At 43.3% G+C, this 72,089-nt stretch overlaps 2 protein-coding genes across 2 annotated transcripts; both read right to left on the bottom strand.

Moving 5' to 3' along the window:
• Positions 1-8,704: 8,704 nt before the first annotated feature.
• LOC138656675 (outer dynein arm-docking complex subunit 3-like) lies at positions 8,705-18,976 on the bottom strand. Its single transcript, XM_069743805.1, has 3 exons — positions 17,900-18,976; positions 17,106-17,195; positions 8,705-9,325 (listed from the first exon to the last, which is right to left on the bottom strand). The coding sequence occupies exons 1-3, from the start codon at positions 18,974-18,976 to the stop codon at positions 8,705-8,707; spliced, it is 1,788 nt and encodes a 595-aa protein (XP_069599906.1).
• A 9,307-nt stretch (positions 18,977-28,283) lies between these two features.
• On the bottom strand, positions 28,284-37,990 carry LOC138656674 (outer dynein arm-docking complex subunit 3-like). Its single transcript, XM_069743789.1, has 2 exons — positions 36,914-37,990; positions 28,284-28,904 (listed from the first exon to the last, which is right to left on the bottom strand). Exons 1-2 carry the CDS (start codon positions 37,988-37,990, stop codon positions 28,284-28,286), a joined length of 1,698 nt encoding a protein of 565 aa, XP_069599890.1.
• Between the last annotated feature and the right edge of the window lie 34,099 nt (positions 37,991-72,089).

Raw genomic sequence — 72,089 nt, 5'->3', positions numbered from 1 at the left:
CTGTCGTCTTCTCAGTATTGAGTTGAATCTCTCTTCCGCTTATCATCCCGAGACGAATGGGTTGGTAGAGAGGGCCAACCAGACCTTGGTCACATACCTGCGACATTTTGTTTCAGCCAGGCAGGATGACTGGGCATCCTTGCTATCATGGGCAGAGTTTGCACTGAACAACGCCGTAGCCGACTCCACTGGACAAACCCCATTCCTCCTCAACTATGGTCAGCATCCACGGGTACCTGTGCCTATGCCCGTGTCTTCCGCCGACTCCAGGGTGGCAGACTGGGCTGTGGAGGCACGGGATATTTGGGACCGCACTCAGGATGCCATTCGGTCCTCTAAGGAGAGAATGAGGTCCTCCGCTGATGCTCATCGGCGCCCCGCTCCGACCTTTGCTCCTGGCGACTTGGTGTGGCTCTCCGCCCGTAACATCAGGCTGCGAGTTGAGTCCACTAAATTTGCTCCTCGCTACTTGGGTCCATTCAAGGTCCTCGAGCAGGTTAATTCTGTGGTCTATCGTTTGGCCCTTCCGCCACGCCTGGCTATCACCGACACCTTTCATGTGTCCCTCTTGAAACCCGTGTATATGTCCCGGTTTTCCGAGTCATCTGCTGGGACATCGGGTTCGTCTACGGACGATTATGAGGTGAACGCTATTTTGGGGTGCAAGGTGGTGCGTGGTAAAAAATTTTATTTGGTGGACTGGAAGGGTTATGGCCCCGAGGACAGGTCCTGGGAGCCTGTTGAGCACATTCGGGCTCCGCAGCTCATTGCTGCCTTCGAACGTAGCGAGGCCCAAGGAGGGGGGGGGCCCTAGGAGGGGAGGTAATGTTAGGGGTCGAGTTCCCGCTTCTGCACAGGGGGAATCTCGAGCCACCTCCGCTGCGGTCTCCCATTCTTGTCCAGCCGCAGTGGAGCCTGCTCAGCAAGGACGTCGGTCCCAGCGTCTTGCTCATTCTCACTCTGTTCTGAGAGTTACTGCTGCTTCTCCAGTCTCTGCCATTAAAGTCAGTGCTGGTCAGCAGCGAGCGGACTTCTCTGGGACTAAGTCCTTGTCTGCACGTACTGAGCATGCCCAGGGTAAGATCTCCCGTTGGAGATCGAGGGTCATGTGCTCAGGCTCTGCAGCACATTCCATTGGTCCTCTTGGCAGGTCTTGGAAGGGCAAAGGTGCTGTGGCCACTTCCTGTGCTGCAGCTATATAAACTGCGCATGACCGCACGGCCATGCGCTAGTATTGTCTTACAATTGCTAATGTGTGTATGTTGTGAGTGCAAGTCGTCCTTGGATACCCCTACCCTATTGAATGACTGTTCGCGGAAGGTGTATGGCTGCTACCTAGCGCCCGACTTATCCTACAGCACTAGTCACACATTATAGCGTCCAGTTGCTGTGACCGCCAGTACGGCGCCGTGCACTTCCTCTGTGCTTTCCTTACCCACGCCTGGGTGGTTAGTGGCGTTCGTCAGTGCGGCACTGCATGCACTCTTGTGCCTTAATATTGCTCTTTAGTTTCCTTACACACCCAGTTGCGGTGTTGTGCCAGCAAGGGTCTAATCGGACTTCAATTCCTGTTGGGGTTGAGTTCGCTGACTACTTGCTCGCGCTTTAGGTGCGGTACCGCGGTCCTGTGCCTTAACAGGATTGCTTCTTTCACGCTGGGTGAGGTTAACCCACGCGTGTATACTTTAGTGTACCGCCATATAGTCTGCTGACCCACTAAATGAGCTAGTGAGGGGCATAAAAGGGGAATCCAAGATTCAACCACATCGGCATGAAGCCTTGCAAGTGTTGAAAAAGGCCCTGAACAGTGCTCCGATCTTGGCATATGCATGGTTCGATGCCCATTCTTGTTGTACACAAATGGAAGCTTACAAAGACTGAGGGCTGTGCTATCTCAAATTCAAGATGGACAAGAGAGAGTGATTGCTTATGGAAGCCGGTCTTTGAGAGAGTCACAGCGCAACCCCGACAACTATAGTTCCTTTAAATTGGAACTTTTGGCACTATTGTGGGCCATGACCAAAAAGTTTATGGAGTATCTGATGGGTGCTGAAGTGACTGTAATGGAAAACAATAACCCACTGACCCACCTGGAAAACATTAAATCAAGGTCTCTTGAACAGAGGTGGATAGCTTTCCTTTCCAAGTACCAATATTGCATCTGGTTCCGATCAGAAAGAGAAAACAGCACTGTTGATGAACTTTCCCATTTTCAAGTAGGGTTGCCAATTCATGATTTTGACGAGGAGCTGGAGGACACTGAAACCCCAAATCTCAGTCGATTACCCGCATTCCAAAATCTCATTCAAGTGGGATGGCTTCTGGGATGCCGATGGTGTTGGGGAAGACTTTGGCTGACTGGGGAAAAATTCAGGATGATTATCTGGATCTACAGAAAATGAAAAGTGGTTTTGGAGTAATGTCTGGCCAAGGGCAGACTAACAGGCCTGTCTGACTCCAGAAGGTGAGAAGCTATTGAGACAGTGAGATAAGCTGAGTGTTAGGGCCCCGTCACACTTAGCGACGCTAAAGCGATCCCGACAACGATATGACCTGTCAGGGATCGTTGCTGCGTCGCTATGTGGTCGCTGGTGAGATGTCAAACAGTGAGATCTTCCCAATGACGCAGCAGCGATGCGGCGACCTGTAGCGACCTGTACAACGATGTCGTTGGTCGTTGTGACCCTGTCACATGGCAGCTATTATGACGATTCAGACCTCGATGAGGGACGTCCTGTGTGACGTTGTAGTCACACAGGCGTGCATTTGCGTTGCCTTTTCCGCGCCCATTCAGTTCCGATTGGTGGTCGCTACTGCGTTCAAAATACTTTCACAGTGGCCAAGTGTTCGGGTGTCCTCATAGAAATTATTCAGATCAAGGAGCATGTTTTCAGGGCACTCTCATGAATGAGCTGTATCAGCTTTATGATAGTAAGCGTTCCTGCACAACCCCATACCACCCGCAAGGAAACGGGGTGTGTGAATGATTTAACCGCACGCTCCTCCAGATGCTGAGAACTCAAGATAACTTAGGTTATTCCCTGCATATGCTCATGTTCAGAAGGGCAGATCAGGAAATCGAGGATCTTCACATGCCTGATTCAATGAGCCCACCACCATTAAATGCCACTACATGGGCCCAAGAGCATCGCCAGCAGCTGAGGGCTGTGCATAAGATTGTGGGGGAGCATCTGAGACAAGTGGTACACCCCAAGTCGAGACCCATGCAAAAAGACTTGTATGTTCCAGGGGATCGAGTGATTGTTAAGGCCAAGAGGCCATCTGGAAAGTTGGATGGGCGGTGGGAAGCCATCCCATATGTGATGAAAAGACGGGTAGACACGAACATACCAGTCTATGAGGTAGAGCCAGTGGGGACTGGAGGTTCATCACGAAACCTTCATCGTAACTTGCTGAGGCACTGTACCTTCAAAGAGCCTCTGGCCATGAGGGAGACACCTACTGAAGGGTAACAGAACCACCCGTTAATGACAGATGGTGGGTAGATCCAGTTCCGGTACCAGCAGAGCCTCCAGGCATTGCTGGACTCTCTCTCAGAGAGGAAGTTGTGCATCCAGCAGTTCCTTGTTCACTGAATGAACCCACCAATATTGCATCAGAAATATGGAGATAAGTCCAAATATAACACAAGATATAAATTTGTTAGGTATAAATAACAAATTCAAATACAAGACTAAGATCGGGAAAAATGTGGGGCAGATGTCCTGACAATGAAGATGGAAAGAGGCAATCATGGGTGAAAAAAGGCTAAACCAGGGTCATAAAACAGTATTAAGTCATAAGACAAGTATTGAATTAGATATAGTATATAGCGCGCTACCATCTAACTAAGACAAGGTTCAATACCCACAAAGTGTGCTTACCCATGATATGCCAAGTCAGGACCCGTGCCCCCACCGCCACCGACGCGCGTTTCGCCTCTTTTTCAAGGTGCGCACCTTCACCGCACTTAATACTGTTTCATGACCCTGGTTTATCTCTTTGTGGCACTTTAGCCTTTTTTCACCCATGATTGCCTCTTTCCATCTTCATTGTCAGGACATCTGCCCCACATTTTTCCCGATCTTAGTCTTGTATTTGTATTTGTTATTTATACCTAATAAATTTATATCTTGTGTTATATTTGGACTCATCTCCATATTTCTGATGTGATATCAATGTGCTAGGGAGAGTCCCATTGGTGTACCGATGTGAGACATGTGCACTGGTGTTGGTCTCAGCGGCACCACTACATTCATGGTACCTTATATGGGTTATGTTTATGAATGAACCCACCAAGTCTGATCCTACAACTCAGTGAAGGACAACTAGGTCTAATGCTGGTGTACCTCCACAAAGCTATGCGCAAGACGAATTTGTATGGGGAGGGTTGCCTAGGACATCAACCTCAAGTGGGGTGGCATGTGAGATGTGTGTCGGCCCACCAGGGCGGTATAACTGAGGATGCTCGTACACATGGCTGAATAATCCCTGTACTTGCTGTAAATATATTTGTTTCTTTATAGTTAATTTTGTTAACTGGCCACGAGATGTCGCTGTTGTTGAACATGGTCAAGACACTGTGATATGTCTCTAATATGTTTTAGGTGTTTTAGGAGGGTTTTCTAAAATCAAGCACAGGAAAAGGAAGCGCAACCATCTTGTGCAGGGTCTGCAGGAATGAGGGGTTAAGTAAACAGAACAGGATTTTTAATCTAAAAGTGGGAAACAGAGCACACAATAGGGTGATACCCTATGGAGGGAGAGTAGGAGAGTGATAGTTATGCTCAACTGGTGGTGTTGTGACAGGCACAACTCCTATGTAGGCATGAAGAAAAATAGCTGCTGCTGTCCTGTGGCTGGTCGATAAATCCTTTGAGAGATAAAGGATCCAGTTGGATAAACAGGTTGATGGGCTGCACTGCTGGAGTTAATCAATTCTTCACAAAAGATGATGAGGAAAAGACTTTTGATTCAAAACATGTTTCAACGCTGTACTGGCATATTTTTGAAAAAAAAAACACTTGGAAAAGCTACCAAATTAGTGATTCAGTATTGGCAGTAGTTAGATGTGCTTATTCTTGTTGACTAGTAGACTACACATTAGTACATACATATTTCCATAGGCCCTCTCAAGTATCTTATAGGGGCTGTAAGCATAGCTGCTCTACCTGCTGCACTCCTAAACCGCTGTACTTTAACCAATGGTGATTTAGTGAAGTGGAAGTAGTATTGTGCTATTAGAAGGATAAATAAGTGGTAGTGTAGGGAAGGAGTGACTATAGTGTTGGTACAGTAGCATCAGGAGGAAGATGAATCGGTTATTAAGTAGGGTTATGGAAGTAGTGCTTATGAAGCACATTGTAGATGTAGAAGGGTTAACCAGTATTGATGTAATGAAGTGGTAATAGTGGTGGCATGGTAATACTAGTAGGGTCATCCAGTGTTAGTATACTGGAGAAGTGGTAATGGTGGTTGTGGTGGTACACTGTTACTAGAAAGGTCTTCAGTCTTCAGACTGCTGTAATGTCCCGGGTGAGAAGTGCAGTGAAAAGCAGCTCTTGTCACACCATCCTCCTGATAATGTCTCTCTGTCTGCAGTCCGAGGTGAGGGGCCATGGCCTGCTCCAAGCTAGTAGCCATACAGTGAAGGAGACAATATCAGAATCTGGTCCTGTATGAGACTCGGTGATGCTGATGAGCGGTTAAGTTATGCAACATGTCACTGCTGCTCAGAACTTCTGGGTCTGGCGGGAGCGGGCAACTTGAATCTCTACAGCAACCTTTGGAGCGCTCTGAGAACAACGCCTCATAGATGACTCCTGGTCATGTCTCACGAGTGATGATGCTGCTAAGTTACTGACATTCTATCTCTCTATCTATCTTTCTATCTATCTATCTATTCATTGCTCTCTCCACACCTAGAGAGGTGAATATTAATTTCTCTTAAGTAGCGGCACACGTGACGCTGGTAGCAGCAGGAAGCCGGCGGCTGACACTGTGCATGTTACTGAAGAGCAATGATTACTCACTGCTCTCTGCGTGCACAGTCCTGGCGTGGGGAGAGGTGAGTATTCCGGCAACAGTGCTCTGATTGTGAGCAGCGCATGAAGTCCTGCTATGCGCTTCTTACAAGCATAAAGCAGCTGCTGGCATTGGAACATGATGCTGCGAGGGAGCGAGGGGAAGGAAAGTGTAATTTTTTTTATGTTTTCTGATGGGGCCATGCATACCAGGATGGGAGAGGAGGCCAATCATAAGGATGGGGCCATGCATACCAGGACCGGAATGGGGGCCAATCATACCAGAATAGGGGTAGTGTCATGCAAACTAGGATGAGAAGGGGGACCTGCATACCAGGATAAGGATGGGGGCCATGCATACAAGAATGAGATGGGGACCCTGCATACCAGGGTAGAGCTGAGGGTTCCAGGCATACCAAGATAGGGATTAGGGGGCCATGCATACCAAAATAGGGATGAGGGGGCCATTCATACCAGGATAGGGATGAGGGGGCCATGTATACCAGGGTAGGGATGAGGGGGCCATGTATACCAGGGTAGGGATGAGGGGGCCATGTGTATCAGGATGGGGATGAGGTAACCATATATACCAGGATAGGGGATATTAAAGGGAACCTGTCACCCCCAAAATCGAAGGTGAGCTAAACACACCAGCATCAGGGGCTTATCTACAGCATTCTGAAATGCTGTAGATAAGCCTCCGATGTATCGTAAAAGATAAGAAAAAGAGGTTAGATTATACTATCCCAGGGGTGGTCCCGGTACGATGGGCGTCGGGGTCCGGTCCCGGGCCTCCCATCTTCTTATGATGACGTCCTCTTCTTGTCTTCACGCTGCGGTTCCGGCACAGGTGTACTTTGTCTACCCTGTTGAGGGCAGAGCAAAGTACTGCAGTGCGCAGGCGCTGGGAAAGGTCAGAGAGGCCCGGCGCCTGCGCACTGCAGTACTTTGCTCTGCCCTCAACAGGGCAGGCAAAGTACACCTGCGCCAGAGCAGCCACAGTATGAAGACAAGAAGAGGACGTCATCTGATGAAGATAGGAGGCACCGGACCGGACGGCGACACCCATTGGACTGGACCGAGACCGTCCCTGGGTGAGTATAATGTAACCTCTTTTTCTCATCTTTGAGAATATATCAGGGGCTTATCTACAGTATTCCAGAATGTTGAAGATAAGCCCCTGAAGCTGGTGGGCTTTGCTCACCTTCGATTTTGGGGGTGACAGGTTCCCTTTAAGTACAAAATTGTCCACATTTTTTGCTTCAATTGTTTTTTCCTAATTTCCTCCTCTAAAACCTAGGTGCGTCTTATGGTCTGATGCGTCTTATAGTCCAAAAAATATGGTACATTATGTAAAAGATTATGTTAAAAACGCATTGCATACAGATTGCATGCGCATGTCATATGGATGTCATAGAGATGCTAGGTGAGAAAAATTGCATTGTACTCACATGACACTCGTCCTCCTTTTCTGGATCAATATCAGGCTGATTTTTTATACGCTAGTGTCACTTTAGCCTTAGCATTCTAGCATCTTTTAAATATCTGCAGCATGTCAATTCGTTCATAATTTTGAACATACAAAAAAGCAGCAAAAAAATGCAGCATAGAACATTTTATGGGGGTTTGCAATGTTTTTGGTGAAGAAAACTATCTTTATTTACAAGCACTGTAGACAAATCACACATGTAAACCACCTGAAAAACTTAGCAAAAAATGCAGCAGGTTGTTGCTGCATTTTATACACAGCATTTTTACTGTCAAGAGTCAAGGTTTGAGTTACAGCAAAAACTCTGTAAAATGCCACATATGAACTTACTTTCATACACACTTAAAGGAAACCTGTCTGGTCTGATAACACTATAAACTTGCAGATATAGGATTAATCTGCAGATTAATAGCACTACGGAGATGCCTGACCATTGCACTGAAAGTGCGGCACCAGGGAAAAAATGAACTGTATTTCTCCTGGGAGCTGCAGACTTTCACTCATGCTGGTATGTCCAGAGCAATTAGTCACTGTTAGCAGTGATAGTGGTGGCTGTTAGTCAGTACTTACAGTTCAACTAAACACCTTCATAAATGCTATTAACCTGCAGAAAAATCCTATATCTGCAGGTTAATAGTGTTATCGGACCATACTGGTTCCTTTTATCATAAAATAAAAAGAGACAATCATGCAGATAACTGACCTTTTCTAGGTGTAATCCTTGACTTGGTGGTTCACCAATTACCTTTTTCAGGTCTTCAAAGCACAGCATAGTACAGCTATTAAACTCCGTCAATGTTGATGTAGTTTAAACCAGTACCTCTTTTGCCCCAAATACTGGTTTGAGTAGCCATATCATGCTAATACACAATGTAATGGGAGGAAAGCTCTGTTTGCAGCTTGCTGGATTTCGTTTTTGTGATTTGGTTTAGGTTTGAGGCCACTCTCACACAGCAATATTTTGCATTAGTATTTGTAAGCTAAACCAAGAGAGAAAATGTATAATGGTTTTAACTATTGAAAAATACTTAACAAACTACTCTGAAAGTAGCAATTACAATGTTTTCTTATGAATATCAGTTATCACCAGATCTAATTGTTTCCTAATGTTCTTTTGGAGATAATGTAGAGTGCTACAGGAGGATTCCAGATGTAATTTTAATATGGGACAATTAAAGAATCCAAAAACAGCTCAGGCGTATGTAACACTGCTTAACCCCCATTTCTTGCACCAGATATTGGCTTTTCTTTTGGATATGGTGATTCGCTCTGAAATCTTCTTGATAGTTTCTCTCGTTATCTGAAAGCAATCTTCTTCTCCAGCTTCATCATCGGACTCATCCAGTTTAGCTGGTGACAGCAGTGAAATACGCAAGTTGCTTGCTGGGAGATTGCGCTCTATGATATCTACAAAATCCTCTTCCTCCATCTCTCTGAAGATTTCTTCAGCATCGTGTCCTTCTAACAGCTTCTGTAGGTTCTGCATTTTCTGGCCAATGATGGCTAGGAGATCCAAGACAGGGGAATTAAAGGAAAGGTCCTTTGGTGGAAATTTGCCCCAGGATATTTTATTGAGCTGCAGTTTTATTTGTAAGCGCTTTACTTCAGATGTTGCTTTGGCTAGGACTTCACGAATTTTCTCAAACTCCTTCTTAAAATAGTTTAGATTTTTGGATTCTAGTTGCAATCTTTCTTGGAGATCTTCCAAGATCTTTTGATTGTCAGATAGCTCGGCTTGCAGCTTCACTTGTTTTGAGTACTTTGTTTCCTTGAGGAGATTAACAGTTTTTTCTTGCGTGTCTTTCATGTCACTCTGTCATAGAAATAAAATATGAATATATCTATTTATTCATATGGATTATGTTTAGCATTAAACAGATTGGTGTCTCAGTGGTTAGCACTCTAGCCTTGCAGTGCTGTGAAGCTGGGTTCAAAACCCATCAAAGACAACGTCTGCAAGAAGGTCTTATGTTACAATCTTCTTCCAACAGTCATAAGCATAGCAGAGTTCTGCCCACATTTGTTCAATGTCTGACAATTTCTGACAGTGGCATTAACAACGTGCTGCTATAAAAGGCCAAATTAACCCCTGTCCAGATTAAAGTTGCCTAGGCCAAACTATATTATTATTATAATACATTTTTATAGTGCCATTTATTCCATGCCACTTCATGTGAAAGGAGGTCAAATATAAACAAATACACTTAAACCTGAGCAAAAAACAAGGCACTTACAGGTACATAAGGAAGGAGGACCCTGCCCGCGAGGGCTCACAGTCTGCACCCTACAGGCTACAATATACCCCTCTATTTTATGAGCCCTTGCAAATTAGATAAATTTTAGATGCCATGTTTAATAACTTAAAACTGACTGGAATTTGTGTTGTTAAACACATGAAGAAGATTGATCTTACAATACAATGTTACTTGTAAAGGACAAAAGTCATTACAGCTGAGACTACACTGTAAGATAAGGGCTTTTACTTTAAGCTTTAGTCACACTAAACGACTTACCAACGATCACGACCAGTGATACGACCTGCCCGTGATCGTTGGTAAGTCGTTGTGTGGTCGCTGGGGAGCTGTCACACAGACAGCTCTCTCCAGCGACCAACGATCAGGGGAAAGACTTCGGCATCGTTGAAATTGTCTTCAACAATGCCGAAGTCCCCCTGCAGCACCCGGGTAACCAGGGTAAACATTGGGTTACTAAGTGCAGGGCTGCGCTTAGTAACCCAATATTTACCCTGGTTACCATTGTAAAAGTAAAAAAAAAAAAACACTACATACTCACATTCTGATGTCTGTCATGTCCCCCGCTGGCGTCCACAGGGTTAAAACTGCTTTCGGCAAGAGCGCTGCTAATGCACGCGCTGCTGCCGAGAGCTTCCCTGCACTGACTGTGTCAGCGCCGGCAGTAACAGTGGTGACGTCACCGCTGTGCTCTGCTTTACGGCCAGCGCTGACACATTAGCAGCGCTCCTGCCGAAAGCAGTTTTAACCCTGTGGATGCCGGGGGACGTTACAGACATCAGAATGTGAGTATGTACTGTTTTTTTTTTTTACTTTTACAATGGTAACCAGGGTAAATATCGGGTTACTAAGCATGGCCCTGCGCTTAGTAACCCGATATTTACCTGGTTACAAGTGAACACATCGCTGGATCGGCGTCACACACACCGATCCAGCGATGACAGCAGGTGATCAGCGACCAAAAAATGGTCCTGATCATTCCCCAACGACCAACGATCTTCCAGCAGGGCCCTGATCGTTGGTCGCTGTCACACATAACGAGATCATTAGCGGGATCGTTGCTACGTCACTTGCAACAATATCGTTAACGATATCGTTATGTGTGACTCCAGCTTTAGAATGCAACTGTAACTTGATCTTATCACTTCACTGGTTTTCTCTCCCTGTCTCTGATTGGTTGAAAAGTGTGCAGATCTCTTTTTATCCTCAGTCACACAGCATCTTTTGTTGTGTAACTACTGAGAAGTGCGGTAGGATTCTTTACCTCATTATATCTTTGTTGAAGTCTAATATTATTATTGATAAAAGTATTTTTGGTTCAAGCAATTATAGTCTATGTGTTTAGAACTTTAAGATTTGTCAGTTATCTTCTCACATAACTTACCTGAGATACCTGAGTCCCCAATATGATGTTGAAAATTAAGTAATTCTTGTGTACATCACTCAACGCTGCTGATATTAAGAGGCGTATAATCTGTCACGAGAGGGTGTGAAATGGCCTAAGTCAATTTATACCTTGGAGTAGGCCATAATATACTCGGTGTATAATCAAGATTAGGCCGCTTTAACCCCGGATACAGTCTGGACTTGGGGTGTACTATGGCCTGTTAAATTGGATCAGGGGTGATTTGTTCTATGTGCCCTGCAATATGATTGCAGGGCGACAATGGATTCCTGTGGCAGCTAGGGTGTGCTGAAGACGTCATATTGCCATCACAGTGCTCTGTTGGAAGCTAGCCTATGGCTGGTGTTCATAGGTTACTGGGATTTTTAGTATATACAGAAATGTTGGGAATTTCTGTATAAAGTAGGTACGGAAAGTATTCCGACCTATTTACATTTTTCACTGTTTGTTGCATTGCAGCCATTTAGTAAATTCAAGAAAGTTCATTTTTTTCTCATTCATGTAGACTCTGCACCCCATCTTTACTGAAAAAAACAGAAATGTAGAAATTTTTGCAAATTTATAAAAAAAGAAAAACTGAAATATCACATGGTGATAAGTATTCAGACCCTTTGCTCAGTCGCTCATATTTAAGTCACATGCTGTCCATTTCCTTTTAATCCTCCTTGAGATGGTTGTACTCCTTCATTTGGGTCCAGCTGTGTTTAATTAAACTGATATGACTTAATTTGGAAAGCCACACACCTGTCTATATAAGACCTCTCAGCTCACAGTGCATGTCAGACCAAATGAGAATCATGAGGTCAAAGGAACTGGCCAAGGAGCTCAGAGACAGAATTGTGGCAAGGCATAGATATGGCCAAAGTTACAAAAGAATTTCTGCAGTACTCAAGGTACCTAAGAGCACAGTGGCCTTCATAATCCTTAAATGGAAGAAGTTGGGGACCACCAGAAGTCTTCCTAGACCTGGTTGTCCAGCCAAACTAAGCAATCGTGTTAGAAGAGCCGTGGCGAGAGAGGTAAAAAGAACTCTAAGATCACTGTGGCTGAGCTCCAGAGATGTAGTAGGGTGATACTATCACTGCAGCCCTCCACCAGTTGGGCCTTTATGGCAGAGTGGTCCAATGGAAGCCTCTCCTCAGTGCAAGACATATGAACATTGTGGTGCAGTGACCAATGTTACAGCCAGGGGGCGCTGCGTGTGCACTTGGAGGCATAGTTGTGATGAGACAAAGTCCGGCAGAATTGTAGATGGCCAGTATGTGTGTCGCAGAGGAGGACACTCTGCGCTGTCAGTCTAAATTTATGTTATGGTCTGGGACCTGTAGTCCCACATGTAAATGTGTAAGTTCTAATGGGAGATTGGCAGGGCTAGTCATGAGAGATGGGAGGGTTAGACTAGCCACACACACCCACACTCCCACCCAGGGGAGTGGTTACAGGTATGTAATGTAATGTGACCAGGGTGTGGGTCACATGGTTCCTGTGTTTGGATCTGAATGGTGCAAGTGCAAGGCCCTGGAAGCCTGTGTTGGACAATCCTGGGATTTCCTGAATAGCACATGGTGGGACTTTGCTACTGGTGGCCTGGGTATTGGACGGTCCCAGCTGGGGATGGACGTCCTGAATAGTACCCGGACTGGCCACCTGTGTGATCCTGTGTAACCTGGGTGTTGGGAGGTCCTGGGAGTAGGACCGGATCCCTGAATAGCATGAGGTGAGGACCGGGATCTGCAGAGCCAGTGACAGCTACTGTTTGGGGAAGCTACAGTCCTTCGGTGGCTCTGGACTAACTGATGTGTGCCGGCCAGGTAAGTTGGTGAACCCCATAAGGCAGCTTTCCCAGAGAACTGACAAGGAGTCAGCAGTACGGTGTTCATTTTAGGACATGGTCACAAATCAAAGTCAAACATCAGAAATACTCTGTCTGATACCTCATTCTGATACTTGACTCTTATACCTGACTTTCAAACATGGTCACAAATCAAAGTCAAACATCAGAAATAACATCAGAAATAATCTTTCTGATACCTCATTCTGATACTTGATTCTGATACCTGACTTTCACATATCAAAGTCACGAATCAAAGTCAAACATCAGAAATACTCTGTCTGATACCTCATTGTGATACTTGACTCTGATACTTGACTCTGATACTTGACTTTGATACCTGACTCTGATACTTGACTCTGATACCTGACTCTGATACTTGACTTTGATACCTGACTCTGATACTTAACTCTGATACTTGACTTTGATACCTGACTCTGATGCTTGACTTTGATACCTGACTCTGATACTTGACTTTGATACCTGACTGATACTTGACTCTGATACTTGACTTTGATACCTGACTCTGATACTTGACTCTGATACCTGACTCTGATACTTGACTCTGATACTTGACTTTGATACCTGACTCTGATACTTGACTCTGATACTTGACTCTGATACTTGACTCTGATACTTGACTCTGATACTTGACTCTGATACTTGACTCTGATACTTGACTCCGATACCTGAGTCTGATACTTGATTCTGAGACATAAAATTAGTAAAATTAGTAAAATTAGCTAAAATTAGTACCTGGGATCACGAGCTTGTGGTGCAATGGTAATGCCGACGGCTGTAGCCTCTAGACGCAGGATGCGTTTTTTTTCGCCAGATCCATTTTTTTCTGCAGGATCCGTTTTTTTTTTTCCTCAGGATCTGTTTTTTTTTCTGGATCCGTTTTTGTCCGCCAGATCCGTTTTTGTCTGCCGGCTCCGTTTTTTTTCTGCCTGATCCGTTTTTTACGCCGGATCCTTATTTTTTTTACGCCAGATCCGTTTTTTTTCGCCGGATCCATTTTTTTTTTTACGCTGCATCCGTTTCTTTTTGCCGGATCCGTTTTTTTTTACGCCGGATCCATTTTTCTTCCGCAGGATCCGTTTTTTTCGCCGGATCCGTTTTTTTTACGCCAAATCTGTTTTTTTCACCAGATCCGTTTTTCTGCCGAATCTGTTTTTTTAACGCCATATCCATTTTTTTTTACGCCGGATCCGTTTTTTTTAAACGCCGGATCCATTTTTTTAACGCCGGATCTGTTTTTTTTTACACCGCATCCGTTTTTTTTCGCCAGATCTGTTTTTTTTTGCCGGATCCATTTTTTTTTGCCGGATCCGTCGTTTTAATGCCAAATCCGTTTTTTTTCGCCGGATCCGTTTTTTACGCCGAATCCGTTTTTTTCGCCAGATCCATTTTCTTCTTCCGGATACGTTTTTTTTTACGCCTGATCCGTTTATTTTTACGCCAGATCCGTTTTTTTTTACGCCGGATCTGTTATTTTCCACCGGATCGGTTTTTCTTCTGCCGGCGGAAAAAACGGATCCGGCGTTAAAAAAAATGTTTTTTACGCCGGATCCGTTTTTTTTACGCCGAATCCGTTTTTTCCGCCGGAAGAAGAAAAACGGATCCGGCGTAAAAAAACGGATCCGGTGCAAAAATAAACTGATCAGGCGTAAAAAAAAAACGGATCCGGAAGAAAAATGGATTAGGCGAAAAAAAAACGGATCCGGCGTAAAAAAAAATCCGGTGTAAAAAAACCGGATCCGGCGTAAAAAAAAAAAAAACGGACCCGGCGTAAAAAAAATTGGATATGGCGTAAAAAAACAGATCCGGCAGAAAAAAAACGGATCCGGCGAAAAAAAACGGATTCGGCGTAAAAAAACAGATCCGGCGAAGATAACGGATCCGGCGGAAGAAAAACGGATCCGACAGAAAAAAAAATCCGGTGTAAAAAAAACGGATCCGGCGTAAAAAAAAAAAACGGATCCGGCGTAAAAAATGGATATGGCATAAAAAAACAGATCCGGCGTAAAAAAAGGGATCCGGCGTAAAAAAACAGATCCGGCAGAAAAAAACGGATCCGGCAAAAAAAAACGGATTCGGCGTAAAAAAACGGATCCGGCGAAGAAAACGGATCCGGCGGAAGAAAAACGGATCCGGCGGAAAAAAAACGGATCAGGCAAAAAAACCGGATCCGGCGTAAAAAAAACCGGATCCGGCAAAAAAAAAAAAAAAACAGATCCGGCGTAAAAAAAACATCCGACGTAAAAAAAATCGGATCCGGCGTAAAAAAACGGATCCGGCAGAAAAGTAAAACGGATCCGGCGGAAAAAAAACGGATCCTGCATCTAGACACTACAGCCGTCGGCCTTACCATTGCACCACAAGCTCAAGTGATCCCAGGTACTAATTTTAGCTAATTTTACTAATTTCATGTATCAGAGTCAGGTATCAGAGTCAGGTATCAGAGTCAGGTATCAGAGTCAGGTATCAGAGTCAGGTATCAGAGTCAAGTATCAGAGTCAAGTATCAGAGTCAGGTATCAGAGTCAGGTATCAGACTCAGGTATCAGACTCAGGTATCAGACTCAAGTATCAGAATGAGGTATCAGACAGAGTATTTCTGATGTTTGACTTTGATTTGTGACCATGTCCTAAAATGAACACCGTACAGCAGGTGTAGCAGCAGCTCCCGTCAGGTACCTTCATAAACTGTAGGTGCTTGTTGTATCATGGAATGTATTGCAATGGACTGTACGTCATGTGGTTTATGAAGTTTAATAAACAAGATTCATGTGAGGTACCGTGCCTGAGTGCTTGAATCTTGTGCCAAGCGAGTGTCCCCCAACACACTCAGGTAGCGTAATCTCACAACGTCCATATAGAGTTTGCTAAAAAAAAAAAATGAAGTACTCCCAGACAATAAGAAATAAGATTCTCTGGTCTGATGAGACGAAGATAGACCTTTTGGTGATAATTTTAAGCGGTATGTGTGGAAAAAAAACAGGCACTGCTCATCACCTGCCCAATAATATCCCAACAGTAAAACATGGTGGTGATAGCATCATGCTATGTGGGTGTTTTTCAGCTCCAGGGAAAGGACGACTGGTTGCCATTCACGGAAACATGAATGTGGCCAAGTAGAGCGATATCCTGGATGAAAACCTCTTCCAGAGTGCTCTGGACCTCATACTTGGCCGAAGGTTCACTTTCCAACAAGACAATGACCCTAAGCACACAGCTAAAATAACAAAGGAGTGGCTTCAGAACAGCTCTGTGACCATTCTTCACTGGCCCAGCCAGAGCCCTGACCTAATTCCAATTGAGCATCTCTGGAGAGACCTGAAAATGGCCGTCCACCAAAGTTCACCATCCAACCTGATGGAACTGGAGAGGATCTGCAAGGAAGAATGGCAGAGGATCCCCAAATCCACGTGTGAAAAATTTGTTGCATCATTCCCAAGAAGACTCATGGCTGTACTACTTTATATGGAACATACACAGTGGGCCATGTATATGGATATACCTAAATCAAATGGGAATTGTTGGTGATATCAAGTTCCTGTTTGTGGCACATTAGCATGTGGGAGGGGGATAACTTTTCAAGATTGGTGGTGACCATGGCGGCAATTTTGATATCAGCCATTTTGGATCCAACGTTATATATGGCCCACCCAGGTGTATCCATATAAATGGCCCACCCTGTAGTTCAAAAGGGTGCTTCTACTTAATACTGATCAAAGGGTCTGAATACTTATGGCCATGTGATATTTCAGTTTTTCTTTTTAACAAGTTTGCAAAGATTTCTACATTTCTGGTTTTTTCAGTCAAGATGAGATGCAGAGTGTACATTAATGAGAAAAAAATGAACTTTTTTTTATTTTACCAAATTTCTGCAATGAAACAAAGAGTGAAATATTTAAAGGTGTCTGAATACTTTCCGTACCCACTGTATAGTTTATGCAATTAGACAACTGCAGACTCAAGTCCCCTTAAGGGATTAAAAATAAAAAAAATAAAAAACACCCTCAACACATTCGCATATGTGGTATTGCCACGTCCATAAAAGTCCAATATATCAGGATATGAAATTAACCTGATACGCATACTTGACCGCCATCCAAGACAACGGCGAATCCTATCAGCTCGCAGTATTTATTCTGGTAGAAGAAAGCTAAGCAGCAATAATCAATGTCAAGCTGCAAAACAAATTACATTTGTTGGGGTATATAAAAAGAGAGATAAAACCAGTAATTTCAGGGTAATATTAAGCTTTTATGCCCTCTTATAACTTCCTTGTAAAGCATCACCTTGAATATCGGATAAGGTTTTGGATGCTAAAAAGAATATTAGAAAACTAGATTCTCATTTCCACGTATAAATACAGTATGTGTGTGGTCAAAACAAAGGACTAGCACATGATTTATTCCTTCTAAGGACCTTACAAAGGACCAAGAAACATTGATTATGTTTGAAATAAAGGCGATTCTGGAAGCTAAACAGGAAAGGGGTCTTTACAGTTACAGTAGTCAGACTGTGGAATTCTCTATCGCAAGAGGCAGTAATGATGGACACTATGTCAGCATTTAAGAAATGGCTGGATATTTTTCTAATAAATAAACTAACAGTGAAGTAGAAAACCTATAATTGGTTGTGAAAAATTGAACTTGATGCACAGTGCAAATTATAGATTCAATTATACATATGTACTTCAAAATAGTGCCACTACAAAGTACAACTCAGCCCACAGAAACAAGCTGTTATGCAGTTATACGGCGAATAAAATAATAAGGTTATCATTCTTGGATTGAACTGATGAAACAATAAAAAAAATATTTGGGTCCTGAGGGAGCCATGGTTAAAGAAGAAAACCAAAACAATATGAAGCTTTCTCAAAACTTACCAGAGTTGTTTCAGCCTTTAACTTCTCCTTTTCCAGATGTTTCAGCTTCTCCTCTTGGTAAAGGAAGCGCTGCACCACTTCATTTTCATTAACTGCCCCAGTAGCCTCCTTGATCTTTTCTGTGGCTTCTTCATATGAACGGACTCTTACTTCCATTTCTTCTGCAAGAGAGGCCTCATAGTCAGTGGGAGCTTGGTCTTCAATTATCTCCCCAGGTTTGGTCTTGGTCTTCTTAAACTGACGCCTCTCATTGGCTTGGTGGTTCAAATTGCGCAGGATCTGTTCTTTTTGGATGCGTATGCTACGATATTCGTTCTTCAGGTTCTGATATTCTGCCCATGCATTATCACGTGATATTGCCACATTATGATTCATTAATTTTAGCTCTTTTAACTCCTTTTTAAACAGTAAAATTTCGGCCTCTAGTTGCTCTATCTGGGGATGGAAGGTTGGCATTTCATCCTGCAAAATGGTAGTGATTTTCCTGTATACACTGCGCATGTGTTTCACATCCTGTAATTTTATTTTTGCCTCTTCCAGCTTATTCTCTAGAAAGTGCTGGATCTGTTCTTCTCGGAAGCTTCTATCCTGCTTAACACCAGCATTCTGCTTGAGCATTAGCTCCATCTCCTCTAAGCATTTCCTGCGGACTTGTGTCTGGTGATATAGGGAATTAAGATGCTTGATGGTATCATGAAGCTTGTTCTCATTTAACTTAAGGACATCCTTTCCATCCTTGACCTTAGCCTCTCTGTCTGCTTGTATTTGCTTCTCCTGAACTAATTCCTTGTTCAATTTCTTATTCTCTTGGTGAAGCACCCTTATGGTCTCCTCATTTTCCTTGATGGTGTAACTAGTACTCTCCTGGTATGCCTTGTGATCATATTCTATCAGCTGTATCTTTTGCTGTAATACCACCATTTGATCTTGAATTAATGATTTTCTTTCAGAAAGCGATGGACTTCTGGGAATGACTATCGTAGTATTGGCCCAAGATCTCTGACCCCCATCTACCATCTTGGCCCTCTCTTGCCAAGTTCCAATCTTCTTGGTACGAGTGTTAGAAGAGTAGTCCATTTTACTTATGTGTGTTCTCAGGATTAGCCTCTTCGTTGCACCTTTTCATGAATTCAGGCTCTAGTTTTGCTGCTAATAACAGTTTTATAAAGAAGCTAACGTTTATACTGCTTATAATGTCAAAGACACTACACAGTGAAGAACTTACATCACATGCAGTTTCATTCTATATCTATTTGTGATGTCATGGATTCCGCTCAACAGCCACACATGACACGTGACATCACAGACAGAACCTCAACATAACTGTAATGCCACCAAAGAACCTGGCAATAATGACATGATGTAATTTCCATGTTTTAGAAAATTAACTGTTAGCTACAGAGAAGCATTTAACTATTTAAATTACAAATGATATCACTTACATGCCTATTTAAAAGTATCAATATAAGGGTATGTTTACACATGGCACTTTTTCAGAGTTTTTTTTCTGCAGCCAAAACCTTTACTGTTGGCTTTAAAAACATTGTATGTAAAATGCAGCAAATAACCATGTTATTCACAGCATTTTTGCTGATTTTTTTGCTGTGTTTTTTAGGCGTATGTGATTTGTCTACAGTAAACACAGCAAAAATGTTGTGTTGCATTTCTACCGGCATTTTTGCATTTTGTCAGTGTTTCTAAAAGGTTGAAAAAATGCTGGAAAAAAAACCCCGAAAGAACTGACATGCTGCAGATTTTCAAAAATTATGCTGTTCTCAAATTCAGTAAGGAAAAAAAAAGCTGAGTGCATGCGATTTCTGAAATATCATAGCTATTGGTGCTACTGTAAAAGAGCTTCTTGGCTGCAGAACAAAAAGTAGCAAAAATGCAACAATGCTATGTGTGAATATAGCCTAAGTATCAGAATATAGGCAACCAAATAATATTAATAATTTTATTTCTATAGCGCCAACATATTCCACTACGCTTTACATTTTAGAGGGAACTTGTACAGACAATAAAAGATATTACAGAATAGCAATAATCACATAAATCAACAGATACAAAGAGGAATGAGGGCCCTGCTCATATAAGGAAAGTTATATACAAGCATTAAAAGGGTTTCCCACTTACAGGTTTCTCCCTTTTATTGGCCAACAGTGAGCAAAAATGACAACCAACCAATGTTCAACATGCAGGTTAACTGTCCAAGATTTCATTGCACTGAGGCTGGTTGCCAGTTTTCTGACACCTATTCATTTTATTGTACAACTATCACTTAAGTTAAATGAGAACAAAGAAAACATTTATTCCTAATGTTGCTATAGGTCTCAATAACCAGACCCCCAGGATCTGAAGCATGTGATGTGTCAAAAAAAGTAATTGGTCCAAAACAAAATGTTACACCTGTCATGGAGTATTACAGCCTGTTTAACAATTTAATTGCTCTACAGAGCAAACATGAAGTCGCCCATCTTCAGATAGTGGGAATGTAAAATGAAATCTTATTGAAGCCCAACTATTGTATATGTTTCATTGAACTTTCTTTGATTGCTACATTTTAAGGTAATATTCCTTTGTATTCCTTTTTGGTACAGACTGTCATCTGTATTTTTTTATTTTTCCCCAAATAGGAGCAGACTCGAGCTACAAATTCACCAGTCACAGATGGTTATTCACCCAAAGAGCTGGCTTCCTTCCGTGAACGATAGTTGTAGATGCCTCGGTGAGTAACTTACAGTTTCTGATTTGCTCTCACTGGAGTGTTCGTCCGCCAATGTAACCGAAACCAAAGTCCTACCCGCCCCCAAAAATGTGTTCATTGGCTAAATGAAGATGGGATTTTGACTGCATTGGACAAAGAGTGATTTTAGAATAAATATGCTTCTACTTGCTTGTGAATACATATTTAATAATGAGCTGTTTGAGAATCAAAAGAGCCGACTCTTATGGATTAGCGGATTCAGATATTCCAGATCACCAAGTAGAGCCGGAGTGCCCATCAGTGGAGGAAGGTACACATCACACCATTTCATACACGTCATTCTGTATGATATGGAAACTACAGCTGTAGATTAGGGGTCATAGAAATAGAGACTAACTCCTCACAAATTCAATCTGTCAGGTTATACAGGCTATGAAAGTGGCTTCACAGGACAGTTATAGACCCTCTTGTATTGTACTAATGGACTTGTAGGGAGACAGCGAGTGATTACAGGGGACCTTGTCATATCAGAACTAGGGATGAGCGAATAGCTTTGGATAAGAGCTTATCCGAATAGCTATAGCGCTTCTTGAATAGCTGCCTCAGTATCCTGGATACCTGGAGCGCTCCTGATAATCAGCTGTTTGGCGCCGCAGATGCATGTGTCGCGGCTGTGTGACAGTCACAGCACATACATGGACAGCCTGTTTGTTGGGCTCTCCGTGCATGTATTGTGACTGTCACACAGCCACAACACATGCAGCGCCGAACAGCTGATGATCGTGAGCGCTCCAGGTATCCAGGATACCGAGGCAGCTATTCGATAAGCGCTATAGCTATTTGGATAAGCCCTTATCTGAAGCTATTCGCTCATCCTTAGTCAGAACCCTACTGTTCATGTGCTGGACCTTACTAGCTACATTATATGTTATATATATGATAGAGACACTGTCTCTCTGGGTGTAGCTCCTCATCATGCCCTTTCTAAAGGTTCACCTCCTTGGCAGACACATTCCTTGCTCACAAGCAACAGCTGTCATACTCTCCGTTGCATTAATCTATCATACAAACTAGCAGGTAAAGGCTTCACCCCTTCACCCCTTTCTATTAGGAGTCTGACACTCCTCTTATAGGACCAGATGGACTTCTTCTACCCCACGGACTGCTCGTCCTTAAAGTGAATCTGTCAGAAGTATCTGTCAGTTCTGCTCACCTGGTGGTGTTGTGACAGGCACAACTCCTATGTAGGCATGAAGAAGAATAGCTGCTGCTGTCCTGTGGCTGGTGGATAAATCCTTTGAGAGATATAGGATCCAGTTGGATAAACAGGTTGATGGGCTGCACTGCTGGAGTTAATCAATCCTTCACAAAAGATGATGAGGAAAAGACTTTTGCTTCAAAACATGTTTCAACGCTGTGCTGGCATATTTTTGAAAAGAAAAACACTTGGAAAAGCTACCAAATTAGTGATTCGGTATTGGCAGTAGTTAGATGTGCTTATTCTTGTTGACTACACATTAGTACATACATATTTCCATAGGCCCTCTCAAGTATCTTATAGGGGCTGTAAGCATAGCTGCTCTACCTGCTGCACTCCTAAACCGCTGTACTTTAACAAATGGTGATTTAGTGAAGTGGAAGTAGTATTGTGCTATTAGAAGGATAAATAAGTGGTAGTGTAGGGAAGGAGTGACTATAGTGTTGGTACAGTAGCATCAGGAGGAAGATGAATCGGTTATTAAGTAGGGTTATGGAAGTAGTGCTAATGAAGCACATTGTAGATGTAGAAGGGTTAACCAGTATTGATGTAATGAAGTGGTAATAGTGGTGGCATGGTAATACTAGTAGGGTCATCCAGTGTTAGTATACTGGAGAAGTGGTAATGGTGGTTGTGGTGGTACATTGTTACTAGAAAGGTCTTCAGTCTTCAGACTGCTGTAATGTCCCGGGTCAGAAGTGCAGTGAAAAGCAACTCTTGTCACACCACCCTCCTGATAATGTCTCTCTGTCTGCAGTCCGAGGTGAGGGGGCATGGCCTACTCCAAGCTAGTAGCCATGCAGTGAAGAAGACATTATCAGAATCTGGTCCTGTATGAGATTCGGTGATGCTGATGAGCGGTTCAGTTACGCAACATGTCACTGCTGCTCAGAACTTCCGGGTCTGGCGGGAGCGGGGAACTTTGAATCTCTACAGCAACCTGGTCATGTCTCACGAGTGATGATGCTGCTAAGTTACTGACATATTCTATCTCTCTATCTATCTTTCTATCTATTCATTGCTCTCTCCATGCCTAGAGAGGTGAATATTCATTTCTCTTAAGTAGTGGCACACGTGACGCTGGTAGCAGCAGGAAGCTGGCGGCTGACACTGTGCATGTTACTGAAGAGCAATGATTACTCACTGCTCTCTGCGTGCACAGTCCCGGTGTGGGGAGAGGTGAGTATTCCGGCAACAGTGCTCTGATTGTGAGCGGCGCATGAAGTCCCTGCCATGCGCTTCTTAAAAGCATAAAGTAGCCGCTGGCATTGGAACATGATGCTGCGAGGGAGTGTCGGGAAGGAAAGTGTAATGTTTTTTTTTATATTTTCTGATGGGCCCATGCATACCAGGATGGGAGAGGAGGTCAATCATAAGGATGGAGCCATGCATACCAGGACCGGAATAAGGGCCAATCATACCAGAATAGGGATGGTGTCATGCAAACTAGGATGAGATAGGGGCCCTGCATACCAGGATAAGGATGGGGGCCATGCATACAAGGATGAGATGGGGACCCTGCATACGAGGGTAGGGATGAGGGATTCAGGCATACCAAAATAGGGAGGAGGGGGCCATGCATACCAAGATAGGAATGAGGGGGCCATGCATACCAGGATAGGGATGAGGGGGCCATGCAAACTAGGGTAGGAATGAGGGGACCATGTGTATCAGTATGGGGATGAGGGAACCATATATACCAGGATAGGGGATATTAAAGGGAACCTGTCACCCCAAAATCGAAGGTGAGCTAAGCCCACCAGCATCAGGGGCTTATCTACAGCATTCTGGAATGCTGTAGATAAGCCTCCGATGTATCCTAAAAGATAAGAAAAAGAGGTTAGATTATACTCACCCAGGGGCGGTCCCGGTACGATGGGCGTCGCGGTCCGGTCCCGGGCCTCCCATCTTCTTACGATGACGTCCTCTTCTTGTCTTCACGCTGCAGCTCCAGCGCAGGTGTACTTTGTCTGCCCTGTTGAGGGCAGAGCAAAGTACTGCAGTGCGCAGGCGCCGGGAAAAGTCAGAGAGGCTCGGCGCCTGCGCACTGCAGTACTTTGCTCTACGCCGGAGCCGCAGCATGAAGACAAGAAGAGGACGTCATCTGATGAAGATAGGAGGCGCCGGACCGTGACACCCATCGGACTGGACCGGGACCACCCCTGGGTGAGTATAATCTAACCTCTTTTTCTCATCTTTTAGGATACATCAGAGGCTTATCTACAGTATTCCAGAATGTTGTAGATTAGCCCCTGATGCTGGTGGGCTTAGCTCACCTTCAATTTTGGGGGTGACAGGTTGCCTTTAAGTACAAAATTGTCCACATTTTTTGCTTCAATTGTTTTTTCCTAATTCCCTCCTCTAAAACCTAGGTGCGTCTTATGGTCTGATGCGTCTTAGGCTGGTGTCACACTCAGCGTAAGACAATACGGCGCGTATATTACGGCCGTAATACGCTGAAAAGTCCCCAAAATAGTGGTCCGTAGCTCCTCCGTAGGCAGGGTGTTTCAGCGTTTTATGCGCATGGCATCCTCCGTATGTAATCCGTATGGCATCCGTACTGCGTGTTTTTCTCGCAGGCTTGCAAAACCGACATATGGCTATACAAGGGATCCATGTGTCAAAAAAACCAAAACATATATACTGTCTATATATATATATATATATATCAGTAGACACATATATGTATATATATTATTACTTCATACAGTGCTAGATAGCTGTAAAGCCGGTAATTCAATTGCCGGCTTTTGCTATCTCCTTCCTAAACCCGACATGATATGAGACATGGTTTACATACAGTAAACCATGTCATATCCCCATTTTTTTGCATATTCCACACTACTAATGTTAGTAGTGTGTATATGCAAAATTTGGCCGTTCTAGCTATTAAATTAAAGGGTTAAATGGCGGAAAAAATTGGCGTGGGTTCCCGCGCAATTTTCTCCGCCAGAGTAGTAAAGCCAGTGACTGAGGGCAGATATTAATAGCCTGGAGAGGGTCCAAGGTTATTGCCCCCCCCCGGCTAAAAACATCTGCCCCCAGCCACCCCAGAAAAGGCACATATGCAAGATGCGCCTATTCTGGCACTTGGCCACTCTCTTCCCATTCCCGTGTAGCGGTGGGATATGGGGTAATGAAGGGTTAATGCCACCTTGCTATTGTAAGGTGACATTAAGCCAAATTAATAATGGAGAGGCGTCAATTATGACACCTATCCATTATTAATCCAATACTACTAAAGGGTTAAAAAAACACAAACACATTATTAAAAATTATTTTAATGAAATAAACACAAAGGTTGTTGTATTAATTTATTCTACGCTCAATCCTTCTGAAGACCCTCGCTCTGTAACAAAGTAAAAATAATAAACCAACAATATACATACCTTCCGAAGATCTGTAAGGTCCCACGATGTAAATATATCTGAAGGGGTTAAAAAAATTTGCAGCCAGGAGCTCTGCTAATGCAGCGCTGCTCCTTGCTGCAAAACCCGGGAGAATGAAGGTAAAGTAGGTCAATGACCTATATTTACCTTCATTTGCGGTGATGCGCCCTCTGCTGGTTGTTCCAGGAGCGTGGGAACTTTCCTAGAAAGCTCCCAGGCTCGAGTTCATATGAGTGCGCCCTCTGCTGGTTGTCCTCATATGAACTCAAGCCTGGGAGCTTTCTAGGAAAGTTTCCACGCTCCAGGAACAACCAGCAGAGGGCGCATCACCGCTAATGAAGGTAAATATAGGTCATTGACCTACTTTACCTTCATTCTCCGGGTTTTGCAGCAAGGAGCAGCGCTGCATTAGCAGAGCTCCTGGCTGCAAATTTTTTTAACCCCTTCAGATGGATTTACATCGTGGGACCTTACAGATCTTCGGAAGGTATGTATATTGTTGGTTTATTATTTTTACTTTGTTACAGAGCGAGGGTCTTCAGAAGGATTAAGCGTAGAATAAATTATTACAACAACCTTTGTTTTTATTTCATTAAAATAATTTTTAATAATGTGTTTGTGTTTTTTTTAACCCTTTACTAGTATTGGATTAATAATGGATAGGTGTCATAATTGACGCCTCTCCATTATTAATTTGGCTTAATGTCACCTTACAATAGCAAGGTGACATTAACCCTTCATTACCCCATATCCCACTCCTACACGGGAATGGGAAGAGAGTGGCCAAGTGCCAGAATAGGCGCATCTTCCAGATGTGCCTTTTCTGGGGTGGCTGGGGGCAGATGTTTTTAGCCAGGGGGGGCCAATAACCATGGACCCTCTCCAGGCTATTAATATCTGCCCCCAGTCACTGGCTTTACTACTCTGGCGGAAAAAATTGCGCGGGAGCCCACGCCAATTTTTTCTGCCATTTAACCGTTTAATTTAATTAGCTAGAACAGCCAAATTTTGCATATACACACTACTAACATTAGTAGTGTGGAATATGCAAAAAAAAATGGTGATATGAGATGGTTTACTGTATGTAAACCATGTCTCATATCATGTCGGGTTTAGGAAGGAGATAGCAAAAGCCGGCAATTGAATTACCGGCTTTAAAGCTATCTCGCGCTGGATGAAGTAATAATATATATACATATATGTGTCTCACTGACATATATATATATATATATATATATATATATATATATATATATATACCTATTCTATGTGTACACATTTATTCTACCTATTCTATTGTAAGCTGTCAGTGTGATTTTACTGTACACCGCACTGAATAGCCGGCTTTTCTCTCTAACACCGCTGCTTATTTCTCGCAAGTCACACTGCTGGTCTGTGTGTAATCCGTATTTTTGGGGCTTCCATAGACTTTCATTTGCATTTTTTTTGCGCAATTTGGTGACAAACGCAGCATGCTGCGATTTTCTACGGCCGTAGAAAGCCGTATAATATTGATCAGTAAAATACGGCAGATAGGAGCAGGGGCATAGAGAATAATTGGGACGTTTGTTAGGCATGTTTTACGGACGTATTTTATGCGCTCATACGTCCGTAAAACTCGCTAGTGTGACGCCGGCCTCATAGTCCAAAAAATATGGTACATTATGTAAAAGATTATGTTAAAAACGCATTGCATACATGCGCATGTCATATGGATGTCATAGAGATGTTAAGTGAGAAAAAATGCATTGTACTCGCATGACACTCGTCCTCCTTTTCTGGATCAACATCAGGCTGATTTTTTATACGCTAGTGTCACTTTAGCCTTAGCATTCTAGCATCTTTTAAATATCTGCAGCATGTCAATTCGTTCATAATTTTGCAGTGTTTTTTCACCCATAGAAAACAAACAGAACATACAAAATAGCAGCAAAAAATGCAGCATAGAACATTTTATGGGGGTTTGCAATGTTTTTGGTGACGAAAACTATCTTTATTTACAAGCACTGTAGACAAATCACACACGTAAACCACCCTGAAAAACATGGGAAAAAACGCCGCAGGTTTTTCCTGCATTTTATACACAGCATTTTTACTGTCAAGAGTCAAGGCTTGAGTTACAGCAAAAACTCTGTAAAATGCCACATATGAACTTACTTTCATACACACTTAAAGGGAACCTGTCTGGCCTGTTAACACTATAAACCTGCAGATATAGGATTAATCTGCAGATTAATAGCACTACGGAGATGCCTGACCATTGCACTGAAAGTGCGGCACCAGGGAAAAAATGAACTGTATTTCTCCTGGGAGCTGCAGACTTTCACTCATGCTGGTATGTCCAGAGCAATCAGTCACTGTTAGCAGTGATAGTGGTGGCTGTTAGTCAGTACTTACAGTTCAACTAAACACCTTCATAAATGCTATTAACCTGCAGAAAAATCCTATATCTGCAGGTTATTAGTGTTATCGGACCATACTGGTTCCTTTTATCATAAAATAAAAAGAGACAATCATGCCGATAACTGACCTTTTCTAGGTGTAATCCTTGACTTGGTGGTTCACCAATTACCTTTTTCAGGTCTTCAAAGCACAGCATAGTACAGCTATTAAACTCCGTCAATGTTGATGTAGTTTAAACCAGTACCTCTTTTACCCCAAATACTGGTTTGAGTATCCATATCATGCTAATACTCAATGTAATGGGAGGAAAGCTCTGTTTGCAGCTTGCTGGATTTCGTTTTTGTGATTTGGTTTAGGTTTGAGGCCACTCTCACACAGCAATATTTTGCATTAGTATTTGTAAGCTAAACCAAGAGTGAAACCTACATAGAGAAAATGTATAATGGTTTTAACTATTGAAAAATACTTAACAAACTACTCTGAAAGTAGCAATTACAATGTTTTCTTATGAATATCAGTTATCACCAGATCTAATTGTTTCCTAATGTTCTTTTGGAGATAATGTAGAGTGCTACAGGAGGATTCCAGATGTAATTTTAATATGGGACAATTAAAGAATCCAAAAGCAGCTCAGGCGTATGTAACACTGCTTAACCCCCATTTCTCGCACCAGATATTGGCTTTTCTTTTGGATATGGTGATTCGCTCTGAAATCTTCTTGATAGTTTCTCTCGTTATCTGAAAGCAATCTTCTTCTCCAGCTTCATCATCGGACTCATCCAGTTTAGCTGGTGACAGCAGTGAAATACGCAAGTTGCTTGCTGGGAGATTGCGCTCTATGATATCTACAAATTCCTCTTCCTCCATCTCTCTGAAGATTTCTTCAGCATCGTGTCCTTCTAACAGCTTCTGTAGGTTCTGCATTTTCTGGCCAATGATGGCTAGGAGATCCAAGACAGGGGAATTAAAGGAAAGGTCCTGTAGTGTTAATTTGCCCCAGGATATTTTATTGAGCTGCAGTTTTATTTGTAAGCGCTTTACTTCAGATGTTGCTTTGGCTAGGACTTCACAAATTTTCTCAAACTCCTTCTTAGAATAGTTTAGATTTTTGGATTCTAGTTGCAATCTTTCTTGGAGATCTTCCAAGATCTTTTGATTGTCAGATAGCTCGGCTTGCAGCTTCACTTGTTTTGAGTACTTTATTTCCTTGAGGAGATTAACAGTTTTTTCTTGCGAGTCTTTCATGTCACTCTGTCATAGAAATAAAACATGAATATAATATATCCATTTATTCATATGGATTATGTTTTGCATTAAACAGATTGGTGTCTCAGTGGTTAGCACTCTAGCCTTGCAGTGCTGTGAAGCTGGGTTCAAATCCCATCAAAGACAACATCTGCAAGAAGGTCTTATGTTACAATCTTCTTCCAACAGTCATAAGCATAGCAGAGTTCTGCCCACATTTGTTCAATGTCTCTGTCAATTTCTGACAGTGGCATTAACAACGTGCTGCTATAAAAGGCCAAATTAACCCCTGTCCAGATTAAACACAAGTATAGTTTGGCCCAGGACAGAGTATACTCCAGGGGATAAACTGTCCTAGGCCAAACTATACCCAGGGGTGTAAAGTTGCCTAGGCCAAACTATATTATTATTATTATTATTATTATTATACATTTTTATAGTTCCATTTATTCCATGGCACTTTACATGTGAAAGGGGGGCAAATATAAACAAATACACTTAAACATGAGCAAAAAACAAGGCACTTACAGGTACATAAGGAAGGAGGACCCTGCCCGCGAGGGCTCACAGTCTGCACCCTACAGGCTACAATATACCCCTCTATTTTATGAGCCCTTGCAAATTAGATAGATTTTAGATGCCATGTTTAATAACTTAAAACTGACTGGTATTTGTGTTGTTAAACACATGAAGAAGATTGATCTTACAATACAATGTTACTGGTAATGGACAAAAGTCATTACAGCTGAGACTACACTGTAAGATAAGGGCTTTTACTTTAAGGTACTGTCACACATATCGATATCGTTAACGAAATCGTTACACGTGACAGCGACCAACGATCAGGCCCCTGCTGGGAGATCGTTGGTCGCTGGGGAATGATCAGGACTTTATTTCGTCGCTGGATCACCCGCTGACATCGCGGAATCGGCGTGTGGCGCCGATCCAGCGATGTGTTCACCTATAACCAGGGTAAACATTGGGTTACTAAGCGCAGGGCCGCGCTTAGTAACCCGATGTTTACCCTGGTTACCATTGTAAAAGTAAAAAAAAAAAACTACATACTTACATTCCTGTCGTGTCCCTCAGCGTCAGCTTCCCTGCGTCCCCCAGTGTCAGTGCCGGCTGGCCATAAAGCAGAGCACAGTGGTGACTCACTGCTCTGCTTTCCGGCCAGCGCTTACACAGTGCAGGGAAGCTGACGCCGGGGGAGGCGACAGGAATGTAAGTATGTAGTGTTTTTTTTTTTTACATTTACAATGGTAACCAGGGTAAACATCGGGTTACTAAGCGCGGCCCTGCGCTTAGTAACCCGATGTTTGCCCTGGTTACCCGGGGACTTCAGCATCGTTGGTCGCTGGAGAGCTGTCTGTGTGACAGCTCTCCAGTGACCACACAACGACTTACCAACGATCACGGCCAGGTCGTATCGCTGGTCGTGATCGTTGGTAAATCGTTAAGTTTAGCGGTACCTTTAGAATGCAACTGTAACTTGATCTTATCACTTCACTGGATTTCTCTCCCTGTCTCTGATTGGTTGAAAAGTGTGCAGATCTCTTTCTATCCTCCTCAGTCACACAGCTTCTTTTATTGTGTAACTACTGAGAAGTGCGGTAGGATTATTCACCTCATTATATCTTTGTTGAAGTCAAATATTATTATTGATTGAAGTATTTTTGGTTCAGGCAATTAAAGTCTATGTGTTTAGAACTTTAAGATTTAAGTCAGTTATCTTCTCACATAACTTACCTGAGAAACCTGAGTCCCCAGTATGATGTTGAAAATTAAGTAATTCTTGTGTACATCACTCAACGCTGCTGATATTAAGAGGAGTATAATCTGTCATGAGAGGGTGTGAAATGGCCTAAGTCAATTTATACCTTGGGGTAGGCCATAATATACTCAGTGTATAATCAAGACTAGGCCGCTTTAACCCCAGATACAGTCTGGACTTGGGGTATACTATGGCCTGTTAAATTGGATCAGGGGTGATTTGTTCTATGTGCCCTGCAATATGATTGCAGGGTGACAATGGATTCCTGTGGCAGCTAGGGTGTGCTGAAGACCTCATGCTTGCCATCACAGAGCTCTGTTGAAAGCTAACCTATGGCTGGTGTTCATAGATTACTGGGATTTTTACTATATACAGAAATGTTCGGAATTTCCGTATAAAGTAGTTACGGAAAGTATTCCGACCCCTTTAAATATTTCACTCTTTGTTTCATTGCAGCCATTTAGTAAATTCAAGAAAGTTCATTTTTTCTCATTAATGTACACTCTGCACCCCATCTAAAAAAACAGAAATGTAGAAATGTTTGCAAATTTATGAAACAAGAAAAACTGAAATATCACATGGTCATAAGTATTCAGACCCTTTGCTCAGTCGCTCATATTTAAGTCACATACTGTCCATTTCCTTGTGATCCTCCTTGAGATGGTTGTACTCCTTCATTTGGGTCCAGCTGTGTTTAAATAAACTGATATGACTTAATTTGGAAAGGCACACACCTGTCTATATAAGACCTCACAGCTCACAGTGCATGTCAGACCAAATGAGAATCATGAGGTCAAAGGAACTGGCCAAGGAGCTCAGAGGCAGAATTGTGGCAAGGCACAGAGATGGCCAAAGTTACAAAAGAATTTCTGCAGTACTCAAGGTTCCTAAGAGCACAGTGGCCTTCATAATCCTTAAATGGAAGAAGTTGGGGACCACCAGAAGTCTTCCTAGACCTGGTTGTCCAGCCAAACTAAGCAATCGTGTGAGAAGAGCCTTGGCGAGAGAGGTAAAATGAACTCCAAGATCACTGTGGCTGAGCTCCAGAGATCTAGTAGGGTGATGGGAGAAAGTTCCAGAAAGTCAACTATCACTGCAGCCCTCCAGCAGTCGGGGGTTTATGGCAGAGTGGCCCAATGGAAGCCTCTCCTCTGTGCCAGACATAGGAAAGTCCACATAGAGTTTGCTAAAAAACAAATGAAGTACTCAAAGACAATAAGAAATAAGATTCTCTGGTCTGATGAGACGAAGATAGACCTTTTTGGTGATAATTTTAAGCGGTATGTGTGGAAAAAAACAGGCACTGCTCTTCAACTGCCCAATAATATCCCAACAGTGAAACATGGTGGTGACAGCATCATGCTATGTGGGTGTTTTTCAGCTGCAAGGACAGGATGACTGGTTGCCATTAACGGAAACATGAATGCGGCCAAGTACACCGATATCCTGGACGAAAACCTCTTCCAGAGTGCTCTGGACCTCATACTTGGCCCAAGGTTCACCTTCCAACAAGACAATGACCCTAAGCACACAGCTAAAATAACAAAGGAGTGGCTTCAGAACAACTCTGTGACCATTCTTGAGTGGCCCAGCCAGAGCCCTGACCTAATTCCAATTCAGCATCTCTGGAGAGACCTGAAAATGGCTGTCCACCAAAGTTCACCATCCAACCTGATGGAACTGGAGAGGATCTGCAAGGAAGAATGGCAGAGGATCCCCAAATCCACGTGTGAAAAATTTGTTGCATCATTCCCATGAAGACTCATGGCTGTACTACAGGGCAGGCCAATTATATGGAATATACACGGTGAGCCATGTATATGGATATACCTAAATAAAATGGTAATTGTTGGTGATATCAACTTCCTGTTTGTGGCACATTAGTATGTGAGAGGGGGGAAACTTTTCAAGATTGGTGGTGACCATGGCGGCAATTTTGATATCAGCCATTTTGGATCCAAAGTTATACAGTTATATGAAAAAGTTTGGGCACCCCTATTAATCTTAAGCTTAATGTTTTATAAAAATTGTTTTTTTTGCAACAGCTATTTCAGTTTCATATATCTAATAACTGTTGGACACAGTAATGTTTCTGCCTTGAAATGAGGTTTATTGTACTAACAGAAAATGTGCAATCTGCATTCAAACAAAATTTGACAGGTGCATAAGTATGGGCACCCTTATCATTTTCTTGTTTTAAATACTCCTACCTACTTTTTACTGACTTACTAAAGCACTTTTTTTGGTTTTCTAACCTCATTGAGCTTTGAACTTCATAGCCAGGTGTATGCAATCATGAGAAAAGCTACTTAAAGTGGCCACTTGCAAGTTGTTCTCCTGTTTGAATCTCCTCTGAAGAGTGGCATCATGGGCTCCTCAGAACAACTGTCTAATGATCTGAAAACAAAGATTATTCAACATAATTGTTCAGGGGAAGGATACAAAAAGCTGTCTCAGAGATTTAACCTGTCAATTTCCACTGTGAGGAACATAGTAAGGAAATGGACGAACACAGGTACTGTTCTTGTTAAGGCCAGAAGTGGCAGGCCAAGAAAAACATCAGAAAGGCAGAGAAGAAGAATGGTGAGATCAGTCAAGGACAATCCTCAGACCACCTCCAGAGAGCTGCAGCATCAACTTGCTGCAGATGGTGTCACTGTGCATCGGTCAACTATACAACGCACTTTACACAAGGAGAAGCTGTATGGAAGAGTGGTGCGAAAGAAGCCGTTTCTGCAAGCACGCTACAAATAGAGTCGGCTGAGGTATACAAAAGCACATTTGGAGAAGCCAATTTCTTTTTGGAAGAAGGTCCTGTGGACTGATGAAACCAAGATTGAGTTGTTTGGTCATACAAAAAAGCATTATGCATGGTGGCCAAAAAACACAACATTCCAAGAAAAACACTTGCTACCCACAGTAAAATTTGGTGGAGGTTCCATCATGCTTTGTGGCTGTGTGGCCAATGTCGGCACCGGGAATCTTGTTAAAGTTGAGGGACGCATGGATTCCTCTTAGTATCAGCAGATTCTTGACAATAATGTTCATGAATCAGTGACAAAGTTGAAGTTACGCAGGGGATGGATCTTTCAGCAAGACAATGATCCAAAACACATTACACTGTTCTGGAATGGCCATCCCAGTCCCCAGACCTGAATATCATTGAACATCTGTGGGATCATTTAAAGAGGGCTGTCCATACTCGTTGACCATCAAACTTAACTGAACTGGAATTGTTTTGTAAAGAGGAATGGTCAAAAATACCTTCATCCAGGATCCAGGAACTACAGGAAGCGACTAGAGGCTGTTATTTTTGCAAAAGGAAGATCTACTAAATATTAATGTCACTTTTCTGGTGGGGTGCCCATACTTATGCACCTGTTAAATTTTGATTGAATGCAGATTGCACATTTTCTGTTAGTACAATAAACCTCATTTCAAGGCAGAAACATTATTGTGTCCAACAGTTATTAGATATATGAAACTGAAATAGCTGTTGCAAAAAAAACAAATTTTTTATAAAACATTAAGCTTAAGATTAATATGGGAGCCCAAACTTTTTCATATAACTGTATATGGCCCACCCAGGTGTATCCATATAAATGGCCCACCCTGTAGTTCAAAAGGGTGCTTCTACTCAATACTGATAAAAGGGTTTGAATACTTGTGACCATGTGATATTTCAGTTTTTCTTTTTAATAAGTTTGCAAAAATGTCTACATTTCTGTTTTTTTCAGTCAAGATGAGATGCATAGTGTACATTAATGAGAAAAAAATGAACTTTTTTTGAATTTACCAAATGGCTACAATGAAGAGTGAAATATTTAAAGGTGTCTGAATACTTTCCGTACCCACTGTATAGTTTATGCAATTAGACGACTGCAGATTCAAGTCCCCTTACGGGATTAAAAATAAAAAAGAAATAAAAAACACCCTCAACACATTCGCATATGTGGTATTGTCACGTCCATAAAAGTCCAATATATCAGGATATGAAATTATACGCATATGCATACTTGACCGCCATCCAAGACAACGGCGAATCCTATCAGCTCACAGTATTTATTCTGGTAGAAGAAAGCTAAGCAGCAATAATCAATGTCAAGCTGCAAAACAAATTACATTTGTTGGGGTATATAAAAAGAGAGATAAAACCAGTAATCTCAGGGTAATATTACCCTTGAATATTGGATAAGGTTTTGGATGATAAAAAGAATATTAGAAAGCTAGATTCTCATTTCCACGAATAAATACAATACGTGTGTGGTCAATACAAAGGACTAGCACAGGAGCGGACATACCATTGGTGCAACCTGAGCGGCTACACAGGGGCCCAAGAGGTAAGGGGGCCCATTTCTCGCTCCAAAGCAAGTGCAATTTTGCATTTTTAGGAGTTCTCGGGCTGCAAAGGGCCCATATATTGTTCTTGCATAGGGGCCCTTTTCTGACTGTGTCCGCCAGTGGACTAGCAGATGATTTATTCCTTCTAAGGACCTTTGAAAGGACCAAGAAACATTAATTATGTTTGAAATAAAGGCGATTCTGGAAGCTAAGCAGGAAAGGGGTCTTTACAGTTACAGTAGTCAGACTGTGGAATTCCCTATCGCAAGAGGCAGTAATGATGGACACTATGTCAGCATTTAAGAAATGGCTGGATATTTTTCTAATAAATAAACTAACAGTGAAGTAGAAAACCTATAATTGGTTGTGAAAAATTGAACTTGATGCACAGTGCAAATTATTGATTCAATTATACATATGTAACTCAAAATAGTGCCACCACAAAGTACAACTCAGCCCACAGAAACAAGCTGTTACGCAGTTATATGGTGAAGAAAATAATAAGGTTATCATTCTTGGATTGAACTGATGAAACAACAAAAAAATATTTTGGTCTTGAGGGAGCCATGGTTAACCCCTTCACGACATGCGCCGAACTAGTACTGCGCATGCCGTGTCACCCCCTTTGATGTGGGGTCCGGCGGTGAGCCCACATCAAAGTCGCGACATGTCAGATGTTTTGTACAGCTGACATGTGCGCGCAATAGCGGCGGGTGAAATCGCTATTCACCCGCCGCTATTAACCTGTTAAATTCCACTGTCAAACACAGACAGCGGCATTTAACTACCGCATCCGGCCGGGCGGCCGGAAATGACATCATCGCCGACCCCCGTCACATGATCGGGGGTCGGCGATGCATCAGGAAGGTAACCATAGAGGTCCTTGAGACCTCTATGGTTACTGATGCAGGCCTGCTCTGAGCGCCCCCCTGTGGTAGGCGCTCACAGCACACCTGCATTTCAGCTACATAGCAGCGATCTGATGATCGCTGCTATGTAGCAGAGCCGATCAAGTGGTGCCAGCTTCTAGCCTCCCATGGAGGCTATTGAAGCATGGCACAAGTGAAAAAAAAATGTTTTTAAAAATATGAAAAAAATATAAAAAATATAAAAGTTTAAATCACCCCCCTTTCGCCCCATCCTAAATAAAACAATAAAAAAAAATCAAACATACACATATTTGGTATCGCCATGTTCAGAATTGCCCGATCTATCAATTAAATAAAAGCATTAACCTGATCGCTAAACGGCGTAGCGAGAAAAAAATCCGAAACGCCAGAATTACGTTTTTTGGTCGCCGCGACATTGCATTAAAATGCAATAACGGGTGATCAAAAGAACGTATCTGCGCAAAAATGATATCTTTAAAAACATCAGCTCGGTACGCAAAAAATAAGCCCTCACCTGATCCCAGATCACGAAAAATGGAGACGCTACGGGTGTCGGAAAATGGAACTTTTTTTTTTTTTTTTTTTTAGCAAAGTTTGGAATTTTTTTTCACCACTTAGATAAAAAATAACCTAGTCATGTTAGGTGTCTATGTACTCGTAATGACCTAGAGAATCATAATGGCAGGTTAGTTTTAGCATTTAGTGAACCTAGCAAAAAAGCCAAACAAAAAACAAGTGTGGGATTGCACTTTTTTTGCAATTTCACCGCACTTAAAATTTTTTTCCCGTTTTCTAGTAAAAGACATGGTAAAAACAATGGTGTCGTTCAAAAGTACAACTTGTCCCGCAAAAAATAAGCCCTCACATGACCATATTGACGGAAAAATAAAAAAGTTATGGCTCAGGGAAGGAAGGAAGTGAAAAACGAAAAAGCAAAAATGAAAAAGGGCCGCGACTTGAAGGGGTTAAAGAAGAAAACCAAAACAAAATGAAGCATTCTCAAAACTTACCAGAGTTGTTTCAGCCTTTAACTTCTCCTTTTCCAGATGTTTCAGCTTCTCCTCTTGGTAAAGGAAGCGCTGCACCACTTCATTTTCATTAACTGCCCCAGTAGCCTCCTTGATCTTTTCTGTGGCTTCTTCATATGAACGGACTCTTACTTCCATTTCTTCTGCAAGAGAGGCCTCATAGTCAGTGGGAGCTTGGTCTTCAATTATCTCCCCAGGTTTGGTCTTGGTCTTCTTAAACTGACGCCTCTCATTGGCTTGGTGGTTCAAATTGCGCAGGATCTGTTCTTTTTGGATGCGTATGCTACGATATTCGTTCTTCAGGTTCTGATATTCTGCCCATGCATTATCACGTGATATTGCCACATTATGATTCATTAATTTTAGCTCTTTTAACTCCTTTTTAAACAGTAAAATTTCGGCCTCTAGTTGCTCTATCTGGGGATGGAAGGTTGGCATTTCATCCTGCAAAATGGTAGTGATTTTCCTGTATACACTGCGCATGTGTTTCACATCCTGTAATTTTATTTTTGCCTCTTCCAGCTTATTCTCTAGAAAGTGCTGGATCTGTTCTTCTCGGAAGCTTCTATCCTGCTTAACACCAGCATTCTGCTTGAGCATTAGCTCCATCTCCTCTAAGCATTTCCTGCGGACTTGTGTCTGGTGATATAGGGAATTAAGATGCTTGATGGTATCATGAAGCTTGTTCTCATTTAACTTAAGGACATCCTTTCCATCCTTGACCTTAGCCTCTCTGTCTGCTTGTATTTGCTTCTCCTGAACTAATTCCTTGTTCAATTTCTTATTCTCTTGGTGAAGCACCCTTATGGTCTCCTCATTTTCCTTGATGGTGTAACTAGTACTCTCCTGGTATGCCTTGTGATCATATTCTATCAGCTGTATCTTTTGCTGTAATACCACCATTTGATCTTGAATTAATGATTTTCTTTCAGAAAGCGATGGACTTCTGGGAATGACTATCGTAGTATTGGCCCAAGATCTCTGACCCCCATCTACCATCTTGGCCCTCTCTTGCCAAGTTCCAATCTTCTTGGTACGAGTGTTAGAAGAGTAGTCCATTTTACTTATGTGTGTTCTCAGGATTAGCCTCTTCGTTGCACCTTTTCATGAATTCAGGCTCTAGTTTTGCTGCTAATAACAGTTTTATAAAGAAGCTAACGTTTATACTGCTTATAATGTCAAAGACACTACACAGTGAAGAACTTACATCACATGCAGTTTCATTCTATATCTATTTGTGATGTCATGGATTCCGCTCAACAGCCACACATGACACGTGACATCACAGACAGAACCTCAACATAACTGTAATGCCACCAAAGAACCTGGCAATAATGACATGATGTAATTTCCATGTTTTAGAAAATTAACTGTTAGCTACAGAGAAGCATTTAACTATTTAAATTACAAATGATATCACTTACATGCCTATTTGAAAGTATCAAAATAAGGGTATGTTTACACATGGCGCTTTTTCAGAGTTTTTTTTCTGCAGCCAAAACCTTTACTCTTGGCTTTAAAATCATTGTCTGTAAAATGCAGCAAATAATCATGTTTTCACAGCATTTTTGCTGATTTTTTTGCTGTGTTTTTTAGGCGTATGTGATTTGTCTACAGTAAACGCTGCAAAATTGTTGCATTTCTACCGGCATTTTTGCATTTTCTCAGTGTTTCTAAAAGGTTGAAAAAATGCTGCAAAAAAAACAAAACAAAAGAACTGACATGCTGCAGATTTTCAAAAATTATGCTGTTCTCAAATTCAATAAGGAAAAAAAAAAAGCTGAGTGCATGCGATTTCTGAAATATCATAGCTATTGGTGCTACTGTAAAAGAGCTTCTTGGCTGCAGAACAAAAAGCAGCAAAAAATGCAACAATGCTATGTGTGAATATAGCCTAAGTATCAGAATATAGGCAACCAAATAATATTACCATAATAATTTTATTTCTATAGCGCCAACATATTCCGCTGCACTTTACATTTTAGAGGGAACTTGTACAGACAATAAAAGATATTACAGAATAGCAATAATCACATAAATCAACAGATACAAAGAGGAATGAGGGCCCTGCTCATATAAGGAAAGTTATATACAAGCATTAAAAGGGTTTCCCACTTCCAGGTTTCTCCCTTTTATTGGCCAACAGTGAGCAAAAATATTAAAATTAGATGGTACTTGCATTTGCCTAGTCCAAGGCGAACTCTCCGCAGCTGCCCCGGACTTTGTGCATTGGCTGCAGTGGTAACTTCACATTGCCAGGGCACATTCACACTGCAGCCCATCACTGAGCTCAGCAGATTGTGCTGTCTATATCTGCAGAGTGGCTGATTGGTTGTAACGTTGATAACACAACACTAGCCGCCAACATTCAAAAACCGGAGCAGCTGCACAGAGTATGTGCTGGAGAGTGAGTACCATCTGATTTTATACCTTTTACACAGCACTGACCGATGAAGTGTAGAAAATTGAATGTGAAAAATCTATTAACAGTTGACAACCAACCAATGTTCAACATGCAGGTTAACTGTCCAAGATTTCATTGCACTGAGGCTGGTTGCCAGTTTTCTGACACCTATTCATTTGATTGTACAACTATCACTTAAGTTAAATGAGAACAAAGAAAACATTTATTCCTAATGTTGCTATAGGTCTCAATAACCAGACCCCCAGGATCTGAAGCATGTGATGTGTCAAAAAAAGTAATTGGTCCAAAACCAAATGTTACACCTGTCATGGATTATTACAGCCTGTTTAACAATTTAATTGCCCTACAGAGCAAACATGAAGTCGCCCATCTTCAGATAGTGGGAATGTAAAATAAAATATTATTGAAGCCCAACTATTGTATATGTTTCATTGAACTTTCTTTGATTGCTACATTTTAAGGTAATATTCCCTTGTATTCCTTTTTGGTACAGACTGTCATCTGTATTTTTTTATTTTTCCCCAAATAGGAGCAGACTCGAGCTACAAATTCACCAGTCACAGATGGTTATTCACCCAAAGAGCTGGCTTCCTTCCGGGAACGATAGTTGTAGATGCCTCGGTGAGTAACTTACAGTTTCTGATTTGCTCTCACTGGAGTGTTCGTCCGCCAATGTAACCGAAACCAAAGTCCTACCCGCCCCCAAAAATGTGGTCATTGGCTAAATGCAAATGGGATTTTGACTGCATTGGACAAAGAGTGATTTTAGAATAAATATGCTTCTACTTGCTTGTGAATACATATTTAATAATGAGCTGTTTGGGAATCAAAAGAGCCGACTCTTATGGATTAGCGGATTCAGATATTCCAGATCACCAAGTAGAGCCGGAGTGCCCATCAGTGGAGGAAGGTACACATCACAACATTTCATACACGTCATTCTGTATGATATGGAAACTACAGCTGTAGATTAGCGGTTATAGAAATAGAGACTAACTCCTCACAAATTCAATCTGTCAGGTTATACAGGCTATGAAAGTGGCTTCACAGGACAGTTATAGACCCTCTTGTATTGTACTAATGGACTTGTAGGGAGACAGCGAGTGATTACAGGGGACCTTGTCCTATCAGAACTAGGGATGAGCGAATAGCTTTGGATAAGAGCTTATCCGAATAGCTATAGCGATTCTTGAATAGCTGCCTCGGTATCCTGGATACCTGGAGCGCTCCTGATAATCAGCTGTTCGGCGCCGCAGCTGCATGTGTCGCGGCTGTGTGACAGTCACAGCACATACATGGACAGCCTGTTTGTTGGGCTCTTCTTGTGCATGTATTGTGACTGTCACAGAGCCGCAACACATGCAGCGCCGAACAGCTGATGATCGTGAGCGCTCCAGGTATCCAGGATACCGAGGCAGCTATTCGGTAAGCACTATAGCTATTTGGATAAGCCCTTATCCGAAGCTATTCGCTCATCCTTAGTCAGAACCCTACTGTTCATGTGCTGGACCTTACTAGCTACATTATATGTTATATATATCATAGAGACACTGTCTCTCTGGGTGTAACTCCTCATCATGCCCTTCTAAAGTTCACTTCCTTGGTGGACACATTCCTTGCTCACAAGCCACAGCTGTCATACTCTCCGTTGCATTAATCTATAATACAAACTAGCAGGTAAAGGCTTCACCCCTTTCTATTACAGTAAGCAGTTTGACCAGAGGCGTAACTACAACTGGTTTAGGGGTTGCAATCGCACCCGGGCCCTGGAGCCCAAGGGCCCTGAAAGTACCTTCGGCCTATAGAAAAAGACTATTGCTATTAAAGATTTAAAATATTTGGGGGCCCCGTTGGAGCTTTCGCATCGGGGCCCATGAGTTTCACGTTACGCCACTGAGTCTGTCACTCCTCTTATAGGAACAGATGGACTTCTTCCACCCCACGGTCACAAAGAGAAACTGCTCGTCCTTAACGTGAATCTGTCAGAAGTATCAACCCTCATATACCATCTATATGGGCATGCAGGTCATAGGAAGCTGAATAAAATGATACCATATGCGATCCGATGTCTTATTCCAGAGAAATGCACTTTTTAATTTTTGTAAATTAGCTGTTCCAGACTATGGGTCGGAGACCGATTTGCATGAGAATCTGCCCCAGATATTATGTTAAATGAAATGGAGTATTACTAGCGTGAGACAACTAACTAACACAGAACTGCACTTTCTGTCTGAACTTTGTCTCCTTACAAGCAAGTTAGCATCTGCGGCTCTCACAGTTCTGCTGCAGTGCAACAATATTGCAATAAAGTTAATTTCCTCCCAGCAGAGAGGCTCTCGGTGCACATGACGGGCAGCTTCAAGATATTATTAACCTGCAGATTGACCTCATATCTCAGGTTCATTGCATTTTTTAACATGACAGATTTCTTTTAAGGGTCTGTATAGATGCTGCAGATGTAGAAATTTCTATAACTAAAAATCTGTCCTAATTACCGTATCTGAATGTAGATATTATGGGGCAAGCACCTACAGCAGCATGTAAATTGAGATTTTGATGAGATTTTGGGTGTATACCTCGCATAAAATAATGTTTCTTAAAGTCAATTCACAGCAGATTCCACTACTATTGGAAACTATTTGGTGGGCATAAAGTGACTATGGACTAGTTTTGCACTAAACCAGATACTGTACTGTATTGTTTTTATATTTTTTATCCTTTTGTATATACATTAAAGGTAAAAAATGTAATACCTGCAATCGAAATGGAGAAATTTACAATAGTTTTTCACAAACAAGAGTAGTCTTGTCTATAACTTTGTAATACTAGATCCCGCAATTACTGCACTACAATACTTGAAATCCAGCAGAATTTTATATTTAGTGTTTTGCCTCAATAGAGGATGTAAACTTCAAGTAATCAAAAACCTATACCATTAAAAAGGAAGAGTCATCATGTATTACTCTATAAAAGCCATTGCCACCACCTTCTCCAGCCTTTGAATACATTTATAACAATCTTTAACAATTTCAAAGCTTTTTTTTCTCTTAGGAATAGAGTGCTGCCTGAGGGATATACTGTATTTTGCTTGATAGAAATGTATTAAATGGCTAAAAATGGGGTGTCAATGGCTTTTTATAGGGAAAACCTGATTACAGGTTCCCTTTAATGAAATAAAATTATATATAAATATATTGAATCTTTTATCCATTCTGAAGCTGTTGGAAAAAATTGAATATGAAGATAAATAGATTGTCAAATTTAATTTGTGATAGAAAATATGTAAAATCTAATGAAATGTGATGTACAGATTAATGGACTCAGATTGTGAAATAAGAAATGTCATCCCACATAAAAAAAACAAGGCCTCATCAAAAAGATAAAAATCCTGTCTCAATTCAATAGGGTAGAATTTAAACATTTTCTTCATAGGTTAAATGAGGCTTTAAATAGTTGTTATATTCTTTTATTCAAAAGCACACTACTTCTCTGCCTCCTTGCATCCTGCTTGCTGGAGGTAGGGCACTCCTGAAGATTGACAGTTTGGACCAGTGGCTTGATCGCATCAGGGCTGCCAATAGGAATTTCCGGGCCCCATACTGGCAAAATTTTCAGTCCCCCTTGAGACTCTGCCCTGGCTTCACCTCAGTTTTGTCTCCACTCCTTAAACCTTCCACTGTCCCACCTCTCACTCTTGTAAAAACTACACCATATCATCACTAATCATATTAACAGTTCCAATTGAACACCATATAGCATACTTAGCTATTTGCTTTTGTTTTGGCCAAAAGATGTTTTAAACCACCACCATGACAAGGAGACTCTTGTCCGAGCCCTAATCTACGCTAACCTATTAAACATTTCTTAAAATACCGAATACTCTTTTTAGGTATATTGTTATATATTTTTCTTTGAGAGAATGATTCACATACATTTTTCAAAATGATTAATAATACCACATACATCACATCATGACCAGACCTTATATATTACCACCACATAGTAACCGAATAATATCACATACAAGAAACAAATACTGCCACATTATGAGAAGACAACATAAAACCACCATATAGTGACCGAATGATGCCACACACAAGGGATAATTACCGTAGCACCATGACCAGACCAGACCAGACTCTTCCTGCACACTCCTCTCACTGCCTTGTTCCCCCGAGCCGTGAAGATGTGTTTTCTACATGTTTGAATAAAGAAGCTACTGACTACAGGATGGGTGAGTGCTGCCGCGTTTGTTCTATTACTTGCAATGATTTGACTCTTTATATTACGCGAGCACCTCCGGTTACTCATCGGGTTACCATTGATTGAAAAAAGGTCTATATTTGGCGTCTCTTTAAACATTGTGGCTGTGCGGCTCGCTTTTCTTCTTTTTTTGATTAATAAAAAAGCACAATACAAATATTATCATAAGTACCATTATACAGGTAATACAGTGATAACCAGTGACATTATACACAGGAGCTCTGGATATAGTGTCAGTCTACAGATAATACAGTCATCACCATTGACATTATACACAGGAGCTCTGCATATTTTTTAAAGCGGATAGTGTAAGTGTACAGGTAGCACTTTGACTTACCAGTGACGTCTCTAGTTGAAGTCCTTCAGCTTCTCTTTTCTTCTTCATTCAGTGCAGACGGCCATCACATCTTCCAGCCAGGAATCGTCTCTGCATTAGCTAACACAGTTATATAGAGCACTGCTTCCAGAACACATTCCCCACCTTTTCCCTAACTTCTACACTACACAGCGGAATACAGACATGCACCCACCATTAATATATAATTAGTTATTATGCAATCAAGCATTCCAAATATAATTCATAATCCACCACTGCACCCCCACTAACTATAAATAGCCACTTTTCCCACCCAAGAAATATATAAATGAATCAGAACTTGTACTTTCAATATTAGTCACACTCCTGCATCCTTAATAATAATAATAATAATAATAATAATAATAAACAATCTTTATTTTTATATAGTGCTAACATATTCTGCAGTGCTTTACAGTTTTGTACACATGATCATCGGTGTCCCCAATGGGGCTCACAATCTAAATTCCCTATCAGTATGTCTTTGGAATGTGGGAGGAAACCGGAGTGCCCGGAGGAAACCCATGCAAACACGGGGAGAGCATACAAACTCCATACCCCAATATGTACCACCCTCTCCCTCAATTCCTTACATTTACATGCCCTTTCTGCACAAAAGTATTATGTCATGTTCTGTATCTCTCCCATGTCCTATTCATCTACATTTGGTCACCCCATCCTCATTACTGTACAGCATCATTCCGGTCTCCAGCACACTCAATTCATAAGTTACTTCTCCCAATTCATCATTTAATCATTTATTGTCCCTCCTTAATTCATCATTAGTGTTGAGCGATACCGTCCGATACTTGAAAGTATCGGTATCGGATAGTATCGGCCGATACCCGAAAACTATCGGATATCGCCGATACCGATACCCGATACCAATACAAGTCAATGGGACACCAAGTATCGGAAGGTATCCTGATGGTTCCCAGGGTCTGAAGGAGAGGAAACTCTCCTTCAGGCCCTGGGATCCATATTAATGTGTAAAATAAAGAATTAAAATAAAAAATATTGATATAATTACCTCTCCGGAGGCCCCTGGACATCACCGCTGGTAACCGGCAGCCTTCTTTGTTTAAAATGAGTGCGTTTAGGACCTGAGAATGACATCGCGGCTTCTGATTGGCCGCGTGCCGCTCATGTGACCGCCACGCGACCAATCAGAAGCCGCGACGTCATTCCTCAGGTCCTAAATTCCTAGAATGAGGAGTTTAGGACCTGAGGAATGACGTCGCGGCTTCTGATTGGTCACGTGCCGCTCATGTGACCGCCACGCGACCAATCAGAAGCCGCGACGTCATTCCTCAGGTCCTAAATTCCTAGAATGAGGAGTTTAGGGCCTGAGAATGACGTCGCGGCTTCTGATTGGTTGCGTGGCGGTCATATGAGCGGCACGCGACCAATCAGAAGCCGTGACGTCATGGGAGTCCCTAAACGCGCTCATTTTAAACAAAGAAGGCTGCCGGTTACCAGCGGTGATATCCAGGGGCCTCCGGAGAGGTAAGTATATCAATATTTTTTATTTTAATTCTTTATTTTACACATTACTATGGATCCGATACCGATACCCGATACCACAAAAGTATCGGAACTCGGTATCGGAATTCCGATACCGCAAGTATCGGCCGATACCCGATACTTGCAGTATCGGAATGCTCAACACTATTCATCATTACTGTCTCCCATCCCCCAGTCTAAATACATCCTCATTTACTCTCCCCACCCTCAACTCATTATCATATGCTCCCGACTCACCCTCAGTTCATTATCATTTGCTGTACCTCACCATAACTTAATCATTATTTGCTCTCCCCACCCTCCACCCTCAAGTCATCATTTTCTGTTCTCCATCCCCATGCATCATTATATGCTGTACCCTGTCCCCATCTCAATCCATTATTTGCTGTACCGATCCCCCATTCTCAATCCATTTTCTTTTCCCTGTCCCCCACTACCAAATCATCTTTATTTGCTGTCCCCCACCCGCAATACATCATTATTTGCTTTCCCCATCTCCCACCCCAATACATCATTATTTGATATCCCCCACCCCCAATCCATCATTACTTGCTGTCCCCTATCACCCACCTTCAATCGATCATCATTTGCTCCCCCTCCTCACTCTCAATCCAATATCATCTGCTGTTCCCCGTCCCACACCCTCAATAAATCATTATTAGCTGTCTCCGTCTCCCACCCCTAATCTATCATTATTTGATGTCCCCCACTCTCAATCCATCTGTCCCCCACCCTCAATTCATCATTTGCTACCCCACAACCATCTAATTGACTTTATTTTTTTTAAAAAGTTGTTCATACTTAGCTCTCATACGATCCCCTGGAGCTCCACTCCTGTTATCCTCCTGGCAAGTGGCACTTACATGCCAGTGTGTTACATCACCAGTGCATTACATGAGAGGCAGAGGGACTTCATCGAAGCTGCACAACTATTCCAGAGAGCTCCTACGCTGAGATGTGCGCCGCCTTTGTCAGCACACTGGCGCAGACTGCATTATTATATCCTGGGGCCTGGTGAGCAAAAGCACAAGAGAGGTGCCCCATACAGCAGTAAGGGCATTAATGCCGTGATGGTGACCCTGAGTGGCATCGCTTGACGGAACTGTGCACTCTCCCATGCAGTTAGTAAAAGCTGTTTTACCTCAGCATCATATGGGAAGTTAAGGAGGAGTGAAGATGACTAGATACAGTGATCCTGCTAGCTTCAGAGAGGTGCCTACAGACTTTGAAGCATAGTGCCTGTGAGCGGCATTGCCTAGGTAACCAGCCACTTTGAAAACTGCAGGGAGACCGGTAATCTAGGCAACGAGCTATACACAATAACATTCAAAATATTCTTGAGAAAAGAGAGGAGTTTGCAGCATCACTCCAGCATTTTGATTTTTTTTAGCACTGTAGTGGCTCTTTAAATGTAAGCCCCCTGCCCCTGGTAATATAGTTGCCCTCCAGTGTCTTCGCCACATTTTGCTGCTATGCTGGCCTCGCTGCCTAATCTTGTGATAGTAGCTTCTGACTGGCCGGGAGTCAGAAGCTAAGGCTACTTTCACACAAGGAAACAACCAACTAGAATAATATAAGGATATACTTAATTGGACAACCAAAAAGAAACGCAATATCCTAAAAGAATACTTTATTAATAATATCTAAAATTCTCATAAACAATTAAATTTTCTTAAATGTATGCTACCAACATCAACCACCTGGGTTCGGGTAGGCTAGGAAAAATTCAGGGAATAGTAACAAATGTATTTCTGACACAGTCCCTATTAGGTGGCCCTATAATAGCTTTCACCTACCTAACAGCGGAGGTTGGCACCCTAAATTTCGATGTGGTGCCCCCGCTCCACGTCGACTGTCCCTTCTTGCCCTACTAGGCCCTACCAACTACCCACGCCCAGGTCCCCACAGACATACACACAAATTGACCAAAAGGTCACACTAACCAAAAACGTGAAAAAGGTGTAAAGAAGAAGTGTAACAAAACATACTAAAAACAACGCGGCAAAAAATAGTGCTGCGTAAAAGTCCACCAAATTACGTGTACCCCAAGGCTATATCAGCAGAATGGTATAGATATTGCTTGATGAAAAAATGTTCTTAAAATATAAATAATGGTACACAAGCAATAATCAAGAACCAAAATTATGGGGTACAATAGAGCACAGATATATTGTGCTCATAAGTACTCAGAGGTCATAAAAAATAGGAACCTCTAGTATATATGCCAATGTGTCACTGTCTTTGTTAGCACATCATGACCTACATGTCATTAGAGGCAGACCTATACATAAGACCTATACAAAAAGTAGATACCTAGACAGGGTGTCTCAAATCCGGAATAGCAGATATATCGGCTCACTCAGTAGGTGTTCATATGTTTGGGTGATATATAAGTTTACACCCTGGATACCATAGCATCTCTCCTTTAAACCACATATCCAAACCCTTTCCACTTCCTGCCGCCTCCAACTCAAAAATATTTCACGGATCCGCACATTCCTAAACCAAGAATCTGCAAAGACCCTAGTCCATGCCCTCATCATCTCCCGCCTTGACTACTGTAACCTCCTGCTCTGTGGCCTCCCCTCTAACACTCTTGCACCCCTCCAATCTATTCTAAACTCTGCTGCCCGACTAATCCACCTGTCCCCCCGCTATTCCCCGGCTTCTCCCCTCTGTCAATCCCTGCACTGGCTCCCCATCACCCAGAGACTCCAGTACAAAAGCCTAACCATGACATACAAAGCCATCCACAACCTGTCTCCTCCATACATCTGTGACCTTGTCTTCCGGTACTTTCCTGCACGCAACCTCCGATCCTCACAAGATCTCCTTCTCTACTCCCCTATTATCTCCTCTTCCCACAATCGCATACAAGTTTTCTCTCGTGCATCCCCCCAACTCTGGAATTCTCTACCACAACATATCAGACTCTCGCCTACCATCGAAACCTTCAAAAAGAACCTGAAGACCCACCTCTTCCGACAAGCCTACAACCTGCAGTAACCACCGATTGACCAAACCGCTGCACGGCCAGCTCTACCCTCACCTACTGTATCCTTTTGAACGGAGACAAAAATCATTGCTATGGACGTTTTTTCAAGAAACCGGAAGTGGCAGGTTTGCCGGATCTGGTGAAAACCGGACGAAACGCAATGTCATCCGGTGCAATCCGGCACTAATACAAGTCTATGGGAAAAAACCTGATCCGGCTGCAACATTCGCCTGATCCGGTTTTTGAAAATTAGCTGGATTTAGCCTGACACTGAAAACCTGATGTGTGAAAGTAGCCTAAGTCACAAGCTCTTAATACAAGTCTATGAGAGCACGAATGAGGCCAAAAGAGACTCTCATAGACTTGTATTGAAAAATAACATCTGTGCAGCTGCATTAAACATTGGAGCTCCAGGCAAGTCACTTTTCACTGCCGACTTACAGGAGAGGAGGCAAAAACAGATGAAAATGCTGATGATGAAAAGCAGACAATGAGCAGGGGACTTACATTTAAAGCACCACTCTAGCTGTGCAATAAAAAAAACTCTGGAGTGGTGCTTTAAATAAGAGGTAAATTGCAAAGTTGCTTGTTTTTATAAGAAATTCTAAATTTTAACCATTTAAAAAATGGACTAATCCCTTTTAGGGACTATTTTCAGGACTGTAGAATTTTTTCTTTGTAATTCAACTGCAGATTTCAAAATACATGGAATCTAAACTGACTCCACAGTAATGGAGAAGGCTAATTAATACAGCTTATTTAAAACATAAATCTACCACTTACTGCATTGTTTCTTAACTTCATTTTTATGACAATTACTCTCTACTCCCGTCATTCCCAGGTCATGCACTCAAAGGGAACCTGTCACCACCAAAATCGCGGGTGAGGTAAGCCCGCTTACCTACAGCTTATCTATAGCATTCTGGGGCTTATCTACAGCATTCCGTAGATAAGCCCCCGATGTATCCTGAAAGATGAAAAAAAGACGTTAGATTATACTCACCCAGGGGCGTTCCCGCTGTCGGTCCGGGTCCGGCGCCTCCCATCTTCATTCCATGACGTCCTCTTCTGGTCTTCACGCTGCGGTTCCAGCGCAGGCGTACTTTGTCTGCCCTGTTGAGGGCAGAGCAATGTACTGCAGTGTGCAGGTGCTGGGCCTCTCTGACCTTTCCCGGCGCCTGCACAATGCAGTACTTTGCTCTGCCCTCAACAGGGTAGACCAAGTACGCCTGCGCTGGAACCGCAGCGTGAAGACCAGAAGAGGATGTCATCTGATGAAGATGGGAGGCGCCGGACCCAGACCAACAGCGGGAACGCCCCTGGGTGAGTATAATCTGGCGTCTTTTTCTCATCTTTTAGGATACATCGGGGACTTATCTACAGCATTACAGAATGCTGTAGATAAGCCCCTGATGCCGGTCGGCTTATCTCACCCACGATTTGGGGGGTGACAGGTTCCCCTTAATGTACAGACCAAAAGTGATGTAAGCGTAGCCTTTCCACATCCAAGTCATTTAACATCATGCCGTAATCCCAAATCTTTTAACTGTGACTTTCCTATGGCTTTCCCCGCTGCTTACACTGATCTATAGATGTGATAGTAATTAAAACAATATCCCTTTGGCATTTGCCTAACAGGCATGCATACTTTTATTTTACAGTATTGGAAATCGCAGCCCGCTGAGCTTTTCTATACAGGATGAAAAATATTACATTTCTTTATATAGCTGTGGATCAGCTATGGAATCTATGAAACACATTGTGTGTGTTGAGAGTTTTCATTCTGCACACGTCTGGAAATTTTCTTGGCACATATGATGAAAGTAAACCAAAAATGCAGTGGAGACTGTGTGTCTAGGGGTAAAAACAGCTGGTACTTATGCAAAGCTGTGATGCCAGAGCTTTAAGTCTGTGGCCATCTGTCAAATAAGATATTGACCATCCTCTCGATTAGGGTTGAGCGAAACGGGTCGTTCATTTTCAAAAGTCGCCGACTTTTGGCAAAGTCGGGTTTCATGAAACCCGATCCGACCCCTGTGCGGGGTCGGCCATGCGGTACGCGACTTTCGCGCCAAAGTCGCGTTTCAATGACGCGAAAAGCGCCATTTCTCAGCCAATGAAGGTAAACGCAGAGTGTGGGCAGCGTGATGACATAGGTCCTGGTCCCCACCATCTTAAAGAAGGGCATTGCAGTGATTGGCTTGCTGTCTGCGGCGTCACAGGGGCTATAAAGGGGCGTTCCCGCCGACCGCCATGTTACTGCTGCTGATCTGAGCTTAGGGAGAGGTTGCTGCCGCTTCGTCAGAAGCAGGGATAGCGTTAGGCAGGGTCCATTAACCACCAAACCGCTTGTGCTGTAGCGATTTCCACTGCCCAACATCACCTTCGGTGTGCAGGGACAGTGGAAGCTACATTTTTTTTTTTTTTCCCTCAGCGCTGTAGCTCATTGGGCTGCCCTAGAAGGCTCCCTGATAGCTGCATTGCTGTGTGTACGCCACTGTGCAAACCAACTGCTTTTTTCAAAGCACAAATCCACTTGTTCCTTCCTTTCTGCACAGCTATCTTTTTGGTTTGTACACACTTTTTATTTAATTTGTGCATCAGTCCACTCCTTATTGCTGCCTGCCATACCTGGCTGAGATTACTGCAGGGAGATAGTAATTGAAGGACACTCCCTGTTTTTTTTTTTTTTTTTTGTGGGAGATTAAGATTGGCATTTCTGCTAGAGTGCCATCCCTGTCTGTGTCATCTCTCACTCAGTGGGCCATAGAAAGCCTATTTATTTTTTTGCTTGATTTGGGTTATAAAATCTACCTGAAAAAATCACTACATCAATCAGTGGGAGAAAAATATTGGCCTCAGGGCTTGTGTGCCACTCTTGACTCCTGTGTGCATCATCACTCACTCAGTGGGCCATAGAAAGCCTATTTATTTTTTGCTTGATTTTGGTTCTAAAATCTACCTGAAAAAATCACTACATCAATCAGTGGGAGAAAAATATTGGCCTCAGGGCTTGTGTGCCACTCCTGACTCCTGTGTGCATCATCACTCACTCAGTGGGCCATAGAAAGCCCATTTTTTTTTTTTTTTGCTTTATTTGGGTTCTAAATTCTACCTGAAAAAATCAATAAATCAATCAGTGGGAGATTAATATTGGCCTTTGGGCTTGTGTGCCAGTCCTAAGCGTGCCATCTCTCTCTCTCAGATAGTGGGCCATAGAAAGCCTATTTATTTATTTTTTTTTTTTAATGGGTTTATAAATTTTCCCTGGAAAAAAAAAAAAAAGTGGGAGATTAATATTGGCCTCTGGGCTTGTGTGCCAGTCCTGAGCGTGCCATCTCTCTCACAAATAGTGGGCCATAGAAAGCCTATTTATTTATTTTTTTTTGGTTTTATAAATTCTCCCTTAAAAAAAAAGGGAGAATAATATTGGCCTTTGGGCTTGTGTGCCAGTCCTAAGCGTGCCATCTCTCTCTCTCAGATAGTGGGCCATAGAAAGCCTATTTATTTATTTATTTTTTTTAATGGGTTTATAAATTTTCCCTGGAAAAAAAAAAAAAAGTGGGAGATTAATATTGGCCTCTGGGCTTGTGTGCCAGTCCTGAGCGTGCCATCTCTCTCACAAATAGTGGGCCATAGAAAGCCTATTTATTTATTTTTTTTTGGTTTTATAAATTCTCCCTTAAAAAAAAAGGGAGATTAAAATTGGCCTTTGGGCTTGTGTGCCAGTCCTAAGCGTGCCATCTCTCTCTGTCTCTCAGATAGTGGGCCATAGAAAGCCTATTTATTATTTTTTTTATTGGGTTTATAAATTTTCCCTGGAACAAAAAAAAAAAAGTGGGAGATAAATATTGGCCTCTGGGCTTGTGTGCCACTCCTGACTCCTGTGTGCGTCATCTCTCACTCAGTGGGCCATGGAAAGCCTTTTTTTGTTTTATTTGTTTTCTAAATTCTCCCTGAAAAAATCATTTTATTTTCTTTGGTTTCTAAATTCTTCCTGAAAAAATCATTTTATTCTATTTTTTTTTTTCCTAAAGTCTCCCTGAAAAAAAAAAAACAAAAAAAAACAAATCAGTGGGAGATTAATATTGCCCTTTCTGCTTGTGTGCCAGTCTTGACTCCTGGGTGTGCCATCTCTCTCTCTCTCTCTCCAATTGTGGGCCATAGAAAGCCTATTATTTTTTTAGCTTGATTTGGGTTCCAAAATCTACCTGAAAAAATCACTACATCAATCAGTGGGAGATAAATATTGGCCTCTGGGCTTGTGTGCCACTCCTGACTCCTGTGTGCGTCATCTCTCACTCAGTGGGCCATAGAAAGCCTTTTTTTGTTTTATTTCTTTTCTAAATTCTCCCTGAAAAAAATCATTTTATTTTCTTTGGTTTCTAAATTCTTCCTCAAAAAATCATTTTATTCTATTTTTTTTTTTCCTAAAGTCTCCCTGAAAAAAACAAAAAACAAAAACAAATCAGTGGGAGATTAATATTGCCCTTTCTGCTTGTGTGCCAGTCTTGACTCCTGGGTGTGCCATCTCTCTCTCTCTCTCCAATTGTGGGCCATAGAAAGCCTATTATTTTTTTTAGCTTGATTTGGGTTCCAAAATCTACCTGAAAAAATCACTACATCAATCAGTGGGAGATAAATATTGGCCTATGGGCTTGTGTGCCACTCCTGACTCCTGTGTGCGTCATCTCTCACTCAGTGGGCCATAGAAAGCCTTTTTTTGTTTTATTTGTTTTCTAAATTCTCCCTGAAAAAATCATTTTATTTTATTTGGTTTCTAAATTCTTCCTGAAAAAATCATTTTATTCTATTATTTTTTTTTCCTAAAGTCTCTCTTAAAAAAAAAAAAAAATCAAATCAGTGGGAGATTAATATTTACATTTGTGCTTCAGTGACAGTCCTGCGTGTGTGGCATCTCTCTCATTTGTTGCCACCAACAACAGAGTGTGTAACATTGTGCCTGATTTTCGTTGTGTTTCAAAAAACCTGATCTGCACATCCAAACAGACACAGTGTGAACAGGTGCTGAACCCAGAGTCGCCAACTCGTATATATTTAAGTAAATAGGGCAGCACACTGCAGCGCCAAAACATGCAAACTTGAAAACACAAAATTTGAACTGCATTACTGCACTGAAAATATGAAAAATGAGAGCTTTTAGCGCATAAAAATGGCCAATTTTATGTGTACCTCGTAGCCACGATAAGGCATCTCTCTTATACGAGGCCCTACGCTTGACCTACCTCTCTGAGAATAAACGTCTCCATCTGAATGGGTACATGTGAAACCTCTCCTTGGACTCAAATTCTCTCTCACTGTGGAGGGGTATTGGACCTATTATAATTAAAACACCTGAAGCTAGGAGGCGGGGAGTGCACGATCAGAAGGCTAGAGAATACATTTCAAAAAACCTGATCTGCACATCCAAACATAGACACAGTGTGAACAGGTGCTGAACCCAGAGTCGCCAACTCGTATATATTTAAGTAAATAGGGCAGCACACTGCAGCGCCAAAACATGCAATCTTGAAAACACAAAATTTGAACTGCATTACTGCACTGAAAATATGAAAAATGAGAGCTTTTAGCGCATAAAAATGGCCAATTTTATGTGTACCTCGTAGCCACGATAAGGCATCTCTCTTATACGAGGCCCTACGCTTGACCTACCTCTCTGAGAATAAATGTCTCCATCTGAATGGGTACATGTGAAACCTCTCCTTGGACTCAAATTCTCTCTCACTGTGGAGGGGTATTGGACCTATTATAATTAAAACACCTGAAGCTAGGAGGCGGGGAGTGCACGATCAGAAGGCTAGAGAATACATTTCAAAAAACCTGATCTGCACATCCAAACATAGACACAGTGTGAACAGGTGCTGAACCCAGAGTCGCCAACTCGTATATATTTAAGTAAATAGGGCAGCACACTGCAGCGCCAAAACATGCAAACTTGAAAACACAAAATTTGAACTGCATTACTGCACTGAAAATATGAAAAATGAGAGCTTTTAGCGCATAAAAATGGCCAATTTTATGTGTACCTCGTAGCCACGATAAGGCATCTCTCTTATACGAGGCCCTACGCTTGACCTACCACTCTCAGAATAAACGTCTCCATCTGAATGGGTACATGTGAAACCTCTCCTTGGACTCAAATTCTCTCTCACTGTGGAGGGGTATTGGACCTATTATAATTAAAACACCTGAAGCTAGGAGGCGGGGAGTGCACGATCAGAAGGCTTGAGAATACATTTCAAAAAACCTGAGAGATGCCTTATCGTGGCTACGAGGTACACATAAAATTGGCCATTTTTATGCGCTAAAAGCTCTCATTTTTCATATTTTCAGTGCAGTAATGCAGTTCAAATTTTGTGTTTTCAAGTTTGCATGTTTTGGCGCTGCAGTGTGCTGCCCTATTTACTTAAATATATACGAGTTGGCGACTCTGGGTTCAGCACCTGTTCACACTGTGTCTATGTTTGGATGTGCAGATCAGGTTTTTTGAAATGTATTCTCTAGCCTTCTGATCGTGCACTCCCCGCTTCCTAGCTTCAGGTGTTTTAATTATAATAGGTCCAATACCCCTCCACAGTGAGAGAGAATTTGAGTCCAAGGAGAGGTTTCACATGTACCCATTCAGATGGAGACGTTTATTCTCAGAGAGGTAGGTCAAGCGTAGGGCCTCGTATAAGAGAGATGCCTTATCGTGGCTACGAGGTACACATAAAATTGGCCATTTTTATGCGCTAAAAGCTCTCATTTTTCATATTTTCAGTGCAGTAATGCAGTTCAAATTTTGTGTTTTCAAGTTTGCATGTTTTGGCGCTGCAGTGTGCTGCCCTATTTACTTAAATATATACGAGTTGGCGACTCTGGGTTCAGCACCTGTTCACACTGTGTCTATGTTTGGATGTGCAGATCAGGTTTTTTGAAATGTATTCTCTAGCCTTCTGATCGTGCACTCCCCGCCTCCTAGCTTCAGGTGTTTTAATTATAATAGGTCCAATACCCCTCCACAGTGAGAGAGAATTTGAGTCCAAGGAGAGGTTTCACATGTACCCATTCAGATGGAGACGTTTATTCTCAGAGAGGTAGGTCAAGCGTAGGGCCTCGTATAAGAGAGATGCCTTATCGTGGCTACGAGGTACACATAAAATTGGCCATTTTTATGCGCTAAAAGCTCTCATTTTTCATATTTTCAGTGCAGTAATGCAGTTCAAATTTTGTGTTTTCAAGTTTGCATGTTTTGGCGCTGCAGTGTGCTGCCCTATTTACTTAAATATATACGAGTTGGCGACTCTGGGTTCAGCACCTGTTCACACTGTGTCTATGTTTGGATGTGCAGATCAGGTTTTTTGAAATGTATTCTCTAGCCTTCTGATCGTGCACTCCCCGCCTCCTAGCTTCAGGTGTTTTAATTATAATAGGTCCAATACCCCTCCACAGTGAGAGAGAATTTGAGTCCAAGGAGAGGTTTCACATGTACCCATTCAGATGGAGACGTTTATTCTCAGAGAGGTAGGTCAAGCGTAGGGCCTCGTATAAGAGAGATGCCTTATCGTGGCTACGAGGTACACATAAAATTGGCCATTTTTATGCGCTAAAAGCTCTCATTTTTCATATTTTCAGTGCAGTAATGCAGTTCAAATTTTGTGTTTTCAAGTTTGCATGTTTTGGCGCTGCAGTGTGCTGCCCTATTTACTTAAATATATACGAGTTGGCGACTCTGGGTTCAGCACCTGTTCACACTGTGTCTATGTTTGGATGTGCAGATCAGGTTTTTTGAAATGTATTCTCTAGCCTTCTGATCGTGCACTCCCCGCCTCCTAGCTTCAGGTGTTTTAATTATAATAGGTCCAATACCCCTCCACAGTGAGAGAGAATTTGAGTCCAAGGAGAGGTTTCACATGTACCCATTCAGATGGAGACGTTTATTCTCAGAGAGGTAGGTCAAGCGTAGGGCCTCGTATAAGAGAGATGCCTTATCGTGGCTACGAGGTACACATAAAATTGGCCATTTTTATGCGCTAAAAGCTCTCATTTTTCATATTTTCAGTGCAGTAATGCAGTTCAAATTTTGTGTTTTCAAGTTTGCATGTTTTGGCGCTGCAGTGTGCTGCCCTATTTACTTAAATGATTTTCGTTGTGGTCTCACTCACCTGTAAAGGGGTAGCTAAATCATACTGAAGTTATAGCTCACCGTGTAATTTGTGTGACAGCAACAAATACCGTTAGTTTGTTTACGTTTTTAAAACAATGAGGAAGTATGGTGGAAGAGGTCGTGGCCGGGGGCGTTCATTGTCAGCTGGTAATGAGGGTAGTGGTAGTGGTGGAGCATCAGCTGGTCGTGGGAAAAAAAATATTGCACCTAAGTCTGGAGCTGTGGAGCCAGGTTCGTCGTCTGGCTACACAAGGCCTCGAACGCTCCCTTTTCTGGGAGTAGGAAAACCGCTTTTAAAGCCGGAGCAGCAAGAGCAAGTTTTGGCTTATCTTGCTGACTCAGCCTCTAGCTCTTTTGCCTCCTCTCGTGAAACTGGTAAATGTCAAAGCAGCGCGTCGTTAGTGGATGTTCACGGTCAGGGACAAGTCGCTTCCTTGTCCTCTTCAGCAAAAACAACAACAGAGAAGAATGCAGCAGGCGACACAACGGGTTACTCCATGGAGCTCTTTACACATACCGTCCCTGGCTTAGAAAGTGAAGCAGTTAACAGTCCATGCCCATTACAAGTTGAATCTGACATGGAGTGCACTGATGCACAGCCACAGCCAGACTACTATGCTGGTCCTTTGACTCAGACCACACCATTGCCCTCGCAGGGTGCTGATCAAGAATCAGACCCTGATGAGACTATGTTGCCCCATCACGAACGCTATACCACCGACCGACACGGTGACACAGACGAAGTTGCACACGAGCTACAAGAAGAGGTAATAGATGACCCAGTTCTTGACCCCGATTGGCAGCCATTGGGGGAACAGGGTGCAGGCGGCAGCAGTTCTGAAGCGGAGGAGGAGGGGCCGCAGCAGGCATCAACATCGCAACAGGTTCCATCTGCCGGGCCCGTATCTTGCCCAAAACGCGTGGCAAAGCCAAAACCTGTTGGAGGACAGCGTGGCCATCCGGTTAAAGCTCAGTCTGCAATGCCTGAAAAGGTATCCGATGCTAGAAAGAGTGCAGTCTGGCATTTTTTTAAACAACATCCAATTGATCAGCGCAAAGTCATCTGTCAAAAATGTTCAACTACCTTAAGCAGAGGACAGAATCTGAAAAGTCTCAATACAAGTTGCATGCATAGACATTTAACCACCATGCATTTGCAAGCCTGGACTAACTACCAAACGTCCCTTAAGGTTGTAGCACCCTCGGCCAATGAAGCTAGTCAGCAACGCAACATCCCTTCCGGCAGTGTAGGGCCACCATTTTCCGCACCACCTGCAGTATCTGTGCAGGTTTCTTTGCCAGGCCAAAGCAGTCAGGGTCAGAGAATCACCAGTTTCGTAGTAGGAAACACTGCATCTAGGGCACCGGTGGCAACAATACCATCTCCCACCGTCTCTCAGTCTGCCATGTCCACCGGCACCCCCGCTAGTTCCACGATCTCCAGCTCTCCAGTCCAGCTCACCCTACATGAGACTATGGTTAGAAAAAGGAAGTACTTAGCCTCGCATCCGCGTACACAGGGTTTGAACGCACACATAGCTAGACTAATCTCGTTAGAGATGATGCCCTACCGGTTAGTTGAAAGCGAAGCTTTCAAAGCCCTGATGGACTACGCTGTACCACGCTACGAGCTACCCAGTCGACACTTTTTTTCCAGAAAAGCCATCCCAGCCCTCCACCAGCATGTTAAAGAGCGCATCATCCATGCACTCAGGCAATCTGTGAGCACAAAGGTGCACCTGACAACAGATGCATGGACCAGTAGGCATGGCCAGGGACGTTACGTGTCCATCACGGCACACTGGGTAAATGTGGTGGATTCAGGGTCCACAGGGGACAGCAAGTTTGGGACAGTTCTGCCTAGCCCACGGTCTAGGAAACAATTGGCTGTAGCCGTTCGCACCCCCTCCTCCTCCTCTTCGTCCTCCTGCAGAAGCGAGAGCTCGTCCACAGACCGCAGTCGCACAACCACTCCATCCGCAGCTGCCACTGTTGCACACCAGGTCTCCCATTATGGGGCAGCTACTGGCAAACGTCAGCAGGCTGTATTGGCTATGAAGTGTTTGGGCGACAACAGACACACCGCGGAAGTTCTGTCCGAGTTCTTGCAGAAAGAAACGCAGTCGTGGCTGGGCACTGTAGATCTTGAGGCAGGCAAGGTAGTGAGTGATAACGGAAGGAATTTCATGGCTGCCATCTCCCTTTCCCAACTGAAACACATTCCTTGCCTGGCTCACACCTTAAACCTGGTGGTGCAGTGCTTCCTGAAAAGTTATCCGGGGTTATCCGACCTGCTCCTCAAAGTGCGTGGACTTTGCTCACATATCCGCCGTTCGCCCGTACACTCCAGCCGTATGCAGACCTATCAGCGTTCTTTGAACCTTCCCCAGCATCGCCTAATCATAGACGTTGCAACAAGGTGGAACTCAACACTGCACATGCTTCAGAGACTGTGTGAACAGAGGCGGGCTGTTATGTTTTTGTGGGAGGATACACATACACGGGCAGGCAGTAGGATGGCAGACATGGAGTTGTCAGGTGTGCAGTGGTCGAAGATTCAAGACATGTGCCAAGTCCTTCAGTGTTTTGAGGAATGCACACGGCTGGTTAGTGCAGACAACGCCATAATAAGCATGAGCATCCCCCTAATGCGTCTGCTGATGCAAAGTTTGACGCACATAAAGGATCAGGCGTCTGCAGCTGAGGAAGAGGAAAGCCTTGATGACAGTCAGCCATTGTCTGGCCAGGGCAGTGTACAGGACGAGGTAGCGGGTGAAGAGGAGGAGGAGGACGAGGAGGATGATGGGGATGATTATATTTTTAATGAGGAAGCTTTTCCGGGGCCACTGGAAATTGGTGGCGCGGCAAGGCCGGGTTCTGGTTTTTTGAGGGACACAAGTGACGTGGATTTGCCTGAAACTGCCCCTCAACCAAGCACAACCGCAGATTTGAGAACTGGAACTTTGGCCCACATGGCGGATTATGCCTTACGTATCCTCAAAAGGGACACACGCATAACTAAAATGATGAATGATGACGATTACTGGTTGGCCTGCCTCCTTGATCCTCGCTATAAAGGCAAATTGCAAAATATAATGCCACATGAGAACTTGGAACTAATATTAGCAACCAAACAATCAACTCTTGTTGACCGTTTGCTTCTGGCATTCCCTGCACACAGCGCCCGTGATCGTTCTCACACGAGCTGCAGGGGCCAGCAGACCAGAGGAGTTAGAGGGGCAGAAATCAGAAGTGGCGTTGGCCAGAGGGGTTTTCTGACCAGGTTGTGGAGTGATTTTGCTATGACCGCAGACAGGACAGGTACTGCAGCATCAATTCAAAGTGACAGGAGACAACATTTGTCCAGTATGGTTACAAACTATTTTTCATCCCTTATCGATGTTCTCCCTCAACCGTCATTCCCATTTGATTACTGGGCATCAAAATTAGACACCTGGCCAGAATTGGCAGAATATGCATTGCAGGAGCTTGCTTGCCCGGCAGCTAGTGTCCTATCAGAAAGAGTATTCAGTGCTGCAGGTTCTATACTAACAGAAAAAAGGACTCGTCTGGCTACCCAAAATGTAGATGATCTAACCTTCATTAAAATGAACCACAACTGGATTTCGGAATCTTTTGCCCCACCTTGCCCGGCTGACACCTAGCTTTCCTATGAAAAGGTCTTGCCTGTGGACTATTCTGAATGCCTTTTCCAATCTCGTAATTTTCTGCACCTGATTGTCCAGCATACGACATGTTTACAACTCACTAAATGGCCAAACTCCCCACACGGGGCCGTGGTATCGACACTTGGCGACAGCACCCGTGAGAGTGCAGTTTGTCTGAAGAGGTGGGTGAGCCCGCTTTTGGTCGACGGCACTGCCACTGGGTCCCTCCTAGTACAATAAAGTGTCATTGGCGGTGGTGGTGCGCACCCAACGTCAGACACACCATTGAAATATGAAGGGCCCTGGGCCTGTACCGCCGGCCACAAGACAGTTTCCCCCCACCCCAGCTCAAACAGTGCTCTACCACTTGCAAAATTATCTCACAGCTCCACCAATGTTTAGTCTATGCGCTGACATCCTTCAATGCCTGCCACTGACAATACCATTGTATTGACATTTTTGTTATGTTAGGCCTTCGATGCCTGTCTGTGGTCACTCCTTCCACTAGGCCTCCACTGACCACACCACTGCTGCCCGTGTACCCCTGGAACCAATTTAAAATTGCCTACAGCCATGTGTTATTATTTTAGGCCTTCGATGCCTGTCTGCGGTCACTCCTTCCACTAGGCCTCCACTGACCACACCACTGCTGCCCGTGTACCCCTGGAACCAATTTAAAATTGCCTACAGCCATGTGTTATTATTTTAGGCCTTCGATGCCTGTCTGCGGTCACTCCTTCCACTAGGCCTCCACTGACCACACCACTGCTGCCCGTGTACCCCTGGAACCAATTTAAAATTGCCTACAGCCATGTGTTATTATTTTAGGCCTTCGATGCCTGTCTGCGGTGACTCCTTCCACTAGGCCTCCACTGACCACACCACTGCTGCCCGTGTACCCCTGTAACCAATTTAAAATTGCCTACAGCCATGTGTTATTATTTTAGGCCTTCGATGCCTGTCTGCGGTCACTCCTTCCACTAGGCCTCCACTGACCACACCACTGCTGCCCGTGTACCCCTGGAACCAATTTAAAATTGCCTACAGCCATGTGTTATTATTTTAGGCCTTCGATGCCTGTCTGCGGTCACTCCTTCCACTAGGCCTCCACTGACCACACCACTGCTGCCCGTGTACCCCTGGAACCAATTTAAAATTGCCTACAGCCATGTGTTATTATTTTAGGCCTTCGATGCCTGTCTGCGGTGACTCCTTCCACTAGGCCTCCACTGACCACACCACTGCTGCCCGTGTACCCCTGTAACCAATTTAAAATTGCCTACAGCCATGTGTTATTATTTTAGGCCTTCGATGCCTGTCTGCGGTGACTCCTTCCACTAGGCCTCCACTGACCACACCACTGCTGCCCGTGTACCCCTGGAACCAATTTAAAATTGCCTACAGCCATGTGTTATTATTTTAGGCCTTCGATGCCTGTCTGCGGTCACTCCTTCCACTAGGCCTCCACTGACCACACCACTGCTGCCCGTGTACCCCTGGAACCAATTTAAAATTGCCTACAGCCATGTGTTATTATTTTAGGCCTTCGATGCCTGTCTGCGGTCACTCCTTCCACTAGGCCTCCACTGACCACACCACTGCTGCCCGTGTACCCCTGTAACCAATTTAAAATTGCCTACAGCCATGTGTTATTATTTTAGGCCTTCGATGCCTGTCTGCGGTGACTCCTTCCACTAGGCCTCCACTGACCACACCACTGCTGCCCGTGTACCCCTGGAACCAATTTAAAATTGCCTACAGCCATGTGTTATTATTTTAGGCCTTCGATGCCTGTCTGCGGTCACTCCTTCCACTAAGCCTCCACTGACCACACCACTGCTGCCCGTGTACCCCTGGAACCAACATCAGAAAATATAAAAATAAGTATTTTGCTTATAAAAAAGAAAATACTGGAGAGATATCAAATGCAGACATTTTAACATTAAAAACAAACACATACAACAAAAATCTGGTACAGTACTAAAAATGGCCACCAGCTACAATAACTTTCTCCTGCAAGTAGTTAACTGAAAGGTTTTTTCAATTTTAAACACAGATATGGCATCCACCGAGTGTTGTCCTGTCGCGTCTTCTTTATATTATTGCCAAGAAGATGCAAAACAATGAAAATAATAAAATCATTATTTACCAAAAAAATAGAGTAAGTCACAACCACATTGCAAATAAACATTCATTACAAATAAAGAAGCAGGGCGCGTCCGAGGGTGAGTATATACCTAATAAGAATATAATCACCCTCGGACGCGCCCTGCTTCTTTCCGACAGCCTTCCTTCCTAAGAATCAGCCCTTCCGTGGTGTAGAGAGAGGGTTTGTTACACTCCAAGGTGTTCCCCAGGTTGCCTTTCCTGAGCTTCGATCTTCCGGCTCTCGTTTAGTAGTTGTTGGAAACTACGCTGCATTAGGCCTACAAATTGGGTATGGGGTGTAGAGAGATGGTGTGTTACACTCCAAGGTGTTCCCCAGGTTTCCTCTCCATTGCTTCGATCTTCCGGCTCTCGTTTAGTAGTTGTTGGAAACTACGCTGCATTAGGCCTACAAATTGGGTATGGGGTGTAGAGAGATGGTGTGTTACACTCCAAGATGTTCCCCAGGTTTCCTCTCCATTGCTTCGATCTTCCGGCTCTCGTTTAGTAGTTGTTGGAAACTACGCTGCATTGGGCCTACAAATTGGGTATGGGGTGTAAAGAGATGGTGTGTTCCACTCCAAGGTGTTCTCCAGGTTGCCTTTCCTGAGCTTCGATCTTCCGGCTCTCGTTTAGTAGTTGTTGGAAACTACGCTGCATTAGGCCTACAAATTGGGTATGGGGTGTAGAGAGATGGTGTGTTCCACTGTAGAGAGATGGTGTGTTCCACTCCAAGGTGTTCCCCAGGTTTCCTCGCCAATGCTTCGATCATCATGCTCTCGTTTAGTAGTTGTTGGAAACTACGCTGCATTAGGCCTACAAATTGGGTATGGGGTGTAGAGAGATGGTGTGTTACACTCCAAGGTGTTCCCCAGGTTTCCTCTCCATTGCTTCGATCTTCCGGCTCTCGTTTAGTAGTTGTTGGAAACTACGCTGCATTAGGCCTACAAATTGGGTATGGGGTGTAGAGAGATGGTGTGTTACACTCCAAGGTGTTCCCCAGGTTTCCTCTCCATTGCTTCGATCTTCCGGCTCTCGTTTAGTAGTTGTTGGAAACTACGCTGCATTAGGCCTACAAATTGGGTATGGGGTGTAGAGAGATGGTGTGTTACACTCCAAGGTGTTCCCCAGGTTTCCTCTCCATTGCTTCGATCTTCCGGCTCTCGTTTAGTAGTTGTTGGAAACTACGCTGCATTAGGCCTACAAATTGGGTATGGGGTGTAGAGAGATGGTGTGTTACACTCCAAGGTGTTCCCCAGGTTTCCTCTCCATTGCTTCGATCTTCCGGCTCTCGTTTAGTAGTTGTTGGAAACTACGCTGCATTAGGCCTACAAATTGGGTATGGGGTGTAGAGAGATGGTGTGTTACACTCCAAGGTGTTCCCCAGGTTTCCTCGCCAATGCTTCGATCATCATGCTCTCGTTTAGTAGTTGTTGGAAACTACGCTGCATTAGACCTACAAATTGGGTATGGGGTGTAGAGAGATGGTGTGTTCCACTGTAGAGAGATGGTGTGTTCCACTCCAAGGTGTTCCCCAGGTTTCCTCGCCAATGCTTCGATCATCATGCTCTCGTTTAGTAGTTGTTGGAAACTACGCTGCTTTAGACCTACAAATTGGGTATGGGGTGTAGAGAGATGGTGTGTTCCACTCCAAGGTGTTCTCCAGGTTGCCTTTCCTGAACTTCTATCTTCAGGCTCTCATTAAATTGTGGTTAAACGGAACAACTGCATTTGGCGTACTAGTTGGTTTGGGGCCTACTATCGGTGTCTGCCGCTCCTTGCTGTTCTCCTGGTTTCCTGTCCTGAAATTCCGTTTTCAGGCGCTCGTTAAGTAGTTGTTAATGTTAGACTGCATTTGGCCTACTAGTTGGGTTGGGACCTACTATCGGTGTCTGCCACTCCTTGCTGTTCTCCTCCACTGAACAAAGCTGTGCCGCCTGTTTACTACTGTTGCCAATTTTGAACTGCATTTCGACTACTTACTGATTTGGGCCTACTCTCTGTGTCAGCCTCTCATTCCAGTTGTCCTCCACTGGAATGCCCCCTGATTAGTCCTGTGTTACCAATTTTGAACTGCATTTAGCCCACTTTATTCTTTGGGCCTATATGTGTTTCCTCCTCATCCTGCCCATTGCCCAGCCAGTGATAGATGAGTCTGCTGGTACATTGACCCATAACGCAACATTTCCTGTGCACGCTACACTGCAAGATTGTGACCCTGCTGAAAGTCAGGTCCCCCTTCCCGCATACCATACCACCTTACACGGGGACAAACAGGAAGGTGCAGATGAAAGTGCAGGTTCCTTCATCAGGTGGGGGGAGGAATACTAGTTGGCGACGTCACTGGCACAGGGCCTCTCATGGTACGCAAAAGTGTTGCTGCCGGTGGGAGGCGCCCCCGCCGTGCAAACACACCGCTGTACTTTGAGGGGCCCTGTGCCAGTGCCAATGCCAACGAGTGGGCCCCCCCTGCTTGCTCAGGTTCACAGCACTTGCAAAGTTGAAATACTTACCTCTCCCTGCTCCACTGCCGTGACGTGGTCCAGATTTCCTGGGCCCACTAATTACTTGAACCAGCCCTACCCACCACAACTTTAGCCAAATGACCCCCAATTTCAAATGCCTTCCAATTATTATAAGGTAAATTACGCTTGACAAGCTTCATTAAGAAGAATGGATGGTTTTGACATTAAAATGGGCACTCTAGGTGTTTTCCTGGCCCCCACTCACTGCCGACTATGCTGCCCCATTGACTTGCATTGGGTTTCGTGTTTCGGTCGATCCCGACTTTACGTCATAATCGGCCGATTTCACTCGACCCGACTTTTGAGATAGTCGGGTTTCGCGAAACCCGGCTCGACTCTAAAAAGGTCAAGGTCGCTCAACTCTACTCTCGATAAGTTAGCAACAGATATTGATATTCTCAAACATGCTGAGAAATAAAAGTTGACAGGAATGAGACTATAGTGTTGAATTCCTACATAGGCACTTAAGTTGTCCAAACAATTTTTCAGAAGGTTTCCAAATCTCTTTTACATTTTGTGGCTACATACCTGACAAAGAGATTCTTGAAAGAGGCCTTTCCAGTACAAATAGATGGATTATTCAAATAATTTTTTGCTGTTAGGTTCTGCAGGCTCCATACAGCCATGGTTAGCAAATTTTAGTCTCGGTGGCAAATACACAGCAGTGGCCCATGAGTAGCGACCTATCCTTATTGTGTTTACTTCTAGCGGTTTCATAGTCTACATTCACATGACTAAATTTTCTGTCAGACCAATGTTATTCAATTGTGTTCATCAGATGATTGCTTTTTTACATGGTTCAAATGTCCACAGAAGAAAAAATATCACAGCCCGCACTAGTATTCTCTGGGTTTCGGATGTGAGAGTCACCTATTCAAGTCTATAGATACACAAATAAAATTAGATCCCATATGGCTCAACTGTATGGCATCCCTTTTTTAACCCCTTTCTGACCTTGGATGGGATAGTACGTCCGAGGTCAGAACCCCTGCTTTGATGCGGGCTCCGGCGGTGAGCCCGCATGAGAGCCGGGACATGTCATCTGTTTTAAACAGCTGACATGTGCCCACAATAGCGACGGGTGGAATAGCAATCAACCTGCTGCTATTAACTAGTTAAATGCCGCTGTCAAACGCTGACAGCGGCATTTAACCGGCGCTTCCAGCCATCGGGCCGGAAATGAGCGCATCGCAGACCCCGTCACATGATCGGGGGTCAGCGATGCATCTGCATAGCAACCATAGAGGTCCTTGAGACCTCTATGGTTACTGATGCCGGTTAACTGTGAGCGCCACCCTGTGGTCGCAGCTCAAAGCAAGCCTGCAATTCAGCCGATCGAGTTGTGCCAGCTTCTAGCCTCCCATGGAGGCTATTGAAGCATGGCAAAAGTAAAAAAAAAGTTAAAAAAAATGTTAAAAAAATAAAAAAAATATAAAAGTTTAAATCACCTCCCTTTCGCCCCATTCAAAATAAAACCGTAAAAAAAATCAAAGCTAGGCATATTTAGTATTGCCACGTTCAGAATCACCCGATCAATAAAAAAAACATTACCGTGATCGCTAAACAGCGAAGCGAGAAAAAAACTACAGAATTACTTTATTTGGTCGCCGCGACATTGCATTAAAATGCAATAATGGGCAATCAAAAGAATGTATTTTGCACAAAATCAATAAAAACTTCAGCTTGGAATGCAAAAAATAAGCCCTCACCCGACCCCAGATCACGAAAAATGGAGACGCTACGAGTATCGGAAAATGGCGCCATTTTTTTTTTTTAGCAAAGTTTGGAATTTCTTTTCACCACTTAGATAAAAGAGAACCTAGACATTTTTGGTGTCTTTGAACTCGTAATGACCTGGAGAATCATAATAACAGGTCAGTTTTAGCGTTTAGTGAAGCAATTAAAAATGCCAAACAAAAAACAAGTGTGGGATTGCATTTTTTTTGCAATTTCACCGCACTTGGAATTTTTTTCCCGTTTTCTAGTACACGACATGCTAAAACCAATGATGTTGTTCAAAAGTACAACTCGATTCACAAAAAATAAGCCCTCGCATGGCCATATTGATGGAAAAATAAAAAAGTTATGGCTCTGGGAAGTAGGGGAGCGAAAAATGAACACGGAAAAACGGAAAATCCCAAGGTCATGGGGTTAAGGACAGATTGCAGTTCAGTGACAGGAAAATATATTTGGTCTTGTAAATTTTATTCGCTGCTGATGTCTAAATATGCATGCCATAAGGATGCCATACAGATAAATTTGTCTGTTTTCCTGGATTAAAATTAGCCAATTTTTATATACTCTTTTGAACTTAGCCATAGAGGAAGTAGAGATTACAAGGTTTTAAATAGCTAATGCTGGTGTGATAATAGGATCTCACATCAGCAGGCAGGAGCATGGCGAATGCAGAGACAGAGGAGTCACCCAGCACAATTTTGAGACACCCATGGTGACCAGGGGTGTATATGGGGGGTGGGGGATGGCAGTGGATCATTCTGCAATGTGGCCATAAGTATGTAAATTGCTTACTGGGGGGTAACATGACCGCCCGATCTGGGCACCGACACGGGTTTATCCTGACAGCATAAAGTGTACAAGCAGTAAGGATTCAGTAGTCTGTAATTACTCTATGTGACTATTATCACATACCTGGACAACTCATGTAAATAGGAAATGTAGCCCTGTAGCATGCCAAATCCTAACAGTGTGTAATATCGTCATGGTCAGGATCCTGCTCTGCTTGCCAGTTCCAGAGGTCATCACATGACCTCTCATATGCAATTTTCCTACTTACGATCATGTGCAAACTAGCTTCTCCTCCTGCTTCTCTCAATGATGCAGGGGCTGTAGTTTTTAACTAAGCATTGACACAATTAGGAATAGCAGCTTGCCGTCACGTGACTGTAAGTATGCAAACAAATTAAAAAAAACTGGGTCCTGGAAATAAGAAACGCCTTAATGTGGCTTCCAGGTACACATGAATTGGTCAATTTATGTGCTAAGCTTTCTCAATTTGTCATATTTCTAATGCAGTGAGTGCTGCCTTTTTTGTTTGTATGTAAGTATGCAAACCACATGACAACTACTCAAACCGCTTAAACTGTGTATCGCAGGGGGCGCCAAACTGAATTCTTCCTCTGAGTGCCTCTGATTGTGAATAGCCTATTGTGTCACCCCAGCCTGTACACATGGACCATACTGTAATCAGGCTTACATTATCATTCATTGTCCTGTATCTGGTGGGGGCATGCTTGTCTTTGTTCCTCTCTGGATAGTGCATCTCCAATATACACAAACCTGTAGATAGACTGCAGACAGAGTTTCTGGAACATTCTTAATCATTGAAGCTATGTTTAAAAGGGTGGGTTGTTATGTTTGCTAATGACAGGTGTTATGAAGGCAATCCAGAAACACAGTGTGCTTAGCGATCAGAGAGCACACAGTGATCTGACAAATACCCAAAAATACAAGAACGAGCTCTGAGACGTGGAAACTCTGTAGACTGCACACCTGATCCTATCCTAAACACAACTAAAAGCGGCTGTGGATTGTGCCTAACAACTACCTAGGCAACTCGGCACAGCCTAAGAAACTAGCTAGCCTGAAGATAGAAAAATAGGCCTGACTTGCCCCAGAGAAATTCCCCAAAGGAAAAGGCAGCCCCCCACATATAATGACTGTGAGTAAGATGAAAAGACAAAACGTAGGGATGAAATAGATTCAGCAAAGTGGGGCCCGATATTCTAGGACAGAGCGAGGACAGTAAAGCGAACTTTGCAGTCTACAAAAAACCCTAAAGCAAAACCACGCAAAGGGGGCAAAAAAAACCCACCGTGCCGAACTAACGGCACGGCGGTACACCCTTTGCGTCTCAGAGCTTCCAGCAAAACAAAAGACAAGCTGGACAGAAAAAAAGCAACAAAAAAGCAAAAAGCACTTAGCTATTCAGAGCAGCAGGTCACAGGAACAATCAGGAGAAGCTCAGATCCAACACTGAAACATTGACAAGGAGCAAGGATAGCAGCATCAGGCGGAGTTAAGTAATGAAGCAGTTAACGAGCTCACCAGAACACCTGAGGGAGGAAGCTCAGAAGCTGCAGTACCACTTGTGACCACAGGAGTGAATTCAGCCACAGAATTCACAACAGTACCCCCCCCTTGAGGAGGGGTCACCGAACCCTCACCAGAGCCCCCAGGCCGACCAGGATGAGCCGCATGAAAGGCACGAACAAGATCGGAAGCATGAACATCAGAGGCAAAAACCCAGGAATTATCTTCCTGAGTATAACCCTTCCATTTAACCAGATACTGGAGTTTCCGTCTAGAAACACGAGAATCCAAAATCTTCTCCACAATATACTCCAATTCCCCCTCCACCAAAACCGGGGCAGGAGGCTCAACAGATGGAACCATAGGTGCCACGTATCTCCGCAACAACGACCTATGGAATACATTATGTATGGAAAAGGAGTCTGGGAGGGTCAAACGAAAAGACACAGGATTGAGAACCTCAGAAATCCTATACGGACCAATAAAACGAGGTTTAAATTTAGGAGAGGAAACCTTCATAGGAATATGACGAGAAGATAACCAAACCAGATCCCCAACACGAAGTCGGGGACCCACACGGCGTCTGCGATTAGCGAAAAGTTGAGCTTTCTCCTGGGACAAGATCAAATTGTCCACTACCTGAGTCCAGATCTGCTGCAACCTATCCACCACAGAATCCACACCAGGACAGTCCGAAGACTCAACCTGTCCTGAAGAGAAACGAGGATGGAACCCAGAATTGCAAAAAAATGGAGAAACCAAGGTAGCCGAGCTGGCCCGATTATTAAGGGCGAACTCCACCAACGGCAAAAAGGACACCCAATCATCCTGGTCTGCAGAAACAAAACATCTCAGATATGTTTCCAAGGTCTGATTGGTTCGTTCGGTCTGGCCATTAGTCTGAGGATGGAAAGCCGAGGAAAAGGATAGGTCAATGCCCATCCTACCACAAAAGGCTCGCCAAAACCTTGAAACAAACTGGGAACCTCTGTCAGAAACAATATTCTCAGGAATGCCATGCAACCGAACCACATGCTGAAAGAACAAAGGTACCAAATCAGAGGAGGAAGGCAATTTAGCCAAGGGCACCAGATGGACCATTTTAGAAAAGCGATCACAGACCACCCAAATGACTGACATCTTTTGAGAAACGGGAAGGTCAGAAATGAAATCCATCGAAATATGTGTCCAAGGCCTCTTTGGGACAGGCAAGGGCAAAAGCAACCCACTGGCACGAGAACAGCAGGGCTTAGCCCTAGCACAAATCCCACAGGACTGCACAAAAGTACGTACATCCCGTGACAGAGATGGCCACCAGAAGGATCTAGCCACTAACTCTCTGGTACCAAAGATTCCAGGATGACCAGCCAACACCGAACAATGAAGTTCAGAGATAAGTTTATTAGTCCACCTATCAGGGACGAACAGTTTCTCTGCTGGACAACGATCAGGTTTATTCGCCTGAAATTTTTGCAGCACCCGCCGCAAATCAGGGGAGATGGCAGACACAATGACTCCTTCCTTGAGGATACCCGCTGGCTCAGATAAACCCGGAGAGTCGGGCACAAAACTCCTAGACAGAGCATCCGCCTTCACATTTTTAGAGCCCGGAAGGTACGAAATCACAAAGTCGAAGCGGGCAAAAAATAACGACCAACGGGCCTGTCTAGGATTCAAGCGCTTGGCAGACTCGAGATAAGTCAAGTTCTTATGATCAGTCAATACCACCACGCGATGCTTAGCTCCTTCAAGCCAATGACGCCACTCCTCGAATGCCCACTTCATGGCCAGCAACTCTCGATTGCCCACATCATAATTACGCTCAGCGGGCGAAAACTTCCTGGAAAAGAAAGCACATGGTTTCATCACTGAGCAATCAGAACCTCTCTGTGACAAAACCGCCCCTGCTCCAATCTCAGAAGCATCAACCTCGACCTGGAACGGAAGAGAAACATCTGGCTGACACAACACAGGTGCAGAACAAAAACGACGCTTCAACTCCTGAAAAGCTTCCACAGCAGCAGAAGACCAATTAACCAAATCAGCACCCTTCTTGGTCAAATCGGTCAATGGTTTGGCAATGCTAGAAAAATTACAGATGAAGCGACGATAAAAATTAGCAAAGCCCAGGAACTTTTGCAGACTTTTCAGAGATGTCGGCTGAATCCAATCCTGGATGGCTTGGACCTTAACTGGATCCATCTCGATAGTAGAAGGGGTAAAGATGAACCCCAAAAATGAAACTTTCTGCACACCGAAGAGACACTTTGATCCCTTCACAAACAAAGAGTTAGCACGCAGGACCTGAAAAACCATTCTGACCTGCTTCACATGAGACTCCCAATCATCTGAGAAGATCAAAATGTCATCCAAGTAAACAATCAGGAATTTATCCAGATACTCACGGAAGATGTCATGCATAAAAGACTGAAACACAGATGGAGCATTGGCAAGTCCGAACGGCATCACTAGATACTCAAAATGACCCTCGGGCGTATTGAATGCAGTTTTCCATTCATCTCCTTGCCTGATTCTCACCAGATTATACGCACCACGAAGATCTATCTTAGTGAACCAACTAGCCCCCTTAATCCGAGCAAACAAGTCAGATAACAATGGCAAGGGATACTGAAATTTAACAGTGATCTTATTAAGAAGGCGGTAATCAATACACGGTCTCAGCGAACCATCCTTCTTGGCTACAAAGAAGAACCCTGCTCCCAGTGGTGATGACGATGGGCGAATATGTCCCTTCTCCAGGGATTCCTTCACATAACTGCGCATAGCGGCGTGTTCGGGTACGGATAAATTAAATAATCGACCTTTAGGGAATTTACTACCAGGAATCAAATTGATAGCACAATCACAATCCCTATGCGGAGGTAGAGCATCGGACTTGGGCTCTTCAAATACATCCTGATAATCAGACAAGAACTCTGGGACCTCAGAAGGGGTGGATGACGAAATCGACAAAAATGGAACATTACCATGTACCCCCTGACAACCCCAGCTGGATACCGACATGGAATTCCAATCCAATA

Source organism: Ranitomeya imitator, chromosome 1 (genome assembly GCF_032444005.1).
Source record: "Ranitomeya imitator isolate aRanImi1 chromosome 1, aRanImi1.pri, whole genome shotgun sequence".
Classification (NCBI taxonomy): domain Eukaryota; kingdom Metazoa; phylum Chordata; class Amphibia; order Anura; family Dendrobatidae; genus Ranitomeya; species Ranitomeya imitator.
The sequence above is the reverse complement of the archived record's forward strand: the minus strand, read 5'-3'. Positions and strand labels throughout refer to the sequence as shown.

What these genes read in the sequence shown, in the direction of transcription:
- LOC138656675 (XM_069743805.1), bottom strand. Translation starts at nt 18,976, where the DNA reads ATGGACTACTCTTCTAACACTCGTACCAAGAAGATTGGAACTTGGCAA. An exon ending in TAAAGGCTGAAACAACTCTG is followed by an intron (nt 17,196 to 17,899) that starts GTAAGTTTTGAG and finishes TTTGTTTTGCAG; the next exon opens with CTTGACATTGATTATTGCTG. An exon ending in TTGTCTTGGATGGCGGTCAA is followed by an intron (nt 9,326 to 17,105) that starts GTATGCGTATCA and finishes TTTCTATGACAG; the next exon opens with AGTGACATGAAAGACACGCA.
- LOC138656674 (XM_069743789.1), bottom strand. Translation starts at nt 37,990, where the DNA reads ATGGACTACTCTTCTAACACTCGTACCAAGAAGATTGGAACTTGGCAA. An exon ending in TAAAGGCTGAAACAACTCTG is followed by an intron (nt 28,905 to 36,913) that starts GTAAGTTTTGAG and finishes TTTCTATGACAG; the next exon opens with AGTGACATGAAAGACTCGCA.